The sequence below is a fragment of the Hirsutella rhossiliensis genome, assembly GCF_020360975.1.
Source record: "Hirsutella rhossiliensis strain HR02 chromosome Unknown scaffold00007, whole genome shotgun sequence".
Lineage (NCBI taxonomy): Eukaryota > Fungi > Ascomycota > Sordariomycetes > Hypocreales > Ophiocordycipitaceae > Hirsutella > Hirsutella rhossiliensis.
Genome location: NW_025408673.1, coordinates 944,187 through 1,016,275, shown reverse-complemented (window position 1 = coordinate 1,016,275; position 72,089 = coordinate 944,187). Strand labels below are relative to the sequence as shown.

The window sequence follows — 72,089 nt, the reverse complement described above, 5'->3', positions numbered from 1 at the left end:
CTCGCTATAGCTTACTAGAGAGCCGCCCGCGTTAGCCCCCTATATATACCAGCCGCGGCCCGCCCTTATATAGCTAATATAATAGCCTATTTTAACTTATTAGACTAGAAGTTTACTAACGCGTACTTAGGCGGATTCTAGAACCTAAGCCCGACTATATAGGTACTAATAGTAATAATCTATAACTAAATTCTAGCCTCTCGCGATAAACTAGCTATAATACTCTTAGTAAAACCGGCCCTAAATAACGCCTATAGCGTGCTTATTTATAGAGCCTCTAATATATAGGATGCCCTAGCTAATATACCGGTAGGCCCTAAGGAACTAATAAAGGAGGAAGCTAAGAAGGAGATCCCCCGCCCTACCCTTACCCTTATAGCGTAAAACGGTCGGTTATAAGGTTAGCCTTATAGTATCCCTAGCCTTATTTGTTTTATTACTAGCTTAGCTATAGAGCGCCCCTAGTTATAATTAGTTTTCCCTAGCTTAGCTATACTATACCCCCGGCCTTACTTATTTATTGCCTTAGTTTAGCTACCTAACGCCCTTAATCTTAGTAGTATTTTACTCTTAGCTTAGCCGCCTCGCGCCCCCGGTATTAGTTATACTAGGTTACGTTCTAAATAAAAGATAAGTTATTCCTTATACTAACCTTAGAAATCTATATAACTTTATTATAATTCCCTATTAGTATAACTCCCGCCTAAATATTATAGGAGACTAACGGGAACGTTAGTTAATTCTTTCGCCCTAGGTATTTATTACGGGACACCCTATAGTCGATAATCTAGGTACTTATAATAATATCAGCCTCCCTCCCTAAGGCTCCCCGTAGAAGAAGGAACTTAAAAGCTACCGGGTAAACTCTAGGAAATTACCTAGAAATCCTAGAAATAATAACTAAGTAGATTATATAGATATTTTATAGAGATTTCCCTTAAGGATATATTATATAGGAAATATACTATAATTTCCTAAGTAATAATAGTTCCTTAGGGATTATACCGATATTTCCCTAAGAAGTTACTATAAGGATATAGTAGGGAAATTAGAGAAATACCTATACCTATCTAGGGAAAATACTAAGAAATACCGCTAATATACTATACTACCGTTATATAATTATAAGGTTAAGATATTACTCGGTTAAAGCCCTAAGTAAGGTCCTATGCTCGCTATAGTATATATAGAAGATAGAGAACCTACTAGATCTTAGGCGGGTAGAGAAGAATATAGATAGTTATTACTACTCTTACTTTAACTTAAAAGACTAGTAGCTAGTCTATATTTAATACGTATAATAATATATAGTAGCTAGTTTATATAATACATTTAATTATATATAGTAGCTAGTCCGTTTAATTACCTATTAGACCTATACTAGATCTAGGCAAACGATAAGGTTAACGTACTAGCCCTATACTAAGGGACTAGTATATAATAAAAGGGATTATAGAGATCTAAGTAATCTAGGATTAATAGGATTACTATACTCTTATATAATCTAACGTTAAGGATTATAGCTAGGCCTATAATCTAAGGATAGTCTCTATAGGTATATATAGCTACTTACTTTTACTCCTTTAAATAAATAGCTCTCTAGCTTTTAATATATTATAGATCTTTATTATAATTCTATCTTTAATTCTAATTACCTAGTTATAGTTTATAGTCTATAACCTCTAACTTATTACTAACGTAATATACTTATTATTACTTAGACTACGCCCTATTATATCTATTAATATAAACCCCTTAATAGGTTTATCCCTTAAGAATAATACTAGTTATTATACGTTAAAAGCTTTTATTTAATATAATACTACGTTACTCTAAGTAATATCGTAACTATTAATATACCTATATAGTAAGCTAGATTAACTAACTCTAAAGCTACTATATTGCCTTCGGATATAATACGCGAGATTATTACCCTTTAATATAAAGTATAGTTACTTAGGAATAAAGGAGGTAATAGATAAGTTAGGGACCTTAAAGAAGTAGTTAAACTAAAATAGCTAGGACTATTTAACGGTACTTATAGTACGCTTTAAGACTTTCTTACCTAACTTAAGGCCTACTACTAGTTTTACCTTACTAAACTCTTAGACCTAGTCGAAAAGGTACTCTATATAGGAAATTATTTATCTAGAACGGTACTTACTTAGTATAGACCTATTATAAGGGACCTTCTTAATAACTATCTAGAGCGATAAGATAATAAGATAGATAAAGTCTTTACTAGTTTCTAAGGATTTAAAGAAGCTATTATAAAGGTATTTAGAATAACTAATAAGGAATAAAAAGCTAAATAGAAACTTTAAGAACTTTAATAAAGGATCTTAATATTAGATTATACTATAAAGTTCTATTAAGTTACCTTAAAGCTTAATTAAGACGATAAACCTCTTATATTATGATTTTATAATAGGCTTAAAAAAGAAGTTAAGGACGAGCTCTATAAAGAAAATTAACTTAATAACCTCTCGGACTATATTACTATAGTAATATAAATCGACGATAGATAGTATACGCGATACTAAGAAAAGAAATAAGGAAGAGGAAACTAAAACCCTTCTTATAGGAATAACTTTAACTAATATACTAACTATAAAAAGAAGCGCGAAACTCTTATTACCTATACCTATATAACTAAGCTAGGTAAGATAAATTTAGATATAATATAAAAAGGTAAAGGAAAGTATTTTAACTATAGGAAACTTAGATATTACTTTAAAGAATATAGATAACCTTATAAGGAGTAGAAAACCTACTAAGTACTAGCCTTAAAAGGTAAGAAATACTTAAACGCTATTAATAAATAGGAACTAAAGTATAAACTCCTTAGTTAAACTATATACTACGATAATAAATATATAGTATACTTAAGCGATAAGAATAGTACTAGATAGTTCTTAAAGCTATTAAAGAAAACCCTTATAATAATATAACGAAGGGACCTTAAAATATAAAAATAAGTTAAATTTATAGAACTAAAATACCCTTATCTTAAAAGAGTCTCTTAAGACTAAATTAAGAAGAACGGTAAACGATTCTAAGAAGATATATAAAATAAAAATCGATAATAGTAATAAGTAGTCTATAAATAATATAATAAAGAAGATAAGAATATAGCCCTTATACATATAAAACTTAGATAATAACCTAAGAAGGAATAATAAAGTATTAACGATATAAGCTTTAAAAAATAAGAAATACTTAGAGAAATAAAAGATAAAAATAAACTTATACTACTACCCTTACTATTAAAGGAAAATACTATAATTAAAGAATACGCTTTATACTTTAAAGAATTTAAAGAAATACTTAAAATTAAAACCTAATAAATACCTTAAATTCTTATAGAAAACTAATAAGCTATATTAATTCGATATTAACTAGCACTATATAAAAGATATTATACTATAGCTATTGCTATAGTTAATACCTTTATAGCTCTATAATAAGAATAGTAACTATAAAGAGAATTTAAAGATAATCTATAAATACTACTTACTTATAAGTACTATAAGTATATTTTATAGATATTATACGTTTACTTAGATTATATAATATACTTTTAGATAAAGGTATAATATAATGCTTTCTTAGTTAGGTTTAAAGGATAAGTACTTTTAAAACCCTACCTAAGTATAGAACTAAACTACTAGAAAATTAATTAACGCTACTTAAATAACTAAGTTATATTATTAGAACCTAATTAAAGTATACTACTTAAATACCGCGATAATTATAGTTTATTAATAAGATATCTTTTAGAGATATATAAAATCTATAAATACGCTAAAATAAAGGAATAGTATAACGCTACTTACTTTAAGGTATTTAAACCTTTAATCTTTTAAAGACTTACGTAATAAGTTAAATATAATAAAGAAGATTATAATAAATATATATACTAAATCTATAGAGTTTATAAATATAAAAAATTATAAGTATAGTATAAATAATATAATAGTATACTAAAAGATTATTAGTAATATATATAAAGGCTATAAGCCGTATTTAACTAAGGAAAATTTAATATAGAAATACTACGTAAAAAATAAAAAGATATAAAACGAAAACTTAACCTTTAGTATAAAAATAAATAGAATTATAAAGTATAGTATATAATTAACTATAAAGTAGTATAATATAAACGATATAGCTTTAAGAAATAAGAAATCTTTAATTAGCTATAAGAAATTAGTCTCTTAAGCCTTAATATAATACTACGTAACGAAAATATAAAGAAACGATATTAATAATAAATTAAAGAAGAATACCTAAATAAAATAAATAAGGACTAAGTAAAAAATAAGGTATACTATATATAAAAGGGCTATAGACTAGCACGATATAATAAGATCTAAGGACCCTATATATAGTAACGGTAAGCTATAGTAACTAAATAGTATTAGATATTTAAATCGCGGGATATTATATATATATACTTTTAGATTATAGCGTAAGAAGTAATTATATTTTACCTAAAGTTATTAATCGTTACCGACTTATATAAAGATATAAGAAAGATCTATATAAACTTATAAATATTAAAGGAGAGGCCTTTAACTATAATAATAAAATTATTATAATAAAGACTAATTACCTTAATATTAATATCTAGGGCTATAATAAATAAGTTAACTTTAATATTATAGATATTAAAGAATACGACTTTATATTAAGGCTTTTATAGCTATAGGAGAGCAACCTACTAATTAACTAGAAAACTAGCTAGCTATATTAAAATAAAGATATAAGTTTCTAAGACTAGTAGATTTAAAAGAAAGTAAAATTTTACGATAATTTAGCTACTAAATAAGATAAAAAGGATAACTATTTAAGTAAATTATTATAGCTTTTAGCGATATAAATAAAAATAATAACTAAACTAATAGATATAATAAAATCGACTAATAGGACCTATATACTAACTAATATAGCTATATAACTTAGTATTTAATATAAATAAAATAAAGGATATAATATAAAGATCTAAAGAGTTATTACTACTCTAAGGAAAGACCTTAAATAAATTAATAAAGAACTAAATTTAAGAGAAACTAGCTCTTAAAAGAAAGAATAAAGCCTATAAGATAAAATAAAGAATATCCCTTAAAAATACCGGAAATATAATAAACTCTTTAAGGAAGAACTTAAGATAGGGTTACTTAAATATAGCTAATAGGACTATAAAATTTATCTTAAGGATAAAATAACTTTAACGTTTTATAAGATCTATAACCTAAATAAAAAGTAACTATAAACGCTATATAACTACCTTAACGAGAATCTATAAAAGGGATATATATAAACGTTAATATCTAAAGTAAGCTACCTAGTTATATTTATTTTAAAGAAAAATAGTAAGCTATAACTAGTTATTAACTATAAACGCTTAAACGATATTATAATAAAAGACTAAATACTATTACTACTTATATTAAAACTATAAGATTAATTATATAGTAAAAAATAGTTTATAGCCCTTAATCTTAAAAGCGCCTATAACTTAATATATATAAAAAAGGGATATAAATAAATAATAGCTTTTAAAACGAAATTTAAACTATTTAAATATCTAGTAATACTATTTAGACTTATAAATATACTAGCTACCTTTTAATAGATAATTAATAATATCCTACGCGAATACTTAGATATCTTTATAGTAGTATACTTAGATAATATCTTAATCTTCTTAGATATATTAAAAGAATATAAGGAATACGTTTATAAGGTACTCCGCGTACTTTAAAATATAAAGTTATTAGTTAAACTAAAGAAAGGTAAGTTCTATATATAAGAAGTAAACTTCCTTAGATATATAATTATATTAAGAAAGATATAAATATAATAAGATAAGATTAACTTATTTAAAGAATAGCTAATATTAAAGAACGTTAAGGATATATAAAGTTTCCTAGGATTTATAAATTACTACTAACGATTTATTAAGGATTTTAAAAAAATCGTAGTACTACTATATAACGTAATAAAGAAGGAAGAAGAATTTATATAGGATAATAAAGCTAATAAAGCTTTCGATTATATTAAGACTATAATTATATAAGAACTAGTCTTAACTATCTTTAATTTAAAATAATAAATCGAACTTAAAACTAATATATTAGACTTTATTTTAGGAGTATAAATTAGATAAAAAGATAGTAAAAGAAGACTACGACTAATTATATTTTACTTAAAAAAGCTATATATATCGCGAAGCGTAGCCTAATTTCGTAGTTCTCGAAGATATCCCTTAGTAAGAGGGACTAAGGAAGCTAAAAACACCTAGTATAGAAGGAGCTAAGAAGAGGTACAGAAAGGAGGGTAGGGGTATAAGGGAAAGTATAAAGTAGCGAGAGATAAGACGGATATACCGGAAACGGCTGCAAAGGAAGGAAAAAACCGGTAAAAAGCTCGGTAGTTAAAAGGATATTAGTAGCTTCTTTAAGTAAGATCTTCTTTATTAATTAAGATGCTAGACGGGTATAAATAGGGGCGTTAGATAGAGGAAAGAAGGACAATTAAGGTAATATAACAATTACTCCCCTACCTTTATTGCTGCTCCTATAAGAATTAAATCCCTCTACCCTGCCTATCCGACCCCTTACTTCTAATTTTACCTTCGTGCATTTTATATATACTTCTCGTATCTCTTCATGAGAGTTATAAGCCCGGGAGGAATAGTATTCCTATACCCTCTTACTAGAAAGCCGATTTTTAACCGACTTTTCTACCCCCTCTTCTTCCGTAATAATATCGAAAAACGACTCCTCTACCGTCCCTACGGTCCGTAGGACGATTCTTATAGAGCCCTAAGATTAGGATAAGTAGGTAAAGGAGCTATAGGCTCGTATAAATAGAACTATCTATAATTTAGTCTTCTTTAATAAGTAGGACCCTCTCGAGCCCCCTCTTCGTCCTAGGGCAACGGACTTTATAGAGGGAGCTTCCCTCTTCTCTAAGCTAACCTCTATATAATAGAGAGCTTTTTCTACTGCCTTAGGCGACTACGAGAGTTACCGAAAGGAATACCTCTACGAAACGAAGCTACTAACGGCTACTCGTACGGCGAAAACGGAATCCGTTAGTGCCGTAAAGCTAATCTCTCTTCGAGAGGAAGAGACTCCTAGGCAGTAGCTTTTAAAGCTCGAGACCTTAATAGCTCCCTCGAGAGGTTATATAACTAACCGTATTAGGAAGACCTATACGGCCTACCTAGGAGCTTTTTCTGCTAGGAACCTACTAGCTTCTTTATAGCTAGCTAAGTAGGAAGAAATCCTCGAGGAAGCTAACTAATACTTCCTTATAGAAGCTCTTTCCGGCTAGTAGCTACGGGATATATCTCTACTAATAAAGCCTATTAGTAACGGTTACTCGACTATCTTTCGAGAAGCTAGCCGAGAACTAGACGAAGAGGCTGCTAGAGTATAATAGCAAGCAGTCTTATTCCTTCGTGGCTAGCACTCGACCTAGACGGCTCGACCTATAGCTGCTGCAGCCCTTATTGCTGCTATTGCGGCTGTTGCTCCTTCGGCTCCTCCTCCCTCGAGAGCATTAATACTATCTTTAACGGCTGCCGTAGGCCCGGCCCCGGCTCCGCCTCTTACTCCGGGCCCGGCCCCGGTCCCGTTAGTTAGACCGGCCCGACTAGTCCCCTAATAGACCTTTTAGTCCGTTAGTCGAAAAATTAAGGAACTAGTCGAAATCGAACCTCTTCGTTAAAATTAGTAATAAGGGGTAAAAAGGGGAGGTTTTTAAGTAGACCTTCCGGATCGGGACGAGGATTCCTTAAAGAGACAACGTATAAGAAGGAATCGACCTACCTACTAAGTATATAAAAAGCCCTATCGGCTAGAAGACTGCTAGTAGGTCTTCGAGGAAAACCGACCTAAAGGAATTAACCCTTTAAAGAGGCTATAAGAAATAGTATAATAGTCTCTTAAGGAGGACCCCTCGTTATAGAAGAAGATAGACGAGATTCGGGTTGCTAAGAAATAGCAACTAACGCCGCTGCCCTTATTCGAGCCGCAAATTCAAGGAAAAATCATTAGTATAGTAAATCTAGCCTTTGTCTTCCCTACGGATTAATAGGGCCAAAACTAACCGTTAGAGCCCTCTAATTATCCCCTACGAAAATCAGCTATCCTTAACTCTAGTGCTTCCCTCGATATCTATAATATACTCTTACGATTCCGGTCCTTTAAGAAGGCACGAAAGGAATATCTTATTGCCGGGGAATTAACCGTACGGATAGAGGGATATAGAAGGGTGAATTTTACGATAAAATTACCTAACGGGTCTATATAAATTCTTCGACGAAAAAGGGTAGCTTTTTGCCCTCGATTTTTAATAAGCCTGATTTCCTTCTGCCTTCTTCGAGAGGAAGGAATCTTCTAGGATATAACGTCTAAACCTACGAGGCTAGTTTAGAAGAATTAGACTATTAGTCTTATCGAGGAGAAATTCGGTTAATTTATTCTCGAATTCCGACCTATCCTTAGGAAGGAACCACTCGAGAAATCAGCTTTCCCTACTCGAAGGAGGGTAGGTATAAAGGACCCTCTTCTAGCAGCCTAAGGAGACGGCATTCTTTAGCACGTATAACTTAGTTACCCGGGCCCCCTAGCTTTATATAAGCTAGGTTAATAATAGGGCGTATAAATAAGGGGCCTAAAGACCGTCGAATACGAATATTGCGGCTAAGGGAAGACTAAGAGACGAATTTCTAGACGGACCCTAATACGGCCGGACCAGCCGTATAAGGAAATTTAGGTCGACTAGACCGACGTCTCTAGGGACTAGGAAAGCTTCGTTAGGGTAATGTTTTTTATAGACGCTTATTTAGGGATAGTTTTCCCTTATTTCTTATAGACCTACCTAAGTAAGTATAACTAGTCTGCCCTCTAGGACTTCGTTAACTAGATAAAATCCTACTTTAGCTACGAGGTAAAAAAGATATAGTCTAATAGAGAGCTATTTACGAAGGATATCTTAAATTAGCTTCGAAAAAAAGGCATTTTACCCCTCCTATTAGCACCGAATACCTAGGCCTAGAACGGAGGGGCAGAAAGATTAGGGGGTACTATAATAGAAAGGGCCCGTACGATAAGACTTACTATAAAGCTTCTATACGACCTTTAGAGGGAAGTCGTTAAGACCGCCTATTACCTTTAGAACCGGACCCTAAGGGACCCTAGGGGACTAAGGGACTATAGGGACCTAGAGACCCTTTTTAAGACCTAAGGAATAGACTAGAAATCCCCCCTCGAGCTCTTTACGAAGAAGAGGGCCTCGCTAGCCTACCTTCGTGCCTACGGCTATAAGGCATACGTAATAACTGCCGATATATAGCTAAAAAGGAAGAAGAAAAGAAAGCTTAATCTTAGAGCCTTTATTAGTTACCTCGTTAAGTATAATTCTACGAATATCTTCCGGATCTAGATTCCTCTTCTATAGAAGGTTATTTCGACTAGGGATATAATTTTCGACGAATCTAGCTTCTTCGATAGAAAGAAGGATTAATAGCCCCTCTTACTTATATAACGTTAGCTAATTTAGAAGATCTAAATCCCCCCTTCTTAATAGTCTTAAGAAGAGGTCCTAGACAAGGAAACGGAAGAAGAAACCGACGTCGAAGTAGTTAAGGATAACGCTAACTTCGAAGAAAAAGAGGAAGCTGCTAGATTAGATGATCTAGACGAAGAAGGAGACTATAGGAAAGCGGTAGAGCTAGAATACGCCTGCCTACCTACGCCTCCTCCTACGTAAGAAGAAGATCTAGAAGCAGCTTTTTTAGTTAGTCTTCCCGTCTCGACCCCTAAGGGGGTAGGAAAGGCACCTCTCTTAAAGGATTACCCGGCTGCCTTTTTATCCCTACTTCGAGAAGCAAAGGAAGGTATAGGGCCCGATACGGTTAATAAAGAAGACTAACCTCTCCCTTATTTCGATCGTTTTTCCGACTTCTATCTAATGCCTATAAAAGACGGTTCCTACGGAGCATTTATAGCAGGCCGGCTTTTTAAGCCTCTATTAGCAAGGAAGGTATATAAAAGAGACCTCCTAGACCTACTAGTAAACTAGAAGCAGCTAAAAAGACACCCTTTTAGAGACTAGTTTTTCTAGGCCTAGAAAGACTACCTAGCCTTATACGAAGAGATAGGGTCTTTCGAAGAAGTCCTTAAGGAAAAGGTAAGAGGAAAATAGGTCCTTAGCTATAAGTAGGTCTTTATCTATAAGACTAATAAACACGGCTTCCTTTAAAAGTATAAAGCCCGGCTAGTTATATACGGGAACTAGTAGGAAAAAGGGGATCTTCCTACTAGGGTAACTACCCTAGCAGGGATGTCTTTTCGGACCCTTATAGCTATAGTAGTAGAATTCGACCTCGAACTTAATTAAATAGATATAGTTAACGCCTTTATTAACTGCTTACTTAAGGAAGAAGAAGTTATCTATATACGCCTTCTACTAGGCTTCTAATAGCTAGGAAAGGTTCTACGGCTTAGGAAAGCTCTATACGGACTATAAAGATTACCCCTTCTTTAGCAATAGCATTTAATAGGTTCCCTCGAAGCCCTAGGCTTTAAGAAAGTCCCTTAGGAACCGTGTATAATATAGAAGGGTAAAATCACGGTCTTCTTCTACGTCGACGATATTATCTAGGCCTACCCGAAAGAGGAAGAAGTAACTACTAGGGAGGCTATAAAAGGCCTATAATAAAAGTATAAGATAACTAGGCTAGGGGAGCTAAAGTAGTTCTAGGGATACGAATCCTTTAGAATAGGTCCTAACGGACTATCTAGCTTACCTAGGACGCCTATATCGATAAGGTCGCTTATAAATTCCTCCCTAATTCCCTCGATAAGCTTCCTCTACGCTATATTAAACGAAGAGCTTTTACCTAATCCGTCCTTTTAAGCTAGGAGTAAGAGAAACACTAATATTAATAGAAGGTAGGCTCCTGCTTTTTTAGCTATTTCTACTAGACCGGATATCTCTTTTACGGTCTCCCGGCTAGCTAGGTATAACTAGAATCCTAGCCCTAGGTATTAAGAAGTAGTAGATAGAGCTATCCTTTATCTCTATTTAACGAGATTATATAGTCTACGCCTAGGAGGGCAGGAAAGAAAGAAATTAGCTACCGAAATCTTCCTTTATTCGAGCGATTCGTCCTTTATAGATAATTCCTTAGATAGAAAGAGCTTATAGGGGTATATTATATCCCTTTTTAGAGGAACTATTGCTTAGAGAGCTTCGAAGTAGGCTACCGTTACGACTTCTAGTACGGAGGCAGAGCTACTAGCTCTTTTAAAAGCGTTAAAAGAAGCGATTTTCCTTAGCCGGCTATTAATATCTCTACGACTGTAAATTCCGACCCTATTAGCTATAGAATGCGATAATACGTAGACTATACGAATTCTTACGGAAAATAGTAAGTTATCGACCCGGCTACGGTATATCGATATCTACTAGCATTAGTTACGCTAAGAGGTCTAAAGGGGACTTATTTCCGTCTATTAGGTTCTAACGGCATTAATAAAAGCCGACGGTCTTACGAAGCCCCTACCGAAGTAGAAGCTAGCTATCTTCTTATAGTAAATTAGGCTAGAAGACGTTCGAGAGAAGCTATCCTTAGAGGCCCGCCTTAAGAGTCTACGAGAGGAGCTAATAGCCCGTACGAGAAGGTAACGTCTATAGCCGAAGAAAAGGAAGAGGTTTTTCCCTTTAGAGGGCCCCTTATTTTAATTAGGTTTTTCCCTTCTAAGAAGGCCCCCTTTCTTATAGGACTTTCCTCTTTAGGCCCTTTTCCTTAAGTAGGTCTAAAAGAGCCTAGGGACCCGAAAGGGCCCCTGCTTTCCTCGAGTAAAGGGAGAAGTATAGAGCTAAGAACCTCCTCTATACGCTTACTAACCCGAAGCCGTATTAGCTATGCTCTTACTATAAGGGCAGGCTATAGCTAAGGGGGTATATCGCGAAGCGTGGCCTGATTTCGTAGTTCTCGAGGATATCCCTTAGTAAGAGGGACTAAGGAAGCTAAAAACACCCGGTATAGAAGAAGGAGCCGAGAAGAGGTGCAGAAAGGAGGGTGGGGGCATAAGGGAAAGCATAAAGTAGCGAGAGATAAGACGGATATAACGGAAACGGCTGCAAAGGAAGGAAAAAACCGGCAAAAAGCTTAGTAGTTAAAAGGACATTAGTAGCTTCTTTAAGCAGGATCTTCTTTATTAATTAAGATGCTAGACGGGTATAAATAGGGGCGTTAGATAGAGGAAAGAAGGATAATTAAGGCAATATAATAATTACTCCCCTACCTTTATTGCTGCTCCTATAAGAATTAAATCCCTCTGCCCTGCCTATCCGACCCCTTACTTTTAATTTCACCTTCGTGCATTTTATATATACTTCTCGTATCTCTCTTCGCGAGAATATAGCGTAGAACTTAAATACCCTATCTACGATAAAGAATTCCTTATAATTATTTAAGCTTTTAAGGAATTTTAATACTACCTTCTTAAAAGTAAGTATAAAGTTAAGGTCTATATAGATTATAAGAATATCTTATACTTTATAATAATATAATAGTTAAATAGATAATAGATTTAACAGGCCGAATACTTATTAGAATTTAACTATAAAATAATCTATAGAAAAGGAATAGAAAACGGTCGAGCTAATACCCTTAGTCGATAAAGTAACTATAATATAAGGGCACTTATAGTAAAAGGATACCTCTTAGAAATTAACGAAAACGGGAACTACTAGTAATAGTAGCTAAATATAATATTTAAAGTATAACCTAATAACTCAATATATTAAAAGATCCTAAAATAGATAAAAGAATATAAAGTATTAAACGGATATAATATAGAATATTTAGAAGTTTTAATATATAAAAATAAAATCTAAATACCCTTAGAATTATAAGATAAAGTTATATAAGATATATATAAATATTTAATATATAGATACTAAGGAATCTAAAGAATAATAAACCGGATTAAATAATAATATAACTTCTTATAGCTTAAAGAAGTAGTATAATAAGTTATTAAAGAATATAAACTTTATATATAAAGTAAAGCTAAATAATATAAACTATATAGAGAATTATAACCGCTACTAATACTAAAGAAACTATAGGATTCGATAGCTTTCGACTATATTATAAAGCTACTACTATTAAAAGAACCTATAACTAACGTTAAGTATAATAGTATATTTATTATTACCGATCAACTAATAAAGTATAAATACTTCTTACTATATAAAGAAGTAAGTAATATAAAGGAGCTAGTATATATATTCCTATAAACTATTATTAGTAATTATAGACTATTAAATAAGATTGTCTTAAATAAAGGAAGTATATTTATAGCTAAAATTAAGTAAGCTCTTATAGTATATTTAGGGACGAAATATAAGCTTAGTATAGCTTATTACTTATAAATAGATAGATAAACGGAACGACTTAACTAAACGCTTAAATAATATTTATAATACTATATTAGCTATAAATAAAACAATTAAGTTAAATAGCTACTAATAGTATAACTAGCTTATAATAGCTTAGTTATAGAAATAACTAAGCTCTTACTAGTATACGCTAATTATAGATATAACCTAGAAGTATTTAAGGTTACTTAATAAGGACTATAAGTAGAACGAGCGATACTATAAGTAGATTAGCTACGAAAATTATATAAAGAAATATAACGAGAACTTTAATTTATTAAAGAACGAATATCTACTTACTATAATCGGAAAAGATTATAGGGACTAATCTTTTAAGAAGGAGATATAGTCTACCTTATATAACGAAATATTAAAATAAAATAACTAAGTAATAAATTAGACTTTAAGAAACTTAGACCGTTTAAGGTTAAGAAAACTATTTTAAAAGTTAATTATAAACTTACGCTACTAATACTAATATAGATATACCTAATATTTTATATCTTATTATTAAAACTAGCGCTATAAAACGCTAAACTATAGGAAAAATTTAAAGTTAATAATAATTAAGAATATAAAGTAGAATAAATACTAGATATAAGAAAATAAGGTTAGTAATAAGAATACCTTATTAAGTAAAAGGGATATAGACTAAAGGAAAATACCTAGGAACTACTTAAGTACTTAACCTACTATAGCTCTTTACTTTAATAATTTTACTAAAAGGTTTAAGGGGGATTAAAGGACTAAGATCTATAAACTCCTTACTAATACTAAATAAGGATTAATTCGCTTTATTAAGAACGCCTAACGATTATAAGTTATTTACTACCTAATACTTATATATATTAAGCGTAGGTAAAATACTATCCTTAGTATCTACTTCTTAGATACTATAACGAAATAACTTAGAACTCTTTTCCTTTATATAATTCCGAATCTTTTAGATATAAGCTAAACGATTAACAGTAATAGATATTTACGACTAAAGGTTTATAAGCTATACCTAAAGCTTTAATAAAGCTTCCTTAGCTTCCTCCTCTTTAAAATATAGCCTATACTACTCTACTAATAATTTAGTTACTAAAAGAAATACGTTAGCTACTATATATAGAAAGAATAAAAAGATACTTATAAGAAGAGGCTACTAAAATACTATTATAATAAGGATGACTACTAGTAATATAATTATTATAGCGCGAAGAATCTTTAGCTATCTAATAATTCGTTTTCTTTGCTTTAAAGTATTAAGTATATAGTATATTAGTAGGATCTCTACTTAAGTCGATATATTTAGTAAGAGCAGCGCGCTTAGAGGCTTTTTAGGAACGAATTTTTAGTATATAATTAAATATACTATTAGTAGTATATCCTAAAAAGATAAAGAAATAAGGAACGATATACTTATATATAACGCGATAAGGGTATATTTATATATAGCGGCTAAGGTAGCTATAGTAGGTCTTATAGATAAGACTAAATGGAAGGGAGATATTATATTACGACTATAGCTACTAGGCCGCTAACGGCCGACTACGTTAAGTATATAATACGGTTTAAACGGATAAATAGTTAGTAGGACTATCTAATAAATATAGGATCGAGGGGATTATAGAGATCTAAGTAATCTAGGATTAATAGGATTACTATACTCTTATACGATCTAACGTTAGGGATTATAGCTAGGCCTATAATCTAAGGATAGTCTCTATAGGTATATATAGCTACCTACTTTTACTCCTTTAAATAAATAGCTCTCTAGCTTTTAATATATTATAAATCTTTATTACGATTCTATCTTTAATTCTAATTACTTAGTTATAGTCTATAGCCTATAACCTTTAACTTATTACTAATATAATATACTTATTATTACTTAGACTACGCTTTATTATATCTACTAATATAAACCCCTTAATAGGTTTATCCCTTAAGAATAATACTAATTATTATATTTCGCTATCTTTATAAGTGCCTTTTCTCTCCTTTTATAGCTCTAAGAGACTAATATAGAAAACGTTATAAAAGTATAAGTACTTTTCTAGGAGTATAAGATAATATACTTACTTTCTAATAGCTTATAGGACCTAAAATAATTTAATATACTTAGGTAAGAGTTTTCTTTTTTTATCCTTAAAGCGTAAGTTCTTTATCGATAGTACTATAAAGCCTCTTACTTTTAATATAAACGGTTAGTGCCTTAAATTATAGTATTTTACTTACGATTTAATAGCTTTTCTTTAGTATTCCTTAAGCCTCTTTTATAGCTCTTATAGCCTAGTAACTCTTACTCTTACTTTAGGTACTCCCCTTTAAATAATATTATCCTTAGTATTAATATAAAAGTTTAGTTAGTAACTTATTAACGCTTTATTAAGTAATAACCTAGTTATCGCGTTCTTTATATTATTATATATAAATTAAGTAATATATAAGAGTAATACTTAATTAGTTTATTCTAAGTTAGTAAAGTATCTTAAGTAGTACTATATAGCTTAGTTTATTTATTTTATTTACCTATTAGTTTATAAGTAAAATACTATCGATAGCCTATATTTTACTTATAAAATAAAATAAAGATCTAACTAAAACTTACTTATAAATAAAGACCCTTTATCTAAGATAATACCTTTTAAAGGTCTATATACTAATTTAACTTAGTAATAGAATAATTTTACTAGCTTTAGAGCTATTATTATCTTAAAGATAAAAAAGAAGAGGTAATACTTAGTATATCGGTCTATAATTACTAGGATTATATTAGCGTCTTATCTATTATACTATACTTTAGGTAGACTTATAGTAAAGTTTATTAATAATTCTTCTTATAGTTATATAGGATATAGTAACGATTATATAGTACTATAAGGGCGATGCCTCTTAGATACTATACCTTAATATACTAAGTATAATTAAATATATTTATTTATATCTTTTATTATTCTATCTTAGTAAAAGTTCCTTATTAATAGTTCGTTAGTATATTAAGAGCTAAAGTATCTTATTAATAGATCGTTATAAAAGAGCTATATTAACTCTTACTATAAGGCTACCCTTAAAGGTATTATAATATAACCCTTTTATAGTAGTAGTCTATCTAGGTATACTAATTAAAAACCCTTCCCTTTTAAGAAGTCTTTAGTTTCTTTTAGCCTACTAATCGCTACGTTAACCGACTAAGTGCGTTTTAATAACTCTAGTAACGGTTTTAAAACTTCTACTATATAAACCTTTATATAGTAGGCCGCTTCTTTAATAGTCTTCCTTAAGAGTAACTATTTATAACTAGCTTTCTTTTTAGCTTAATCGGCTAATTATTTAGGTCTCGCGCTTAAATTATTATAGTTTTACTATAGATAAGCTTATATATTTTCCTTATATAAAGGCGCTTTACTATACTTATATTAACTTAAGGTTAAGTATCTCTTTATTTATAAAAACGCCTTATTATTTCTCTATATAAATATAGTATTAATAGTAGCTAGCTCCGCTTATAGCTTTAGTAATAGTTCTATAGATAAGGGCTTCTTACCTTTATATCTAGGTATTTTTAATAGCGCGTCCGCTAGGTTTAATTTACCTATATAATACTTAATCGTAAAGTTAAATAGTACTAAATATATATACTATCTTACTTACCTCCTATTTAAGGAGGTCTAGCGTATAAACGTCTAAAGGTTATAGTAGTTTAATAATACCTTTACTTTATACGCTGCCCCTTTAATATAATATTACTAGTATTTAAATAACTTAATAATAGTAAATAGTTCTTAGTTTAAAATACTATAATTAAGTTCGGCTCTAGTAAACTTCCTTAACTAGAATATAATTAGATAGTAACGCCCTTTATTATTAAGTTAAGAGATAATTCTTACTATTATAAATTATAATATATTTATTTCGATATAAATACGTCTTTTTAGATTATAATATTAAAGGAGTAAGGCTCCTTAAAAAGCATCCTTAAGAGCTTAAAACGCTACCTATTTAATAAGGTTTAGCTCTATACTCCTTAGCTTCTTCTTATTCTTACTCCCTTTTAATAGTATAGTTAAGGGCGCTATAACTATAAAGTACCTATATATAAATCGTTAGTAAAAATTATAGAACCTAAGGAAAACCTAAATATTATAGTAGGTTATAGGTTTAGGCTATTAGGCTATTACCTTTACTTATTAAGGGTTTATTAATACCCTATTAATAGATAAAATAAACCTAAGGAACTTAATTAACTATTAATAAAAAGTATACTTTAATAGTTTTATATAGAGCTTTATAGCGCTAAGTCTTTCTATTACTTATCTTAAGTATTTAGTATATTCTTCTCTTATCTTAAAGTATATAAGGATATCGTTAAGGTAGACTATATAAATTATATCTATAAGCCCTTTAAGCGCTTAATAAATATAGCTCTAAAATATAGCTAGTACGTTAGTAAGTCTAAAGGGCATTACTAGGTATTCGAAATATCTATAACGCGTTTAGAAAGCGGTCTTTTATTTATCTCCTTTTTAAATTTAAATATATTAATACGTATTCTATATATTAATCTTAGAAAAATACTTAGCTCCTTAATAGTAGTTAATAATCTCTAAAATAAAGGGTAAAAGGTACCGATTCTTTTATATAACCTAGTTAAGTCCTTAGTAGTCTATATATAGCCGTAAGGTGCTATCTTCTTTTAAAATAAAAAGGATAAGCGCCTTAGCTAAGCTCTTTAACTCTTAGATTATTTTCCTTTTTATCGCGTCTTAGATTTAGTCGAGTAATACTTAGAGTTCCCTTTATAATAAAAGGTAAATCGGTCTATAAGGGGGTTCTATATTAAGGATTAAATTAATTAAGTAATCTATTCCTTTTCTAGCTAGTAGTAAGTTAGATTTATTAGCTAAGAAAGTATCTTTAAACTAGTAAAGAGTTAGTAGGATTTCGGCCTATTCTTTTTATAGAATCCCTTTATCTTTATCTTTATTTAATAGCGGGATTAGCTCTAGGTTAAGTACTATTATATATACCCTTACTTCGTTCTTATATTCTTAAAGGAATCTATAAGAGTTTTATAAGGTTTTACTACTCAGTTAATACTTAAACTACTACTATCGTTTCTATAAGATAATATAAATATATTTATCTTTTAAGGTAGTAACTAATAAAAGGATTAATACTTAATTATTTAGCGTTAACTTATTAGTACTAATATAAAAATAAGTAATTATCTTTTTAGTACCTCTTATATTTATTATTTAAAGTAGTACTAACTATACTTTATACTCCTATACTTTACTATTATTAAGCCCTAATAACTTAGGGTATAATAGCGCTACTTATAGTAATCCCTATTATTAAGTAAAGTATATATTTATAAGGTTAACGGTACTATAAGTATCTTAGTATATAGGGACTTAAGTAGGGTTTCGCCTTAATATTATTATAGGAGTTTTAAGTAACTATCCTATAAGTATTAAGCTTACTAAGAGAGAGGCGTTTACCTTAATATCTTACCTTTTTCCTATCTTATAGTATTAAGTCTAAGAGTCTTTACTAAGGTTTTTACTTTTAAAGAGTTAGTATATTCTATAAATAGGTATTCTAGCTTATTATATTAGAAATATATAATTCCTAATTAAGTAAAAGATCCTCTTTCTTAATAACGTTCCTTAGTTTAGCCCTTAGTAGGTATATTACTAGCTTACTAAGTATTAGTCGAATCGGTAGTATTTCCTTAATATTTCGGCCTAGTTTATTAGCCTCTTTAATTCCTTCCCCTATATATACTACCTTAAAGTATAGTACTATTTCTATTCTTAGTTCCTTTAAAGGTAAAAGTAGTATTAATATATCGCCTCTTATTAATAGTAGTATCTTAATATTATTAGGCGACTTATATAAGCTCTTCTTATTAATAGGTATAAATAGGTATTAAGTAAAGGTTAATTTAGTCTTAAAGTTATAGCTTTAACTTAGCGAAAAACGTAAGAGCACGCGCCTTTTTTAATAAGCGTTTAAAATACCTCTCTAAGGAGTTAAGGTATAAGCTAAACTCTAAGGGGGACTAGCTTTCTTATTAGCGAGCCTCCTTTAATTATATCGCTAATAGTATCTCCCTATTTATAGTATCCTTAATTAAGATAAGTATCTATTCTTTAAAGTATACTTAATCTATACTATATTTAGTCTAGTCGATCGGCGTCTATTCTTTAAGGTATTAGCGCTATCTTACTTTATAGTCGCTATATATATAATCTACTATATAAAGGATCTTCGTTTTATCGCGATAAAAATATCTAGGCGCTACCTTAAAGGCATCCTCTAGATCGTAAGTTTAGTCTAGATATTTCTATATATTAGTAGGTTAAGATAATTAAGCGATATTTTTAATCTTAACCTCGCCCGCGTAACTACTATTTAATTTAAGGGAGTAGGACTATCGACGCTTCCCTAAATAGATAGCGATAGCACCGGCGCGTTTAATAATTTTCTCTTTTAATTATATAACGCGATTATATAAGCGTTTCGTTTCCTCTAGCTCCTTAACCTACGCTTATAAAGCTATAAGCTTTTCCTTATAAGACGGTTATCTTATGCCTATAGGTAGCGATATCTTCGATATAGTTATAACGCTATCTATAGTAAGGGTCTATTCCGAGGATATATCTTCCTATTCTTTATCTCTTAAATAGATACTTAATATATATAATAAAGAGGCCTCGACTAGTTAACTACTATATCGCGCTATAAGAGCGTTATATAGTCTTCTTTAAGTAGCTATCTCTATTAAGTAACTAAAAGGGGAAGCTTTAGAAATTATAAGGGAGTATATATTACGGTATAATTAGTTAGGTAGTAAAGATAGCTAGAGGCATTATACTATATATATTATATTCTCCTTATTATAAAACTAAAGCTTATAAGAAGAAGGGTTTTTTCTTTTTTATTAGAATAGCGAGTAGTCTATAATATATAAGTAAGGTAGGCACGATTCCCTACTAATACCCTACTAATATATTAGTACTATATACCTAAGTGCTTTATTAGCCTATACCTCTTAGTAGCGCTCTTATACTATTAAAGTAAATTTTACTTATAAGGTAGCTAAGCGCGGTCGCGGTTATAACTTCCTAAGGTCTCTTAGTCGTAAAGTATTAGTATTCTTTATAGGAAGAGATTATACTATAAATATCGTTTTAAAGGCTAGCTTACTAATATATATTCCTTATAAATATATATATAACTTATTATTCTTTATATCCTATTTATAGGTAGTACTTTATAATAATCCTTTTTTATTCTTTTAGGTTATCTATAACTAATATAGGTCCTTTTTCTTCCTTCCTAGGGAGTTACTAAAGCTTTTAATCTTTAACGTAGAAATTTAAACTCTTTAAGTATAGCTTCCTATAGTCTTATTTAAAAAGGCCCTCTAGCGATTTTAACGTTTAAAAGAAGTCTATAATGATTCTTAATTCCTTTAAGTAGTCCCTTTATAGCTTAGTCTCTTATACTATATTTAAGTAAAAGTCTATAAACTCTTTAATATTACCTTCTATTTCCCTATTTAATATATTAAAAGGTCTTTTAGGCTTTCTTAAGAGTCTATCGGCTATACTATTCTTCTTACCTTTAACGTATTAAATAGTAAAGTTAAAGAGGAAAATATAGCTTATCTAGCGAGTTATTATAGCTTTAAAGACGTCTTTAAGGGTATCTTTTAGTTAATTAACTAAGACTTATACGTTAGTTTCTAGGATAAAATATACGCTATATAGGTATATACTTAGTCTCTTAAGTATACTTAATATAGCCTTATACTCCCTCTTTATTATATTATATTTAGTTTCTACTAGTAACTATATTTTACTTTTAAACCTTATAGGGCGCCTCTTTTTATCGACGATTTATATTAAGACTACTCCTTAGCTAAGTTAACTAGTATTATATATTAAAATAATATCTCCTCTTTCTAGGCTAACGGTAAGGGATACTAAAAAAACTAGATTAGTAATAGCTTCCTTAAAGGCAGCTATTACTTTTACTTATTTATCTCCTTACTCTTAATAGACTTCTTTTTTTAGTAGGTCTATAAGGGGTTTTACTAAGATAGCGAACTATTTAATCTAGATTTAATAGTATCCTATAATACTTAGGAAAGCTTTAATATATATTATATTAAGGTATCTTATTTATTCCTTAATCTTAATAACTTTAGCTTTTATAAGGCACCTTTTATTTATTCTATAGATATAACTAATAACCTTAGTTACTTACTAGTAGAATTTTAATTTAGCCCCTATAATTATATAACCGGAGAGTTTAACGTTAACTAAGACTTTATTAAGGTTAATAAGGTATTTAAAGATAAATCTCCTTACTTTTAATTCTCGCGAAGAGAGATATAAGAAGTATATAAAAATGCACGAAGGTAAAATTAAAAGTAAGGGGTTAGATAGGTAGGGCAAAGAGATTTAAATCTTACGGGGGCAGTAATTATAGTAGGGGAGTGATTGTTATATTGCTTTTATTATCCTTCTTTCCTCTATCTAACGCCCCTCTTTATACCTATCTAGTATCTTAATTAATAAAGAAGATCTTACTTAAAGAAGCTACTAATATCCTTTTAACTACCGAGCTTTTTACTAGTTTTTCCCTTCCTTTCTAGCCGTTGCCGGTATATCTATCTTATCTCTCGCTACCTCTATAAGAAGCTATCGCTACTTTTACTTCCCTTTATGCCCCTACCCTCCTTTCTATACCTCTTTTTAGCTCCTTCTTCCTTCCTCTATACTAGGTGTTTTTAGCTTCCTTAGTCCCTCGTACTAAGGGATATCTCCGAGAACTACGAAATCAAGCTACGCTTCGCGATATTAATACTACCTCTTTATTATTATACGTTATATCGGGCCCCTTAATACCTATATTATCGAGGAAATTCTTATAGATATTTAGTATAAGGTTTTATAGGATTCTTTATATTATCCTTATAAATTAGCCGACTAAGTTTATAGCCCCTTAAGGGAGTATATATATATAAGAGGCTAATAAGTATTACGAATATCGTTAAGTTATAGCTTTTAATATTAAGAGGGATCTAATTATAGCTTAAAAAAAGGTTTAAGAGGGAAAGGATCTTATATATTAAGAAGTAGTTACTAAACTTATCTATATTTATAGTAGGTTTATATCTCTTATTATAACGGTATTTATATATATAGTAGAATTAATTAAGTATAGTCCTCTATCTTTTATTATTATAAGGAAAAGGGGGTTCTTATAAGGCCTATACCCTTTTTTAAGGACTCTTATTTTTAGTTGAATTTTAAGGATATCGATAACTTTCTACTCTATCGCTTTTAAGATTAAAATTAAGGCTCTTTACTACGCCTTATATTCTATTATCCTAATAACCTATAGGGGGGTATAAAAAGGTATAAGTAATAAGCGTAGGATTAGGTAATCGATAATATAAGTAGAAAGATCGGTCGAAGGAGTATAGGGTAGAATTTCGTCCGGAATTTATAATAAGTATATAAGGGACTAAATAATATATTAAAAGAATAGCGTTATAAAAGATACTTATAAACTTACTTATTATATCTACTACTCCTAGGGAAATCCTTTATCCTTTATAGACTATTACTCGCCTACTAGTAGACTAATTAGTTAGCTTTCTAGTATATTCTATAGTACTTAAAAAGCTCTATCTATAGTATATCCTCCTAACTTAGTAGGTAGTCTAATTATAACGTAATAGTTAACGTAAGACTATAGGTTTTAGTATAAGTAGTAGATTTAACTAGAATATTCTATGCCCTACCTATTCTCGTATCGCGGATATCTTCGCAACCGCTAGGCTAAAATAGGCAATAGGGTATCCGTTCTACTCGTAATTAACTTATGTATTTTATATATATTTTATTTTATTAGGATAGGCTTATCTTAACCCGCTTTTCCTAAAGGAAGGTATAGATATCTAGTAGAGGTCTTTATCTTTAAGGGTTATTCCCTTAGACTATATTATAGAGCCTCTTTTTACTAGCTTATTCTATAGAGCCTCCCTATGCCTATTATTTCTTTATAATAGTAAAATAAGAATATAAAGGTATATTCTTATAATTTTTAATAAGCTTAATTTCCTTTCGCTTTTTTTAAGAGGAAGGAATCTTCTAAGATATAACTTCTAAGCCTATAAGGCTAGTCTAGAAGAATTAAATAATTAAGCTTACTAAGGAGAAATTTAGTTAATTTATTTTTAAATTCCGACCTATCCTTAAAAAGGAACCTTTTAAGAAGTTAGCTTTCCCTACTAAGAGGAATAGGTTAACTATAAAAAGAGACGGTCTTCTTTAATATATATAACTTAGTTACCTTAGCCCTCTAGCTTTATATTAGCTAGGCTAGTAGTAGGGCGTTTAAATTAAAGGCCTTAAAACTATTAAATATAAATACTCTAGCTAAGGGGAGACTAAGAGATAAATTTCTAGATAAACCCTTTTATAGCTAGACTAGCTATATAAGGAAATTTAGGTCTATTAAACTAATATCTTTAAGGACTATAAAAGCTTTATTAAGGTAATATTTTTTATAATTAGGTTTTTAAGGATAATTTTCCCTTATTTCTTAGAGACTTACTTAAGTAAGTATAACTAGTTTACCCTCTAAGACTTTATTAACTAAATTAAATCCTACTTTAGCTATAAGGTAAAGAAGATCTAGTTTAATAGAGAGCTTTTTATAAAGGATATCTTAAATTAGCTTTAAAAAAGGTATATTTTACCCTTCTTATTAATACTAAATACCTAGGCCTAAAATAAAGGGGTAGAAAGATTAAGGGGTACTATAATAAAAAGGCCTTATATAATAAGACTTACTATAAAGCTTCCTTATAACTTTTAAAGGGAAATTATTAAAGCTACTTATTATTTATAAAACTAAACCCCTAAGGACCTTAAGGACCTTAGGAGCTATAAGGACTTAAAGGACCTTATAAAGGAAACCTAGGAAATAGACTAGAAATCCCCTTATAAGCTCTTTATAAAAAAGAGGGCCTTACTAGCCTACCTTTATACTTATAGCTATAAAGTATATACTATACCTACCGATATATAGCTAAAAAGAAAGATAAAAAGAAAGCTTAATTTAAGAGCTTTTATTAAATACTTTATTAGTTATAGCTCTATAAATATCTTTTAAATCTAGATTCCTTTTCTATAAAAGGTTATTTTAACTAAGAATATAATGTTTAATAAATATAGCTTCTTCGACGAATAAATAGATTAATAGCCCCTTTTACTCTCTTAGCGTTAGCTAATTTAAAAGATCTAAATCCCCCCTTTTTAATAGTCTTAAAAAGAGGTCTTAGATAAAGAAAAAAAAGAAACTAATATTAAAGTAATTAAAGATAACGCTAACTTTAAAAAAAGGAAGCTATTAAATTAGACAATCTTAATAAAGAAGGAAACTATAGTAAAGCGGTAAAGCTAGAATACGCTTACCTTCTTATACCTTCTTTAATAAAATAAAAATAAGATCTAAAAGTAAATTCTTTTTATTAGTCTTCTTACTTTAGCTCTTAAAGGGGTAGGAAAGGTACCTTTCTCTCTCTTAAAGGATTATCTAGCTACTATTTTATCCTTACTTTAGGAAGTAAAGGAAGGTATAAGGCCTAATATAATAGAATTATAACCTTTCTCTTATTTCTATTAATTTTCTAACTTTTATCTTATACTTATAAAAGATAGTTCTTATAAAGTATTTATAGTAAACTAGCTTTTTAATCTATAGTTATTAGTAAGGAAGGTATATAAAAGAAACCTTCTAGACCTCTTAGTAAACTAAAAGTAGCTAGAAAAACACCCTTTTAAAAACTAGTTTTTCTAGGCCTAGAAAGACTACCTAGCCTTATATAAAGAGATAAGGTCTTTTAAAGAGGTTCTTAAAAAAAAGGTAAAAGGAAAATAGGCCCTTAGCTATAAGTAGGTCTTTATCTATAGGATTTATAAATATAGCTTCCTTTAAAAGTAGAAGGCCTAGCTAGTAATCTATAGGAACTAGTAGGAAAAAGGGGATCTTCTTACTAAGGTAGCTACCTTAGTAAGTATATCCTTTTAGACCCTTATAGCTATAGTTGTCGCGAAGCGTGGCCTGATTTCGCAGTTCTCGGAGATATCCCTTGGCACGAGGGACCTAGGAAGCTGAAAAACAGGTTTTGAGGAAGGAGCTGAAAGGAGGTGCAGAAAGGAGGGTGGGGGCATGAGGGGAAGCAGAAGTGGCGATGGCTTCCTATGGAGGTGGCGAGAGATAAGACGGATGTGCCGGCAACGGCTGGAAAGGAGAAAAAAAACCGGCAAAAAGCTCGGTAGTTGAAAGGACATTAGTGGCTTCTTTAAGCAGGATCTTCTTTGTCAATTGAGATGCTAGACGGGTATAAAGAGGGGCGTTGGATAGAGGAAAGAAGGACAATTAAGGCAATACAACAATCACTCCCCTACCTTTATTGCTGCCCCCGCAAGAATCAAATCCTTCTGCCCTGCCTGTCTGACCCCTTACTTCCAATTTCACCTTCGTGCATTTTCATGCACTTCTCGCATCTCTCTTCGCGAGAATAGTAGTAGAACTTAACCTTAAACTTAATTAAATAAATACTATAAACGCTTTTATTAACTACCCCCTTAAGAAAGAAAAAGAAGTTATTTATATATATCTTTCCCTTAGTTTCTAATAACTAGAAAAGCTTTTATAGCTAAGGAAAGCTCTATATTAAGTATAGAGATTACCCTTTCTTTAGTAATAGTATTTAAAAGGTTCCCTTAAAGCCTTAAGCTTTAAGAAAGTCCCTTAAGAACTATATATAATATAAAAGGGTATAATTACTATTATTTTCTACGTCGATAATATTATCTAGGCCTACCTAAAAGAGGAAGAAGTAACTATTAAGGAGGCTATAAAAGGCCTATAATAAAGGTATAAGATAACCTAGCTAAGGGAGCTAAAGTAGTTCCTAGAGATTTAAATCTTATAAAATAAGTTCTAACGGACCATCTAGCTTACCTAGGATACCTATATTAATAAGGTCGCCTATAGATTCTTTCTTAATTCCCTTAATAAGAAACTTCCCTTTTCGCTTATATTAAATAAAGATCTTTTACTTAATCTATCTTTTTAAGCTAGGGAGTAAGAGAAATACCTATATTAATAGAAGGTAGGCTCCTTACTTTTTTTAGCTACTTTATTAAACTAGATATCTCTTTTATAGTCTCTTAGCTAGCTAGGTATAACTAAAATTCTAGCCCTAGGTACTAAGAAGTTATAAATAGAGCTATCTTTTATCTTTATTTAATAAGATTATATAGTTTATACTTAGGAGGGTAAGGAAGGAAACTAGCTACTAAAATCTTCTTTTATTTAAGCGATTTAACCTTTATAGATAATTCCTTAGATAGAAGGAGCTTATAAGGGTATATTATATCCCTTTTTAAAGGAACTATTACTTAGAGAGCTTTAAAGTAAGTTACTATTATAACTTTAAGTATAAAGGTAAAGCTACTAGCTCTTTTAAAAGTATTAAAAGAAGCGATTTTCCTTAGCTAGCTACTTATATCTTTATAACTATAAATTCCGACCCTATTATTAATAAAATATAATAATATATAAACTATACTAATTCTTATAGAAAATATAAAGCTATTAACCTAGCTATAGTATATTAATATCTATTCGTATTAGCTATACTAAAAGCTTTAAAGGGGACTTATTTCTATCTATTAAGTTCTAATAGTATTAATAAAAGTAAACGGTCTTATAAAGCCCTTACTAAAGTAAAAGCTAGCTATCCTTTTTATAGTAAATATAGCTAGAAGATATCTAAAAGAAGCTATCTTTAAAGGCCTGCCTTAAGAGTCTATTAGAAGAGCTAATAGTCTATATAAGAAGGCAACGTCTATAGCTAAAGAAAAGAAAGAGGTTTTTCCCTTTAAAGGGCCCCCTATTTTAATTAGGTTTTCCTTCTATAAAGGCCCCTTATCTTATAGGACTTTCTCCTCTTTAGGCCCCTATTCCTTAAGTAGGTCTAAAAGAGCCTAGGGGCCTAAAAGGGCCCTTACTTTCCTCGAGTAAAGGGATAAATATAAAGCTAAGAACCTCCTCTATACGCTTACTAGCTTAAAGCTATATTAGCTATACTTTTAAGGGGCAAGCTATAGCTAAGGGGGTATATCGTAAAGTATAGCTTAATTTCGTAGTTCTTAAAGATATCCCTTAGTAAGAGGGACCTAAGAAGCTAAAAGACCGGTATAGAAAAAGGAAAAAGGAGCTAAAAAGAGGTATAAAGAGGAGGGTAAGGGTAAGAGGGGAAGTAGAAGTAGCGATAGCTTCCTATAAAGCTAGCGAGAGATAAGACGGATATACCGGTAACGGCTAGAATAGAGGGGAAAACCTAGTAAAAAGCTAGGTAGTTAAGAGGATATTAATAGCTTCTTTAAGTAAGATCTTCTTTATTAATCGAGATACTAGATAGATATAAAGAGGGGCGTTATATAGAGGAAAGAAGGATAATTAAGGCAATATAATAATTACTCCCCTGCCGCAACTACTGCCCCCGTAAGAATTAAATATCTTTGCCCTGCCTATCCGACCCCTTACTTCTAATTTTACCTTCGTGCATTTTATATGCACTTCTCGCATCTCTCTTCGCGAGAGAATTAGCTAAATCAAAATATAAAGTGTAATTAACCTTCATATAACGGATCCATCCCCTCGGGCGTCGTCGGACGCGTCGCCTGATGGCGCGTTGCAGCCACGTCGTTGGTTGCCTCTTTCTGCCACTGTCCGTTCTATTGTCAAGCCGCCAATCACCATGACGCCCAGCCAAGAACCTACAGCAGAAGGCGGGCACGCGGCGCCGGCTCCCTCGGACAACTCTGTCAGCTGTGTCGTTGAGACGCGCAATGCCGAGAGCGAAGGTGCTGCAGCCGACCGCCTCGGGCTCAAACAAGACCTCCTGGGCGCTCTATCAGGCATCCAGACGTCGGGGTCCTTTGCGTTGTTTGGCGTGCTGCCCCGGCCGCCGCCTGCGGGCATCTTCGTCGATGGCATCGGCGACATCGCCATGCCGCTCGGGGAGTCTCAGACGTCCCAGCTCATCGCAAAGGCCCGCCAGGCGCCCTATGGCAAAGGGAGCACCACCATTGTCGACACTGCCGTTCGGAATACGTGGAAGCTGGACGCAGAGCAGTTTGCCTTGCGGAGCTCGGCGTGGCCAGGCTTTCTTGGGGCTTTGTGTACCCGCGTGGCCCGGGACCTGGGGATCAACTCGACCATCACGGCCAAGTTATATAAGATGCTCATCTACGAGAGAGGTGCCATGTTCAAAGCACATACTGAGTTTGTGTCCCCGCCATCCAAGGGGCCTGATTCTCTGCCCTGTCGCCTGACCATGGCCGCATAGCACCGAGAAGATTCCGGGCATGTTCGGCACCCTGGTCATTTGCCTGCCATCGGCACACCTGGGCGGAGAGGTGGTAGTCAAGCATTATGGCCGGAAAAGGGTCCTGAGGACGTCCGAGGCCGCGCAGTCTTTCGCCAGCTGGTACTCGGACGTGTCGCACGAGGTCCTTCCTGTTACCTCAGGTGTCCGCTGGGTGCTAACCTACAACCTCGCCCTCGATTTAGACGCGGCATGCCCGTCGGCAGGTCTACAACGGTCCGAGACGCGCGCGCTCCGCCATGCTCTAAGACGGTGGTTTGCCGAGGACAAAGCGTCGCGTCAGAGGCACTTTGTCTACCACGTGCTGGACCACGAATACACCGAAGCCAACGTCTCTCTCAGGGCCTTGAGGGCACGAGATCTGGCTCGGGTTCAGGCTCTCAAGGAGGCGTCCGCCGAGTTTCCCCTTCACATCTTTCTCGCGCTGCTGGAAAAAGAGGAATCCGGAAGCTGCGAGTACGACCACTGGGAAAGGAGGGACTACTCCCGGTATTATGATTGCGACGAGGACGACGAAGAGGAAGAAGTAGATGAACCAGGCTACCATAACCTTGAGGAGGTCTTCAAGACACGCTACGGAGTCAAGACTCTTGTTGACTTGGACGGCCGTATGGTGATGCAGGGTTTGCAGCTTGATCAAGATGACATCCTCCAAGGAGTACAAAGGGTATATGGGCAACTCGCTATTGCTCCATTAGTTTGAGTCCGAGCCCAGATTCTGGGCTGACATATTAATTGCCACAGGGGCCGACAGCGACGCATTGGTATCGCGCCACGGTATGACCCGAGTCCTCCTCGTGTTCAGTCGCTTGATTGCTGAAGCGACCACAACCTAGGCCGTCGCGATGGTCCCTTGCGACTGGATCGTCTCTTTCTTCAATTCCGGCGATCCTTCTCAATGCCATTCCTCGTCGCGCAGCAGCCTTGCGCTACAGATCCGCTATCTGGCCAGAGCATGTTTGCGGCCCGAGGCGCCGGAGCCTTCCATCATCGCTCTGGTAACCCTCTGCGAGAAAGCGTGGGCTCCCCAGCACGACACGAGCTACGGCCACGGCGCGCAGCAACCGTCGGTGGATGCCCAGGGCAGACGCGACGTCCTCAAGGTTGCGGTCCAGCGCGGACGACATGCCCTCTTCGAACAGGCTGCTTTACACCACCAGGGCCTTTTGACGCTCGACTTTTTCGCTTGGATGCGGCAGCGGCTGGCGATTGGTCATGGTGACCCCGATGCACTGTTCAACGCCTTCCAGAAGGGGTATGCGGATCAGTTTACCAACTCAAAGCTGTGCGTCAAGCTAACCGCAGTAGAATCTCCTCTGCCGTTTCGTCGTATCCGCATTTCGCAGACCAAGTCAGGGCAATTTCGAACCTGGCGCCCATGCCGCGCGACGCCTCGACCTCCGGCGCCGTCTGCACGTCTCGTTGCGTCCTTGATTGGGCTCGCGGGATGCTCAGCTCTTGCCGTGCCTGTTCTCCGTCTACTTGATCGTACGATTTGTTCCAAAGTGCCTCCACATCAAACAAGCCGTTGCTCCAAAAATTGAAGTATATCTGCGGCGAATCTACACTTTTCTTGCACACATGAGCTGGGTCTGGGCAGCCTCGATTGAAGAGGCAATGCACGGTGACGAGCGGAAGGCCTCCTGGTTTGCGTCTGGTTGTTACACAAGGGGGGCTGCGCTCGGTGAGCGTAACAAGGAGGACGTCGTGGCTGGACTGTTGGTTCCACGTCGAGCTCAACCCTGTTTGCGCTTTCCTCTCTGCTGCTCTCCAAAGTTACTGCAACCCAGACCCTGCACAAATCTTGAAGCACTTATGCTAAGTTGATTCTGCAGCTGGCCTCAAAGGGAAGCTGTGGCTGCTGCTGTGATGCACAACCGTCTCAGGCAGGGGCTTCGGAGCTCCAGGCCGTTTCCACTCAAGCCTAGACTTTTAGCAGATCTTGCTTTGGCACCTGGGGCACGGCAAACACTCCAGCTTGCTCCCTGGGACGCAGGAGCGCGGTCGCACCGAGGCACCCGGTTGGCAGATACGTGTAACTATCTATGCCGGAGGCCCGCCGGCAACTTCGCTCTTCAGGCCTCCCACTCGTCTGGGCAAGCTATAGTGGCCAACAGCCCGAAGCCGGAAACGCTGTGGCTGTACGCAATTCAGCAGGGCTCTTGGGGATGTCAGTAGAGAGAGCCTTGCAGTGTGACTTGTTTGAAACCCCAAATGCAGTGTAGACGCGAATTACTGCTGGTCTCAAGCAGCCTGTCCCCTCCTACTGGTGGTGAGGCAGTCCAAGTGAGTGCCATATTTACTGCTGCTGAGGGTGACAGCCCTAGAAAAGACAGCCCTAGAAAAGAGTACAGCCTGGCCCTGGGGGAGGGGGGGGGGCAGCATTCACCGTGTACGCCCCTGGCATAGCAACCAGAGCTGCCGCAGCTGGCGAGTCCCTTCCCCCCCCTCTTTCTGTCCTCCCCAACTCTCTTTCCTCCCCAGCTCTCCTTCTTTCCTCCTCAGCTCTCTTCCCACCCCCTCACCCTCTCTTCCCTTCCACTTCTACTCCCACTTTTCCAACCCCTTCTTCAACCCCTTCTTCAACCTTGACGAGCATGAAGCCTTGAAATGGCAAGCAACAGGTACGCCCAAGTCTCCCATCCATCACAGCTCACTCACTCTACTCTAGGATATTTATGCTAACAAACCACTGCTTCTTCAAGAACTCCAAGACGTGGGCCAGCCGGCCCAGACCAGCCCGAGAAACCTTGCTTCACCTTTCAAAGACAAGGGAGCTGCCGGTTCGGTGCCAGATGCAGGTACTCTCACGATATACCGCAAAATCAGGAACACCGCTCCGAGCGTTCCAGACACTCTCCGTCCACTGGGCCATCTGTGGCCAAGAAACCCCCGCCAGCGCAATATGGCAAGTTTCAACAGTGGAAGCGAATCCTCGACCAGGGCACGCAGGCTTGCCGACCCTCTCCTTCCGTCGTAAGCCAGTTTTTCCAGCTGGGTCGAGACCTGATGGGCGGCGACGTCGGCGTGGCCCAGGAGGTGATTAAACTTCTTGCCGACGAGGCTGGTCTTTCCTTCATCAAGGACGTGTCGGATCGTCACCTCGCAGTGGCTTCTACCGCGGCATCGGGAACAAGCTTCTGGACTACCGAGATCAAGCCATTATTTGAGCTCATCACTCACCATAGGGTCGTCGACTCCGCCGTCTTGGAGCACGAGGTGGCGGCCCTCTTCAACTACCTTCTTGGAGTCGGCGGCGCCCGTATGGCCAGGCTTTTCGGGTACATTGCTCAGCTGGTCCAGTCCTGGCCCGCCAGCTCACCAGAGGCTTCCCGCATGGCAGCACTCGAGCTTTCTCTCGCCGTCTTGTCTAAAATCTTGGACTGCAACACCACCAACATTGTCAACGAAGCCTTTTCCACCTTAGCCTCGCTCTTCTCAAAGTGCCTCGATGGCGAGACAACGCAGCCGGAAGACGAATTCTCTCGACTCCAGGCCTCGAAATATCTCGACTACATGCGACGACGACTCGAAGTTGGCGCCGGAATCACTGAGTGGCAGGCTATCACCCAGGTCGGAGCCCACCGGGAACAGTTTGTGCTCAGCAGAGACCTCCCTGGTCGCTTGTCCGCGCAAGGGGCGCGCCACGATAACGACCATGCCGAGATACACGAGATCAAGATCCTCCCCACGTTCGACGAAATCATGGCGCTGCGGGGAGAATATCTACCGACTACCGATTGCTCGCAATGGCACATCAAGGGCATCCGCGGCCGCCTTGACCGCGAGTTTCGCCTCGTGCGAGAGGACACGGTTGGCCAGCTTCGAGACGCCGTTCGTCAAGCCTTTGAGTACCTTCGCACACCCAACAGCAGACGCGCCGACAACCCCCGAGATGGTGTACGCACATACACATACGGCAATGCCGTGCCAATCGACGCCACATTTGACCGGTTTTGTGGCCTGGAGCTCATTGTGCGCTGCAGCCAGCCTGCTCCAGTCCAGAGGCTTGATCTCAAGGGGCGCAAGGACTGGTGGACGCAGAGCAAGCGTCTACAGCCTGGAGCATTGGTGTGTGCCATTAACGCATTTGGCTCGGTCCTCTTCTGCGTCGTTTCAAGCTCGACGATGAGGACCACGGATGATGAAAAGGCTCGTCAGAACAAAGCAAAGGACTTTGAAGATGACCTGTCGGCATCTGTGGCGAGCCACAAAGCCCATACCCTCTCAGACGACCCCGAATACCTCCACGTGAAGCTACAGTTGATTGATGCCGGTCATCTAGAGGTCAGCAGGGCCATGCGATGGTACCGCGGCCAGGGAGCGAGAGAGCCGATCGTTCGCTGTCTTGTAGAATTCCCAGGAGTTATCCTTGCGTCCTTCAAGCACACGCTTGAAGGTCTTCAGCAAATGTATCGGAAACCCGATCTGCCTTTTAGCGGCATCCTTGCGCCGTCGCACGATGAGTCTCCTGAGATTGATATACAGCCTCCGATGTATGCAAGAAAGCCAGGCTTCTCGTTTGACCTGGCGTGCCTGAGTCATGATAATGCAGCATTCGCTGTGTCTGCTTTTACCCCAACCGACCCCGAAGAGGTTGCATCTCGATCGACACTCGACTTGACGCAGTCTATTGCGCTTCTCAACACCCTGCAGAGAGAACTGTCGCTCATTCAAGGCCCACCGGGCACCGGCAAGAGCTATACCGGGGAGAAGATTATTAAGGTATTGCTAGCGAACAAGAAGCAGACGCAGATCGGACCCATTCTCTGTGTTTGCTACACCAACCACGCACTAGATCAACTTTTGGAGCACCTGCTCGACGACGGGGTCGACAAAGTGATTCGGATTGGCTCCCGCTCTAAGTCCGAGAGGCTAGAGGATCTCAATCTTAGGGCAGTCGCAGGAAAGATGGACAGGACCAAGTCGGAGAAGAGTGGGTTGTACCACATGGCGTTGTCCATCAAAGACATTGTCCAGCAAACGAAGGGTCTGCTCAAACAGCTTTCACAGAGCGGCTCTTGGCGTACAGTCAAAGCTTTCCTGTCGGAAAACCACCCCACACAGCACGTTGAACTATTCGGAAAAGCAGAGGACGGGTTCGAGGTTGTGATCCATCACCCAGAGAGAGTTGTTGACCAATGGCTTGCAGGCGGCGCTCGTGACAGCCGCCAGCCTCGGGAGCTCCGAGTCCTTAAGGAAGCACGGCTTATGAGCATGAGCCGCGCAGAACGGAGGGCCATTCACGGCGACTGGCTGAAGAGCATCAGGGAACCTGTCATCTCCAAGATTGGGAAAATCCATGAACAATACACCGAGGCTGCAGAGAAGCAAGCCCGCGTGCGCAGCGATGCAGACTTGCGCTGTCTCCAGCAAGCAGCCGTAGTCGGGGTCACGACGACCGGCCTCGCAAGGAAGCTAGATCTTCTCCGGCGACTGCGGTGCAAGGTGATGCTGTGTGAGGAAGCTGGCGAGGTGCTCGAGGCCCATGTCCTCACGGCTCTTCTCCCGTCCTTAGAGCATGTTGTGTTGATTGGAGACCATAAACAGCTTCGCCCGCAAATACAAAACTACGAGCTGCAGAGCACCAATCCTCGGGGCGCACAATATTCCTTAGACATGTCCCTGTTTGAGAGGCTGGTCCAGCCGACTCATCCGAGCGATCCACGGATTTCGTTCAGCGTGCTGGAGACCCAGAGACGAATGCATCCAGATATCTCTAAGCTGGTGCGGTCGACTCTATATCCGTGCTTGAAGGACGCTGAGGCGGTGGCCAAGTATCCGAAAGTAATCGGGCTCAGGGAACGCTTGTTCTGGCTGCACCACGAAGAACTCGAGGGTGCAGCCGCAAGCCGAGATCCCCTCAATACATCACACACCAACGAGTTCGAGGTCGAGATGACGGCAGCCCTAGTTTCTCATCTCGTCCGACAAGGTGAATACTCCCAGGGGGACATTGCAGTCATCACACCGTACTTAGGTCAACTGCACCGGCTGCGACACCGGATGGGATCTATGTTTGAGATTTGTCTAAACGAACGCGATGCTGAAGAACTTGATACCCTTGAGGCTGAGAATCTTTCGGCTCAGATGGCGCTGCGATCCTTGGTCAAGAAGTCAACCCTTCTCAAAAGCGTCAGAGTCGCCACCGTGGACAACTTCCAGGGTGAGGAAGCAAAGGTTATTGTCATATCTCTTGTTCGCAGCAATCCTCAGGGAAAATGCGGCTTCTTAAGCACCTCCAACCGGATCAACGTTCTCCTCTCGCGAGCGCAGCACGGCATGTATATCCTCGGCAACTCCGACACCTACAAAAGCGTGCCAATGTGGTCGGATGTGATCAAGATGCTCCAGACGTCGTCCCGCCTTGGCAGGGTCTTGGAGCTGCAGTGCCCGCGACACCCGGACGCGCGGCTTGCCGTGTCTCATCCAGACCATTTTCTTCAATTCTCTCCCGAGAGCGGATGCATTCTACCCTGCGACAAGAGACTCTACTGCGGCCATTCGTGCCTCGGAAGATGCCATTCCGACGCCTTGCACAACGCGGTCAAATGCCTGGAGAAGTGTCCCAGGCCCAAGAAGGGCTGTGAGCATCCTTGTCCCCTTCCTTGCGGAGAGATTTGTCAGGAAAAGTGTCACGTCCGTTTAGACGACATTGATCTTGTCCTTCCCTGTGGTCATCGGCTTTCCTCGGCGCTTTGTTGGGAAGCGCAGGACCCTTCTTCCATTTGCTGCTCGGCGATGGTCACACGGACGGTTCCAGGCTGCGAGCACAAAGTGACGGTCCCATGCTACGAGGATGTCGAAGCCGCGGTCTTTCACTGCACTGCAGCATGTGGCAATCACCGGATCTGTGGCCATGAGTGCAAAAGTCAGTGTTTCCGCTGCAATACTCGAGAAAACGGAAAAATCATCAGGCAGAACCATGGCATCTGCAAGGTGGAATGCGGCCGGAAGTACTCCAACTGCCGCCACAGCTGCTCCCAAATATGCCATGGCGAGACCAACTGCCCGCCATGCAGCAAGCCGTGCGAAGTTCGTTGCAGCCACTCAAAGTGTGGCAAGCCATGCCACGAGCCTTGTGCTCCATGCGCCGAGGAATCGTGTCAGTCACGCTGCCCTCACGCGCAATGCAATCTACCATGCGCCGCCCCGTGCGATTGGGTCCCTTGCTCCAGGCGATGCGAGAAGATCATGGATTGCGGCCATCAATGTAACTTTATCAACCTACTGGCCATGGCCATCCCATGCCAGGGCAGACTGTGTTTGATCTAATAAGAAATAGGCCCTTCTCTCTGCGGAGAGCCTTGTCCAGGTGCGATGTATTGCCAGAAATGCGCATCTCCCGAGGTGAAGTCGACCTGCGTCGATCTCATCGAAATGAAGGAATACGGAGAAATCGACCTAGACGACGAGCCCTGCATCTTTCCCGATTGTGGGCATTTCTTAACAGTCTCGTCGATGGACGGTCAGATGGACATGCCGGCGCACTATGGCATGGATGCAGACGGGCTTCCAACAGAGATCAAAGGACTTTCTGAACCCTTCTCGATGACTGACGTGGGCATCAAGGTTTGTGCAAACTGTCGTGGTTCGCTCCGAAACATCTCGAGGTATGGCCGAATTGTTCGTCGGGCCATGCTCGACGAGGCAACCAAAAAGTTCGTCGTCTATTCGAATTCTATGAGTTTGTCGCTCGCGGAAAGCCTTTCTGTAGAACAAGAGAGGCTGGAGAAGAGTCCGGTTACCCGGGCAGTTCCACCAGCAGACCATAGAGCGCAGCTTGTCAGCGGACGTCTGCCACTGCTTTCCTACCTGAAGAGGTTGGTAGGTAACGGGCGTTACGACAGAATGATCCAGCTCTGGCTCAAGATCAACTCGTACGCAAAGCAAGTACGCAAGGAGGAACAGCCCTTTCACCGAGTGGCGGACCTTTTTTGGCATGCCAATCGCCAGCACAAGACACAGAAAAAGTTTCTGTACGATGAGTCGGTCACCCAGGTTGGGGGATCTCTTGTCGCTGCCAGGCTGCTGCTGAAATGCGACATCATCGTTCTCTCCGATCTGCTCGAGTTGCGTAAAAAGGGACAGGGGATTCAGGCTGCTATCGAGTTGGACTTATCCGCTCATCGAATGGACTGCCAAGACCTGATAAAGCTTGCCCGAAAAGCCGTCCGCCCCAAGGAGGAAGTGCAGGGCCATGTCTTTGCGGCTCAGTTTTGTGGGCTCTGCATCGCTCTCGATTCACGACCGCGAGCCAACGGGATCGAGGACATGGTTGATACAGACTCTGCCACTAAGGGCCTGAGGGAGGAGGCCTTGAACCACGTGGCTGAGGCCCGGGCCTTGTTGGAGAAGTATAAATCGACCGCCGGTCTCAAGGACGAGGTAGACGCGGCCGAGGCGATGCTCAACGATGGCGTCTACCGCCCTGTCACCGCCGATGAAATACGAGCTGTCCATCAAGCCATGGCTCAGGAGTTTAGGGGGACGGGACACTGGTATACCTGCGTAAATGGCCATCCCTTTACCATTGGCGAATGCGGAATGCCCATGGAGTTGGCCAGGTGCACCGAGTGCGACGCTCCGATTGGCGGGCAAAACCACTTGAGTGTAGAGGGAGTACGCCGTGCGGACGAAATTGAACATCTTACCGGGGGCATCGACAGGATGGGTCTGTAGGATGACTGGATTGAGGGACACTGGCCGAAAAAGCTGAAGGGGTCGTGGAACTGTTTGTGCGGACCAGTAACCAGGAGCGGTGTTGCTGAGTTGTCGCCGCGGTGGGGACGTCAGTCTGTAGGGGAGCGCGATTCTGAGGCTGAGTAAGGCCAATTATAGCTCCACCTGGGCGTTTGCTTAGCTCCTTGGTATGCGCGACTCATGCCAACCAATAATACCTTGTCCACAAAAAGGGAAGCAGAGGCCGAACGCGGCACTACCTTAACTATACAAGTAGGGAGGAGTTAATGCTAGGGATAGGTCGTTCGACGTCTGTTTCCAGATGGTGCATTACGGTATTACCTCAGCAGCCCAGCAAATAACCACAGGGTAAGCGCCCTTGCATGATGCGGGGCAAAGGGAAGCTCCGCCACGCGCCGCCCTCGGACCTGTCCAGGCTGACGTCGTTTGTTGGTGCTGCCCTCGCCATTGTCATCCCGAGACAGTCTTTCACGAGTCCACTGCCAAACACACGCGCGCGCAAAGGATTCGCTTGACCCGCCAGCTGTCGGTTGCCCCATGAGCCCCGCGCCGCAGCTCCAGCGCCGCCCATTCCTCGCCCTCTCGATGCCGCAGTCGACGACATACAGCCTGGACCCTTGACGGGCCCTGGGGTCAGAGGCTTCTGTCTTGCAGGAACATGGCCTCTCTTCCTCGACGCTTTCGGGCCTCGACCTCGACCTCGACCCAACCCACGTCCAAGGCCTTTGACATTCTGCGCGGCTTGATCGACAGCCTCGCGCGCGACACGGCTTCGTCGGGCCCCAGCGGATACCCAGACATCAACAAGCTCCGCAAGAGCCTGCAGCAAATCTGCCAACATGTGGCTGCTTCGACATCGTCGGCGCTGCGGGACGACTTTCGCCATGCGCGTGGTTTTGAATCTGTCTCGGCGGTCCTTCGCGGCTTTTCAGGATACTACGATCCGCACAAACGAAGCGAGCCTGAGATGCTCTCGCTATTCGCGCTGCTGGGGGACTGTCTGAGCGTTCTGTCGGCTGCGCTCAAGGGCCATTCCGGCAACAGGCGCTTCTTCCGATATCGCGTCGAGGGGGGCGGATGGGACGCTCTCGAGCAAGTCATTGCGAGCATTGGCCTGGGCGGCGCTGAGCTGGACCCGTGGGCTAGTTGCCATCTGTTTGGCAAGCTGCTTGCTTTCTCGCTCGACGAAGACGGCTTGGATCTCCTCTGCCAGTCCATTGCCAAGGCACTGCGGTCGGAATCCACCAGTGGTTCGAGCCAGACTGACGAGAAGAGGCCCGTCGACGAAGAAGACGAGCAATGGGATCTCGCGCTGGCACGCTCCATCGAGAGCATAGCGCCTGCAGTTCGAGAAGTCGTCAGTTCCAATACCATCATCCGCTTCCCCGAGATCCTCAGAGCCGTCGTAAGCTTCTGGAAGGCCATTCCGCGACCCCAAGACTCTTCGGCGAGCCCCAGCTCAGTGCTCCTCCTCGAGACCATATTGTGCGCCATTTCAACTTCCTTCTACAACCGTGCCGCTGTTCACTCCACCGGCGTCCTGTCCCAATTTCTCCACGTGGCTTTTGGACAAGATTCTTGGCTTGCGCAGCCCGAACGCGAGAAGCTGCTGGCGATATGCAAGTTGCTCATGTTTCTGGGAGTCAATCGGCCGGCTGATACTCAGTTTCTTCTCACCGTCCCGGGATCTGAGGCTTCTGACTTTTGCCTGGAAATGATGGCCGAGCACGCGGGACCGCCCTTCTTCCAGTTCGACTTGTCGCTCAACGGACATTCTTCCCTCGAGCTGCCCAGCCTCGGCCGCACGTTCCCCCCCCAGTCGACTGGCGGCTACACCTTTACAGCATGGATCCGCATCGAGTCCTTTGATCCGAATGCCCACACAACCATCTTTGGCGTCTTTGATGCCTCGCAGACATGCTTCGTGCTCATATACCTCGAAAAGGACACCCACAACTTGATCCTCCAGACCTCCGTCTTCTCCAACAAGCCCAGCGTGAGGTTCAAGACTGCCGTGTTTCAAGAAAAGCAGTGGTATCACGTCGCTGTTGTTCACCGGAGGCCCAAAACCATGACCGCGAGCAAGGCATCCCTGTACATCGACGGGGACTTTGCCGAGCAGATTCGCTGCAGCTACCCCAGCGCGCCTCCGCTCCTAAACGGCAGCACCGAGAGCTTCGTGTCGTTCAACTCGAGTCAGAACAGAACGAATCCGGTGCAGGCGTTTCTCGGGACACCCCGCGAGCTGTCTGGGCAAACGGGCCCCGGCGTTGTCTCTTCACAATGGTCGCTTGCCTCGGCCCATCTGTTCGAGGACGTCTTGACGGATGACTACTTGGCGGTCCACCACGGCCTGGGCCCACGCTATCAGGGGAACTTCCAAGATAGCCTCGGCGGTTTCCAAACATACGAAGCGTCGGCTGCCTTGGGCCTTCGCAATGAAATCGTCCACCCAGGCAAAGATGAGAATTCGGACATTCTGCGAGCAGTGCGAGAAAAGGCGAGCTCACTTCTCCCGGAGTCCAAGATCCTCCTCAGCGTCCTCCCTACCGCGACGTTTCCCGAACACGTGCAGTACATGGACACTGGTGTCCTCCGCTCTCTGCCTCGGGCGTCGATACGTAATCTCTTCCATATGGCCAACCAAGAAGGGTCGCCGCTGGCTGTCAACTGCGCAGTCTCGAGTTTGTCGGATGCTCTCTTCAGAACCCATGGGATCGCATCGCTCCGGGGCACCCCCATCATTGTCGTGCCGTCGCACCTGGACGAGCATCTGTGGCGTCTCGCTGGCTTCACACCTCTGGCTCTCAAGCTGCTGGAGAGAGCGTCGACGGTGGAGGAGACTGTCCGCGCCCTCGAGATTGTTTTCCACTGCATCCGCAGGAGTTGGCGCAATAGCGAGGCCATGGAGAGGGACAATGGGTATGGCATCTTGGGCATGATCCTGCGATTCAAAATCGGATACGGAAACCTTGCAGCCGGGGACGTGCCGGTATCTCGACTATTGATATCCGCTGAGGAACGCGACAGCCTGACACTTCGGGTGCTGAGCCTGGTATTGGACTTTGTGGGCTACAACCATGTAGACCCCATCGAGTCCTTCATCGTCAACCCGCTTGCCTACCGGATCCTCCTCATTGACTTGGACATTTGGCGACGGTCTGCGCCGCGCACCCAGGAGCTATTCTACAGGCAGTTTGTGACATTTGCCGTAAACAGCAAGCATCACGACTTCAACAGTAGGAGGTTGATCCGAATGCGTATGTCGCGAGCACGTGATGCTTGCCCTTCGTCGGCTGATTGTTGCTGTACAGGAATCGTGAAAAGGTTGCTCGACGCCATGAAGGGCGAGGGAATTTCTGACGACGTTCTGGACCACTTCATGAATGCATTTGAAGCCCTCGTCAAGTCAAATCTCAGCCAAGAGGTGCTGAGGTCGATGTCGCTGTTCATTACGTATGCCTTTCACACACCGCCCCCATCGACATCGCGAACACCCAGGCCCCTTTCAGCCATTTCGCGTTCCAGCACACCCGGCCTTGGCAAGAGAGGACCTGGGGATGTCAGCAGAACGCACAGCCCCTCTGTCGGGAGTAAGATGCTCTCAAAGAAACTCCTCGGCAAACGGGTGTTGAGCATGTACTCTGGGATTCTCTGCGAAAAGGGCAACATCAACAACGTCAAGAAGTTTGCCCGAACGGTGACCAACAAGGTGAGTGCTCTGGCTCGCAGGCGCGTCCATACTACAATTCTAACCTCAAATAGTGGCTGCTTTATTTATTGGCAGACGACGATGCCACCGTTGTCCTCCATGGCTGTAAGATCCTCTCCAGGCTCCTCGTGGTCCAGGGCTCTTCATACGCGTCCAAGTTTTCGGGGAAATCCGGGGGGTTCACAATCGTGGCGAGCCGGCTGAAGCGGTTCTGGGACATCCCCACGATCTGGCCAATCTGTTTCAGCATCCTGTTCGGATTTGATGTTGCGGACATTGATTTTGATCGCAACTTCGACGTGGACGAGCTGTTTGGCATGTTTGGCAAGCGGAAAGTCGTCTACCCTGATGCGTTAATCGTTATCACGTCTTTGCTGCAGCATGGCCTGAAGGAGGTCATGAGGCACCAAGAGGATCCCGATTCGCCGGCGAAACTGGATCCGCCAACCGCGGCCCCGAACGCGGCTCTGAAGCCTGACGTTGATTATCGAGCGCTGTCGATGGCCCTGGATAGGGCGCTGGAGTCACGACGTAGGCATCCCTGTTCGATGATGCAAAACGGTTGCTAACCTGTGCTGCAGTGGCATTTTCAAAGAACCACGAAAGGGTGGCTAGTCGTGTTGGCGTCTTGGGAACGACTGTCCGTTTTCTGCAGGTGCTTCAGGCGCGATCACAAGAGTTTCGCGACTTTACCCTGGGCTCCGAGTGGGTTCGCATGCTGCTCTTGGCGTTGTATCCCGTCATTGTTAGCACGGATGCGGTCACACCTGACGTCGAATTAAACTCTCGAGACTCGGCTCTTACGTTCGATGGCAGCGACGTCATCATCAGGCCGATTGGAGGAGGCCCGGCTGCCGCTCCGATTGTGAGGACGAGCACAGTGGATATTGCGCCATCGCCACAAGCAACGCCTCCCAAGGGCACACCGCTTCGTCGAGCCTCGTCCTTTGTTCTCTTGACTGCGCAAACCGTAGCTCGTGCTGATGACCTTTGGCCGGCACCCGCCCCGCAGCTCAAGCTTCAACAGAGCCATGGCGGCGTCCTTTCTGAAGAGATGCTGGACTTGCTGCTCGGTGTCTTTGTGGATCAGGTATTCACACGCAAAGACTTCGCAGGCTTCGGTCTGTTCAGCAAGGTGCCCCCAGGGTTCCAAGAGCATCAGGCCTACCTTGAATCATACATACTGAAGCGGGTCATTACAAAAGTCTCGGGAAAGATTCAAGGCAATGAGAATATCACTTGCGAGCCGCGGATACTCACAAATCTGTCCCGGCTCTGTTTGCATATTTCCGAGGCCATTTTCGAGGGCTGGTTTATCGATGGGGCGGAAGTCATGATTGACTTTAGCGGCATGCTGATTGAAATGCTCCAGCGGCCCGAAATCTCGAAGCTCAAGAGCGTCCGTCTGTGCAGCCAGGCGGTCTCTATGGTCCGCAGCTGCTTCCTCAGGATCATCCTCCTCAAGCTTTCGGATCTGGACAACCCCCGAATTGCGGAGAAGGAGGCGAAGGACTTCATGAACAAGCTCGCTTATTGGCAGATGCCGATTCTCGAGTGCTTTTCGCTGGAGGATGATTACCTGAAGCTGTTTTGGTACCAGCTTTACACGAAGCTCATTGATGACAAGCCATCCATCCGGATTGCCGCTGCCAACTTTCTGCGCATCGTCCTCGTTCAGAAACCGGAGGAGTCCATCACAACGATTCGCTCATGCATGGCGTCGGATCAAAGAAAACTGTCGAGGGAGTTCCAGAAGCTCACGGAAGTGGATGACGAGACGTTTGTGATTTGGGTAGACCAGCATCGGCCGTCTTTGGACGGGCTCTTCTTCGGCAGTATGGCGAAGACGTGGGAAGACTTTGTCAGCACGGAGAACCAACGGACGTGCGAGACGGCAAGGAGCCGCCTGTGGAAGCGCAGGGAGAGGCTCAAGGCGTGGCATTCAGAGTTCGTCAGCGCGGAAAAGGCGCTACTGAATCATGAGGTGGGCAACAGCGCTTGGATGAAGAGCATCTACAACACAGAGTACTTCAAGTATCAGCGTCTCCTGCAAGACCAACAAGACGACCTGTCTTTCCTCACGGCAGCCTACAGCAAGATGGAGCGGGATCTGCGGAGGCCGGGCGCAGTCTTTAGCGAGCCAGCTCCGCCCAAGTGGAAGTTGGATCGGACTGAGGGGCGCAACCGGATGAGGCTGCGGCTGCTGCCGGATTCTGCCGGCGCCGATGTCAAGTATCAGCCGAAGAGGAAAGCAGGCGAAGCGCGATCCCGTGCAACATCAAGTGGACCGTCGGACACGCCGCCGTCTTTGAGTCGCTTCAGCGGCAACGACGATGCGTCGACTTTGAACCCGGAGCCTGCGCTGGCGTCCGACCAGTCAGAGTCAGGATGTGCCCCCGAAGACGACTTTGAGCTTGTCGACGACCCCAACGATCCCAACGAGGGCGACGAGAACTATGAGGACAAGAATCGCAAGGTGATGCGGCGGCTCGAGCACGGCGATCACGTACAGGCTGCCCACAACATGTCGCGCATCACCGGTCTCGAGGCTTGCGAAGGCCTTCTGATTGTGGGCAAAGACGCTCTCTACATCATGGACAATGTGTTTCAGTGTGCAAGCGGAGATATCGTCAATGTGTGGGAGGCTCCGGCCGACGAGCGCGATCCCTTCACCATGGTCGTCACTGGCGCCAAGACGCTGGAAAGGCGACAGAACTCTGCAACCCGAGACCAGGAATGCAGACACTGGAAGTGGCAAGATGTCATCAGCGTCTCCAAGCGCCGATTTCTCTTTCGCGACGTCGCCATTGAGATATTCTTTACAGATGGACGGAGCTATCTGTTGACGACAATCAATCCCGCCATCAGAGATCAGCTGTTTGCCAAGATGCTCAGCAAGGCGTCTCACACGAGTGCGCCAAACGCACTCCCAAATCCGGAGGATGCTTGGAGACTGGAAGCGCTCAAGTCGTTTGATGACTCTCCCCAGGGGTTTGGGGCTGGACTGGGGACACGACTCGGGACCTTTTTTAATGCGACGCCTTGGAATCCCGTCATGAAGCGATGGCAACGAGGGGAAATGTCCAACTTTCACTACCTGATGATGGTCAATACCATGGCGGGAAGGACTTTTAATGATTTGACCCAGTACCCCGTCTTCCCCTGGGTACTCGCCGACTACACCAGCGAAGATCTGGACCTGGAGGATCCAGCGACCTTTCGAGACTTGTCGAAGCCGATGGGGGCGCAGACAGACGGGCGGGTCGCCGGCTTCGTGGAGACGTACAATGCGCTGCAAGAGATTGGCCAGACTCCCTTCCACTACGGCACGCACTACTCATCAGCCATGATTGTGTCGTCGTACCTCATCCGCCTTCCGCCGTTTGTGCAGTCGTATCTGCTCGTCCAGGGCGACAGCTTTGACCACGCTGATCGCCTGTTCCAGTCCATCGGAGACGCGTGGACCTCGGCCTCGCGCAAGAACAAGACGGACGTCAGAGAGCTCATCCCCGAGTTTTTCTGCCTGCCCGAATTCCTGACAAACATCAACGGGTACGACTTTGGGCATCGCCAGAGCAACGGGGCCAAGGTGGATAACGTGGCCTTGCCGCCGTGGGCAAAGGGCGACCCCAAAATCTTCATCGCTAAGCACCGCGAGGCGCTCGAGAGTCGCTACGTGAGCGAGAATCTGCACCACTGGATCGATCTCGTCTTTGGGCACAAGCAACGAGGCGAGGCGGCGGTGGAAAACGTCAACGTCTTTCATCACCTGTCGTACGCGGGCGCGAGTGACTTGGACCGCATCACGGATGCCAATGAGCGGGCGATTACGGCGGGCGTGATTCACAACTTTGGGCAGACTCCACATCAGGTGTTTGCCAGGCCGCATGCTGCGCGAGAGCACGTGCGATGCCCGATCAAGAGGCTTGACACGGGCGTTTTCTCGCTCAGCTGCCTGGACCACCCGCTGCTCGGTAAGAGCCTCTCCATTTTGTCCTCTAGCTTTGTGACTCGGCTGATGTTGGAACAGAGAGCCATGATCGGGTATCATCCCTCGTGTACGCAACCAAGCTCGATCGGCTCTTATGTGCGCCCCCTCTACGTCTCATTTTCCCTCCGTACGACAAGTTCCTTGACTGGGGCTATGCGGATAGCAGCCTGCGCTTCTTTTTCAGCGACAACCACAAACCCGCCGGTCTCTTCGAGAACCTCCACACGGGCCAGATTTCGTGCGCGTGTTTTGCAGACTCCAAGACACTTATTACGGCCGGCGAAGACTGCGTGGTGTCGGTGTACACGGTGCACACGGCGCCGGGGAAGCAGGTCGACCTGATGCCGAGGTCGAGCGTGTTTGGGCACAAGACGCCGGTGACGGCCATTGCCGTGAGCAAGGCGTTTAGCACCTTTGTGACGGCGTCCTCGGACGGACAGGCGTTTCTGTGGGACCTTAATCAGCTCTCCTTTATCCGCAAGCTGCCGCTCGTCCGACAGGTCGAGTGCGCGCGCATCAACGACGTGTCGGGCGAAATCATGCTGTGCTCGGGGCCCAATGTGCTCCTGTACACGCTCAACGGCACGCTGATGCTAGACCAAAACGTGTGCGCCGAGCCAGACGACTACGTGCACTCGTGCGCCTTTTACGAAGGCGCCAGCAACGAGTGGCTGGAGAATTACCTCGTCTTCACGGGCCACAGCAAGGGCCGGGTCAACATCTGGCGCAGGAGCGTGCTGGGGGGGAAGTGGACGCTGGAGCTGCTGCGGAGGCTGGATCACGTCGACTGCAAGAGCGACAAGAGGGACAACACCGAGGCTGGAATTACATGCATCACGACGATGCCGACCTGCCTGTATACCGGAGACGATGACGGTCGCGTGGTGAGTTATCCGAAGCTTCAAGGTCGTGGATGGTCTGGGACATGGGCTAACCGGCAGTAGTACGAGTGGAACTTTGGGCGAGCGGATAGATAGAGTCTCAGCCGCCGGGGCCGGAAGTCGTCTACGAGGAGCAGCGTGGGTTGAGAGGGTGGAGGTGTCTAGTCAGGAGCGACGCTGCGTGTAACACGCTGTGTGACTTGTTCGGACGCGATACACGTGAAAATACGGTAAATGGGAGTTGGACATGGACATGGCGCCGAGGGGCCAATGCTTGCTCTCTGAGCTAGTGTACATTACTGAACTGAGGCTGGGGGAGTCGTGGTTTGTTTCTGAAGAAAAGCGTCTTGTTCAGCGGTCATTTGAGATGCGCTTTGGTTGCTTGTTGCTCAATGGCCTCGGCCCGTCTCTTGAAATGCCCTTGGGAGCTCGGCAATGCCGCGTTCTCGGCTCGGTGGCGCTGGCTTTCGTCTTGGAGGTTGTCTAGTCATCGTAGCCGGACAATTGTTTCCGAGGGCCGGTAGGAACTAGAAAATGGCGTCAGTCAGTAACGGGTGTCCCGCGAGCTCGCCGAACAAGACCCATCGTACCGGGATAGGTGACGGGGATGGGCGCCGGGTTGATGTCGCCAAAGTAGTGGCGGATGGGGGGGACAATGGGCATGCCGATGGGCCCTGCAGCGCCGATGACGACGGACCAGAAGAGGGCGGGACGCTCGCGGGCGGCCCAGCGGCAGTAGCGGAGGGGCGCGGACCAGAAGAGCGGCGCCGTGGTGGCTGCGGGCGGCATGGTCCTGGTGGTGGAAGGGGTTAGCTGGCTTGTTTTTGAGAGGGGCTCGTGATGGTTGAGGGTGTGGGAGCGTACGCGGTTGGTGGGCGATGGAAGGACGGTGGTTGTCGTTGATGATGCTGGTGATGCCGGTGAGCGCACTTGATGGTGGGCGGCGCGGAAGATCGGAGAAACGTCTTTCCGTGCCTGGATCACTGTCACGTGCGCATCCTCCAAGGACAAGATTGGCAGAGCGCAGCACCTCCAACGTCGGACAATCTACAGTTCTTGCTCTGTAACTTAGATCCCGCATTCTTACCCTTGGCTGTTGCTGGGATGCAAACGCCGAGGACGGTACTGGTCACGCTTGTTCCCGCCAACAAACACATCCTGCGGCCGGCACATGGATTCATGATTCATTGACATTCCTGAAACACGGCAGATTTAGCCTCGAGCCGGATCAGAGCACCGTCCCTTGGAATGTGTGTGCTATATCCGTGCCTTGGGAGGCGGCCACGCTTGGAGCCGTCATTTCGGCTGCAATCCGTCGTCTCTCGAACCGGTTGAGAGGATTGACCACTGGGAAATCGTCAATCACGGGCACGCTCTTCTTATCAGGATTGACGCGGTTGACAAACGATTTCTTGTTGGTGGGTGGAAGCTCAGCGTTCTTAGTTGTCCAATGCTGACCGACACCACCCTTGTCTACCCTGACAATCGGTATCGGGTCTGGACTCGTCGAAGGATGTCGTCAAGTCTTTGTCGTGCTCTCCCCGACGTGCTCAAGTGAGCTGCCTGCCAAACACTCTGCATGAGCATTGGGAATTGGCACTGCGAATTCTTTGTTTCCACTCATGGAAGGCTGGGAAGAATCATCTCGTTGCATTATTCAGCAGCAACCATTGCGTCTTGGTAGGTATTTGAACACCCAACTCTACGCCTTGGCCGACTGAAATCAACCCTTTATGCGAATCGCCAGTAAATCACCCTCTTATTGTGGCCCCCCTGGATTCGATACCGTGAAAACCCTTCAGCTCATCCTGGCCGCGATAAGGAGAATTTGACGCCTATCCCTATTGCAAGCCAGGAACCGTCGTCACGTCCAAAACTCGTTCATCTATTGGCCCCTTTTCTCGCTGCGTCATGGCGGACAAGTCAAGCTAGCGTCTCGGCACGGAGCAGTAGGCTCGGGAGACTTGTCAACAACGAACGGGCCCACGCAGCTTTAATCCAAGCCTAGATGCCAAAGGTTGGGAGGACCCTTTTCGACCTGAAACGGCACTCAATTGCTCGGTTCGCGCCCGCTGTTGTGTGGAGGAAAGCCCACTGTTCTCAAACAGACCCTGGAATCATGGCTCCTTTGACGATGCGTACCCGGGGAGCCTCTGGTGACCCCGGACAATGCTTGAAGCCAAGCCGGAGATATGCCTGGCATCGTGCTCGATTCTTGGCGATTTTGGCATGAGGCTTGTGGATTCTGGCATGGCTGGGAACCGGCGGCGGCAATGGGTCGTCTGCTCGCCCATCTCGGGCCACTTGACACTCTGTGTATACCTGCGGCGCCTCGTCACCAGCCGAGAGACGGCGTAAATCTGTTTGTTCATCATTGCACAATGCCGGATAACTTGGATGACGACACCTTCGCGGTTCGCCACCTTGAATTCTCCGCCGAGTTGCCATCCATCGGCCGCCCCATGCTCTGCTCCATCGACGAGTGAGACGAACGCCCATGATTCCATATTCCGTGGCCGCTAAGATGAGACTAGGCCAGGAATCCCAGCCCTAGAGCCACTCGCCAACCCTGCCATCCCGAGCATTACACGCCAAGTAATGCGCCGTATGAGTACACGCACGAGCGATAGACCTGGCTGGCATAGATTCTGCGCAACGTTTGCGCAACTTGATACGCCGCGCGAACTGAGACGCATTATTATGACGCCGGCTGGCTGCTGCGAATGCGGCATGTAATCAGCGGCTTCTTCGAACTCGCGATTCGGGCAAGGCTGCGAAAAGAGTCGCTTGCTTGGAATCAAGCTCCATAATCGACTTGGTGCCTTTGCTCCGAGATGGCATGTCGAGAGTGCTTTTGTGGAATATTAAAGGCCTTGATTCTCCCAAAAGATGGCATTTTCTCCAGCCATCAGTTCGCACAAGACAACAATCAAAGTCTCTTCTCAACTCGCTTCAATCACCCATCTTCACCGAGTCCTTCGACCCATAAGCCAAAGACACCATCAAGATGCTCGTTACCATTGTAGGTGCCGGATGGAGTGGCTGCCATCTGGCATGCGAGCTCTCCAAAGAAGGTCACCAAGTCATTCTCCTAGAGCGCGAAAGCCGCATCTTCAAAGGCACCTCTGGGTCCTTTGGCATTCGTCTCCATAGAGGTATGCATCTAAGCGGAGGGTTTGCCTATGACACGAACCAGCTAATACCTTCACCAGGCCCTCACTACCCCCGTTCCAAGGCCACTCGCGTCAACTGCCAGAAAAAGTACAGCTTGCCTTTGACACGCTTCAAAAGCCAAGACTAACACGAAACGCAGCTTCGAGCGCTTCCGCGACATGTACGGCGACCTTGTCGTCGACCACGAGTTCTCGCTCTATGCCAACGGGACCGTCGACTCGCAAAACTTCCCGTCCAAGGTCTCGGATCAGACCTTCCACAAGGTCTGCAACGAAATCCCCGGGTGCAAGAAAATCGACCTGGCCGCCCGCAACTTTGCCGAGATGGGCTGCGCCTACGACGTCAACGAGCCCAGCGTGGCCATTGGTGCCCGTGCGCGCTGTCACTTTGAGAAGAAGCTCGAGAAGGCCGGTGTGAGTTTGGTCCTCGGCGCAACGGTCCAGAGCATCAAGCAGGTCTCCGTGTCCAGCAAACAACGGCCCAACATGTGCATCACCTTTCAGCAGCGGAAGTCGTCTGGCCCCGAGAGCCAGGCTGTCACGATAACGTTCCTGAGCCACGTTGCCATCAACTGCACTGGCTTCCAGGACTTTGTTCCCGAGGCCGTCATGAACCAGTCTTCCCCCGTCTACTTTGAGCACACCTACCAGGCGTGCCTGGCACTCAAGTTTCGCGACAACTCGCCCACCTCCACCAAGCCAATGTCGTTTATCTGCATGGACGGCTGGTTCCCGTGCCTGATGCCGGCCATTTCCGACACCAAGGACGACGCCACCCCTCACCAAGACTACATCCTCACCCACGGCGCTTACACCATCCTGGGCTCCTACGACAGCCCCGAACAGGCGCAGCACGTCCTCGACAAGAGGCTGACCGACGAGCTCGTCTCGGAAAAGATCCGCGGACCCGCCGAGAGCGAAATGTGCCGCTTCTGGCCCGAGTTCTCCCGCCGCTTCAGCTACAAGGGCTGGTACGGCAGCGTCTTGGCCAAGCCCAAGTGCCCCACCGAGTTTCGAAGCAGCTTTACCTTTGAGAACCAGGGCATCATCCACGTCTTTCCCGGCAAGGTGACCAACGTACTCGACGCGCACGACGAAGTCCTGACCCTGCTGCAAACAAAGGGCGCGTCCAGTCCGTTGATCATCGAGGAGGACGGCTGCCGATTTGTCGCCAATGGTGTCTTTGGCAAAGGCCGTGCGGAGCTGAGGAAAAAGTGCACGCAAAAGGACCGCAGCACCAGTAGCCTGCAGACGTTGGACGTCATGGTTGCGGTTTGAGGCTGAGTCTCGGGACGGGTTGTGGGAGAAGATGTAAATAGACCAAATAAGGATGATCTTGAAGACCGACATAGGCATAGAGCATTACCAATATCAACGTGGACACATTTCAAAAGGCCCGCTCGTTTACATGCCCTTTCTTGAGCTCAAGGATCTATTCTTGCCCACTGGCAATCGGCCTCGGTAGCAGGTCTGGCAGCGCGTAGCAGATATGCCGGGGGGGCGTTCGAGGCCCAAGTGATGCCTGTCTTCGTCTTAACGCCTTTGTGTTACTGCGGCCGATTCTTTGGTATTCTGAAGTCCTCTTTACCCTTTGCTGAGGTCAGTTGTAGAGACTGGAGAGAGAGCACTAATAACAGGGCCTTGACGGCCCCTCAGTTTTTGTCTGCTCATCAGGCAGAGTGGTCTGCCCTTTCGTCTAGACCCAACAACATTGTACAGTATGATTATGGGGTCTTGGAGTCTCTGCGCGTGGCCAACTACGAGACCTCCGCTATTCAGATCTGACAGTAGCTAAGAGACTTCTGACAGGGTACATGTGCCCATTTATTTTGCGTCGAGATCAGCCCCTACTGATCTAAGTGTCCCCTCCGGCATGAATTCCATAAACAGCTCGCCGTAGAGGGGGGGACCGTCTTTTGATTTGCAGCGTGATCTATAGACAAGAGAGACAAGCACATTCGGAGCGCGCTCCCCGACGAGTCGCATTGCTCGTTCTTCCGAGGCCGAACCTTGGTGCCGTCTTTGAGGACCACCCCCGGTCGAATTAAGCTGACTATGCATCCGAACTGCCCTGCCAATCCGACGTTTCTCGAAGGTTATATTATCTGGAGGTGTATAGTGAAGAAGATTGTCACGGTCAGATGGCCGTCAAGACGATACTGCGCACTCTTTCACATCATTACATCGATCGAGACAGACGCAACGGGCCTTTCCTCCTTCAGCTTACTGACCTTCACTCGAGCAATATCTTTGTTGATAATGACTGGAATATCACATGCCTGATTGATTTGGAATGGGTGTGCTCTCTGCCTGGGGAGATGCTTGCAGTGCCGTACTGGCTGACGGGAAGGGGGATCGACCAGATAACAGAGGAGCATTTCGATCATTTTGACAAGGTGCGACACGACTTTATGCGTGTTTTTGAAGAGGAAGAACAGGCGATGTCTGCTGGAAAGGGGCATCGTATTCCACTAGCAAGGACTATGAACAACAAGTGGAAGTCCAGGGCGGTGTGGTTTTGGCATTGTTTGGATTCTGTTAATGCTATGCATCGCATTCTCGAGGATCATGTGTGCCCCAGTTTCTCAGCCAGCCTCTCTCCGGAGCGAGAAAAGATCGTTTCGGACTTCTGGTGTGAGGACTCAGCAGCCATTGTCGCAAAGAAGTCGGCCGATAAGGAGAGCTATGACCTGGAACTGCGACAAATGTTCCATAAGGGTATAACGGTCGAGGAATCGGAAAATTAAGTCGAGATGTGAAGCCGAGTCGAGTTGTCGAGTCGTAGTGATGCATTTTGCATATGGATGAGATGAAGTGGGATCGTTGTTTCTCCAACTAAGCTATGACTGCCTCATCCTTATGTAGGAGGCAGCCAGGTCGGACTATCTAGGCGATCCGGCCGGTTTACAAGGCAGCCACATACCGATGCCTGTTCACACGGCTGCCTGTTTCACACGGCTGCCTGTTTCACACGGCTGCCTGTTCACACGGCTGCCTGTTCACATGGCTGTGCGTGCGGCAGCCGGTGTCCTTGATGCTTGGTGCCGTGCCCAACGCTCCAGTGTGCGTAGGGACACGCAAAACGCATCATAATGCCGGCCTCAAAAGAAAACTCCACTGTCCTCAGTGACTGCCTCAACAAAGGCTACATGTCAGAACTTTCCGATCGTCCCTTTGCTTTGCTGTTGCGAACCACTCGCGGTCCCGTCGTCTGCCCGTGGAACTCATCCAGGGCCTTTGACGATATCTCTTCCTTCCTGACCCACTGATCATGCATGCTGCCCCATCCTTTCCAGTGGACCAAGTACTCCGTGACGGGCTTCCTGTTTCTTCCAATCTTCCTGACCCGTACGTCCAGAAGCTTGTCAACTTCGTAGAATTCGCCTTCCTGGTCCGTAAAGTCCTTTGTGACTTCTACTGGTCCGGGTGAGCTTCTTCAAAGCAGCCTTCGTGAGCTGGCTTGAGGTGGTGTATTGAGATCACTGGGTGGACCTTAATTTGCTCTGGAAGGTCCAATTCACAGGCCAGGTCTCCAACCATCCTTCTGATCACAAAGGGCCTTCCGCTGTTGTGACCACTTCTTGGGTGGCCTGCCTGGCTGGTGATATCCCTGATGAAGCTTGAGATATACCTTGTCTCCAGCCTTGAGATGGATAGGTCGGTGTTTGGCATCGTACCAACGCTTGGCCTTCATCGCTGCAAGGTCCATAGCTAGGCTGGCCTGCTTACGCAAGGCTTCCTTGATGTAGGGCAATTCGTCTGCCTCTGCGCTGGCTGTGCGATCAACAGCCTCAGGGGCCCTTTCAGGGGAAACCGTACATTAGTTCATGGGCTGAGGTCTTCGTGCTGGTGTTGTAGGCTGTGTTTAGATGCCACTGCAGCGAAGGAATAAGGGTCTTCCAGTCAAGGTTGGGGTCCTCAATATAGGCCAGTCGCAACGCTGTTTCCACTGTTTGATTGCGCCGCTCGGCCAAGCCGTCCGCCTGCGGATGATATGCCGTTGTCATGCTGATTCTGGTGCCAAGGCCTTCCAGAGCCCTTGCCAGAAAGCAGAGGTGAATTTGCGGTCTCTGTCACTGACTATCGTGCGCGGCATGCCCCAATCACATAGCATGAGCTGCCTAGCTAGGGAGGCTGCCCAGTCCTTGGCGCTATACTTTGCATTGCCTGGAATCAGTAGGCATCGCTTGCTAGCTAAGCAAGTGACTGTAAGTAATTGATTAAAGGCATTAAAGCCTTCAATATGCCAGGGTGAGCCCATAGCTGAGACGGCAGGCATGTCTGTGATGAAGTCCATTGCAATTGACTGCATTGGAAGCATCGGGGGTCGATTGGGCAGATAGCTTCCAGCAAGCTGTTGTCGATCAGTCTGTCCAAGGCAGCAAGCTTTGCACTTGGCGATGTGCTTTTTCGCTTGCCAAGAGACGTTCCTGATCGAATAGGTTTCCAACTCCTTGAGCATTCTCACAACGCCAAAGTGGTGCTTGTCGTCGTGTGCCATTTGCATCAATTCGTGCGTGAGGCTTGCGGGCACGCAGAGACGAACATATCCATCTTTTCCTTCGTGATATAACAGACCCTGGTCCACGAAAAGGGAATTCCTCTGCGCTTGATTTTCGCGATTTCCGGGGCCTAGAAGCTTTGACCGTGTTCTCACTGTCCTGGATCATTTGAAGGATCTTGCGATAATGGGTATCAGCCTGATAGCCTTCTGTGAATTTGATGCGGTATGCTGGATCCATGATGGCCTCAGACGCAAGGAGCACATCGTCAAGCGCTGTGTAGTCAGGTCGTTGTCGCTCGATCAATTGGTCGGTCTCAGGGGCTGACAGCCTGCTTAAGGCATCAGGGATGAAATTGATTTTCCTGGAAGATGATCAACCTGCAATTCGTACTGAGAGAGATAGATGGAGGCTACTACTAGCCGTCTATTTGCTCTGTCCGTGCTTGAAGTGTCGAGGGAGGTCTTATTGACGATCTGCTGTGTGGCTGAATGGTCCGTAAGCACGATTAAGGGCTTCGTTGACGATTGGACCACTGTGCGCATCTTTTTGATAGCCCAGACTAGGCAGGCCACTTCTAATTCCGACGGACCATATGATCTCTCTGCGTTGGTGAGGTGCGGCTGAGAAAGCTATAGGTTGCATCGCTGTTGAGGAAATAGCTTGGCCAGGCTTCCATTCGTAACCTTCTTTAAGGTGGAAGTAGGTACAGGCAAATCCTCGTTGCAAGGACCCGTCAACTTGACAGAACAGTTGCCTGCTTGGGTCCATATGGTGGATCATCCTGCCGGAGGCTACTTCCTTTTGGATAGCTTCAAATGCCAACCGCTCCTTTTCACTAGGCTCGAATTTGGTGTTCCTCGCAAAGGCACGGCGTTTGTTGATGTTACCTTGCTGAATTTTGCCAATTTCTCGTCCTTGGGCTAGTAATTGAGTTTTCCAGTGCTGCAATGGCTCAATGAGGGCTCCATAATACGGTAAGAGATGCCGTAGGTAGCCTGTTGCTCCAATGTAGCTTTCCAACGCAGATAGCTGGTCTGGAAATTCCAGCTTTGCAAAGGCTGCCAGCCTGTGTTCCGTTGTGCTCATTCCAAAGGCATCAACGCGGAAGCCAGGAGTTGCACAGAGGATACCCAATCCAGCTTTTCTTTGGCGACATCGTGAGGTTAAAACGCTCGAATAGCTGGAAGATCTTGCTAAGGTGCTGTAAGTGCTCCTTTTCCGTTTTCGAATAGATCACAACGTCGTCCATAAACGCTCTGCAAAACCCCTTATATGGTCGAAGCACTCGATCCATATAGCGCTGGGCGTAGGCCGGGCTATTGCAGAAGCCAATTGGTGCAACAGTCAGTCTTTCCAGTCCTCTATGGCTCGTGAGGGTAAAACGATCACGATGTTCGAGTTTGACTCGGAATTGGTGGTAAAGGACGATGCGTCGATTGCTGTGATGTACTGTGCGCCTCGAAGCTCTTGGATGATGTCTTCTTGCAATGGCAAGGATAGCTGTCTGGCATGGTGACCTTATTAAGAGCTCGCAAATCGATGACGACCCTGCCCTTGGTTTCTCCTCGGGCTGTTCGCCACACAACGAAGACGGGGGCTGCAAAAGGGGTTGGTCCGTGCACGTATTCCATACGTCCTTGTGCGTGGAGCTTGTCATGGGTTTCATCAATGACCTGTTTGTCTCGTAATCCCTGAGGATAGGGGCGTTGAGCCACCTTGTGCGTGTGCCAATCCTTGATAAGGGAACTGTGAGCTCGTGGCCTGCTTCGACTTCAGCTGTGCCCGAGTCTTTCCATAGTTTGGCGTGTTTTTCAACAAGGGCTTTGATCTTGGTCACGAAGCTGCCTTTCTGCGCATAGATGTGAATTCCGTCGTCAGTGCACACCTCTGGGAGCTCTGGCGTGCGTTGAACGTGCGTTTGATACGGAATTCGGGTCTCAGGGCAAGGTCAGGAGTATCGGCTGTTGCTGCTGCACTCAGCTGGGTGCTTGTGACGTGGAGCTCCTTTCTTGTTGTTGACCAAGGCTGGCTGTCGTTGCTGGCTGCTGTTGTGTATGCGTACAAAGCTTCTGATAAGCTTGAAACTGATTCTGCGGTTGCTGCTAGAACAGGGCTTCCTCCGGGGTGAAAGTCCCGTCAGCTATTGCGATAACATCGTCTGAGAGGTGGAAGGTGCTATTGATAGCAAGATCATACGATGTATGGCTCTGGGGAGCGCTTTCAATCGTCATTGCAGAAGTTGTTGGGGCCAAGGCCGCTGTGGCTATTGTCAAAGCTGTCAGAGCTGATTTCCATGAGGCTGCAGCGAAGTAGCCCGATTCCTCGCATTCTTTGATCTGCCCTAGGCGCTGTTTGCGGTTCACGATGATATCTTGGTTCGTAGTGTTCGTGAACATGACCGCTGGGACAGTGTTTCGGTCAACGAGCATGAGCGGCCAGGGATGATTGGAATGAAAAGCGAAGGAACGGCCTTTAGGGACTTCCTTCCAGCTAGCTGGGACTAGCATTGTCTTGCCTGCCGGGACCATGGTTTTCTGACGGCCTGAACGCGTCGGACTACCCCTTTATGAGGCTTATAGATGTTAAAGGGATACCGAAGTCGTCAAGGAGGCCTATTTGAACGACTTCCTTGTCGTAGTGGATGTTTCAACATACGGCTTGAGGAAGGCATTGCCTAGCAAGGCTCCTGGTTCCACGGTAGTCACCCAAGCGGAACTGGTGAATTTAGCTATGCCGGCGCTGCTACCGTCAGCCCTCTTTCCTTCTGCATAGAAGGAGAACGTGGCCCAGTCTGTGCAGCGGACACTGCCGCTGATGCCTGCAATTGGCGTTGGAGGCTTCTTCTCAATGGTGTGCTCGAAGCTCTTGAGAAGCTTTCTGTCAATCAGGGGTTGCCACACCGGAATCCGCACAGACCTCGGTCTCTGGTCCTGTGGGAGCTGCCTTGATCTTGATGCGAAGATATGAGTAGCCGAAAGGGCATCGTGCGATGGCGGCTCGAGCGGTTGTGGCTCGAGGATTTCCTGCGATAGCGCTCGCGATTGTTCCCAAAGATACTGGGCTTTCTGGGGAGGAATTGGATTGTGCTGCTCTACGGCTTTATATTCCTCTCCCTTTGAGTGGGCCTTGGGCTGTGACACGCAGCCAGGAAGTTGCCTGAAGAGTGCATTGCGTGAGGAAATTGGGCGTAGCATTTCCCACATAACGAAGGTCTTGCTGGGGTCGCCTCCTGCTGGAGCTGTTGAGCAGACACACAGCAGCGTGCTTGTGTGTGCTCAAATAACACACTGCGGGAGGAACTTGCGGTTACACTTTCGGCATTGGTGGTTTCCTTGTTGGCCAAGATTCTCAGGAGTTGAGGTCATACAGACGTAGTATTCCTCGATAGAAGCGTCTGATCCTACATCACTGGCTTCATCGTCGTCGGAAATGGCGGTTTTCTTGTTGTCTGAAGCATCTTGCTTGTTTTCGTCCTCGCTGGCAAGGTAATTTTTCTCAAAGCGGACCTTTTTCTCATAGCCGCCGCTTCGCTCATTGCGCTGAGGATCTTTGGGGCGGTTCTCTCGCCTTTCCTTGGCCCGTGAGTCGCTGCTGGGGTTGCTGCGGTCTCTGCGGTCAAGGCCTCGATCGCGTTGGTAGTGATCTCGCTGATAGCTGCGGTCGCGGTCGCGGCTATCGTTCCTAAAGCTGCGATCACGATCACTACTACGATCACGACTTTGGTAGTTGCGGTCACGGTCACGGCCTTGGGGCGTTCATCGTATCTGCCGCGAAATTCCAATGCCGCGGAGATCAGGGGTCGGCGTTCCTCGATTTCTCGTACCCACTTGTCAATTGGCGTGCGTTTAGTGGGCACAGAGAGGTGAGTAGCGATTTGGACCGCAATCAAGGGGTGGATGCTTTGGATGATTTGGTAGTCCTTTTCGATGTTGATTTGCCTTGCTAGGGAGACTTTCCGTTGAATCCATTGAGGCAAGGAGACTTCACCAGCATTCCACATTGACACGGTATACGGAATGCCGTGTAATTCCTTGGAGACCTCTGCTGCTGGGCGTTGGAATCGCTTGATGAGCATTTTACAGAAACGCTCTACTGATGACTTCATAAGGCGATCCTTCTGCTCGATGGAAAGTTCATTCATGAACCACTGTAGAGCTCCGCCGGCAAGGAAAGACATATAGTGCTGCGACAAGGCGTAGGAGTCGAGATCCTTGTACATTCGCAGGCGCTCGCAGAAGAGGTATACATCCGTGTACACATTGCTGCCGCTTGAGAGGGACACAAGGCCTTGTTTATGAGGATCCTTGTGATTGGGGTTGAAAACACCCATGTTGTCACGTTTGAGCCTCTTGGCAACAGCTTCCACATCACTAGAGGTTTGAAAGGTCTGTGTGGTAGGAGAGGCGCTCCGGCGGCTGTGAGCGTATCCAATGCCAATGCTGCTTCCAGAGCTGCTGCTGCTGGAAGAAGAAGATTCGAGTCGCTTGAATCATCTAGTCGTAGGTATCTGCGATGCTTGTGGTGACTGCGGCGGTCGCGGCGGCTGTGGTGGCTATGCCGGCTTCCTTTCTGCTTCCTCACGCCTGAAGGTGATTGTGACTGAGTTGGCGCCTTTGGGGGTTCCGTTGACTGCAACATAGCTTGAGAATTTATACCTCGCTGTTCCGTGGGAAGTTGTTGGTCGGCATCCGGAAGATATACCAAATTGGATGTCATTGACCTCGAATCAACTTCCTTGGGCGTGATCTTCGAGATCAATTTCATCATGTTGTCCTCTGTGGGTTCCGGCACAATATAGGCTTTTCCACCACTGCTCTCCATGCAGGCACATGTTCGAGGTCCGAGATGCCGGCTTGTGGTACAGCCAATACTTCGCGTAGGCTGATTTGATGAGCACAGACGTGGAAAGGAGATCTTCCAAGGCTTCACATGCTTCCTTGTCACGGACTGTGAAGGTATCGAGAGCTTCCTTAGATTTGTCTCGCATCAGCTTGAGGAATCGGATGGACCATTTCCACGCGTTGAGAGCTTCTGGGAGCTGCTGTAATTGGTCTGCCAATTGCGAATGATTGTCCTTGGGGTTGAGAGAGACTCTGTTGCGCTTCGGGCGGCGTTGCTGGACTGCGTCCGGTAGCCGGGTCCATCATCTTCTTCAGCCGGGCGTGGCGAGCTTCTATCGTCAGCTTGCTTGACCGAGCTTCCTTCGTTGGTCGGTTTGGCCATTGTGTGGTCGGTTTGCTTGCCAGCTGACACTTGCGATAGTGATATACGATTACACGGGCTTTCGCAAAACTTCCTATCACCAAAGTCGTCACGAGCGAAAGACACCTTAATGCAACGGTATTGACCCTATAGCGTTATCACGAGGGTGAAGAAATGTTGGCTGCTAGCTGTCAAGGGTGTCGGTCGCACCACAAGGTTAGCTGGTTAGCAAGCCAAAGGATTGATGAGCTTTGGGATAAGCTCGTGGGGGGTGGTGAGCTTGGGTAAGCTCGTGGGGGCGACTTATGTAAGTCACGATGGTTGTTTTTGGTGGTTTTTGGTGCGAGCCCGAGTCAACGGCTCACGTGTGGTGCCCAAGCAGACTTGAGCTATGGTGTGAGGCTTACACAATGGCTCACTGGTGCTAATCAAAGCAAAGGGTAGGAATTGCTACCAATCTGATGCATTTTGCATATGGATGAGATGAAGTGGGATCGTTGTTTCTCCAACTAAGCTATGACTGCCTCATCCTTATGTAGGAGGCAGCCAGGTCGGACTATCTAGGCGATCCGGCCGGTTTACAAGGCAGCCACATACCGATGCCTGTTCACACGGCTGCCTGTTTCACACGGCTGCCTGTTTCACACGGCTGCCTGTTCACACGGCTGCCTGTTCACATGGCTGTGCGTGCGGCAGCCGGTGTCCTTGATGCTTGGTGCCGTGCCCAACGCTCCAGTGTGCGTAGGGACACGCAAAAACGCATCACGTAGACTAGGGATTTCCATGAGAATGACGTGGTTGCAATTTAAAGACAGTTCTTCACACCGTTATGTTGGCCCATTGTCATCTATTTCTTGTCCTCTCGCTTTTTCGCCTCCCTCCTGCCCTTTCTGTCCGCCTGGGCATTTTTAACCAGAGAAGATCACACTTGCCAAATCCGATGCCTTGCACCAACATCCGCCTGATGGACGGTGCCGCTATACTCCCCAGACGAGTGGTCGCCACTTTGCTGCCGCCAGCGTCAGCCATGGTAGTTACAGGGATTCCGTAGGCGAGAGCTGTCCTTTATGCGAATGGAATTGTGAGTCTTCGAGGGTGATGATGAGGGGTGATCTTGCGGTCTTGATTGACCGCTCCATTGGGGAGCGTGTTTCTTGTATCTCCTCAAGCGCCCAGCTGGCTAGGTTGCCTAAATTTATTGCCTTGCTTAGGTGGTTGCATCTTGCGGACGTCTGAAAGTAGTACAGTATGCGGCCAACATACATGCACGCCTTGAGTCACCGGCCAGCTTTTCTTACTCCCTCTTGCTGGGCTAAGGAACCTTTCGATTACCCATCATGGAGAATCTTTGTACTTTTCTGCACTCCTGGTTGTTTCTTCAACGCTTCTATTCCAACCGCAAATCTATTTTACCAGGTCTGCTATCGCGAGATATAACATGTCCTAGACTATTGCGACAGTCACAGGTTCTGAGAGCAGGGCCGTTGTTAAAGAAACTGCGAGCAAAAGACGAATCCCGGTCGATCAGGCTTTGCAGTCATCAAGCAAGCCCTGCCAGGAATGCATTTTGGTGCAACGACAGACGTGTTGCACGATTGCTTTGCAAGTTGCCATGTTGCATATCATTATTGAGATTACACTAGTGACCTATCTAGAGGTATCTAGAACTTCGGCGTTAAATAGGAGGGAAAAACTAGAGTGCCTAGAGGAAAACCCTCCCCTCTTTCGTAGCTGGTCCGCCCTTATGCCGGGTCGCGGTTGCAATACGTAGGAATCTTACGCCGGCTATCGTAGGTATCGTTTTTTAGTTAGTCGGAATCGCGTTAGCCCCGCTGCAAAGTAACCTTAGAAAGTGACTCCTTTACGTACGCGGGGTATATAGCGTTAATCGGTAGTACGAGCGTTTTTAGTTAATAGTTAATTATATAATTATCCCCGACCTTATCCTATAACGATATCTTCCCGGGCTCTGCCTTATTTTTCCGCCGTAAGGCTTAGCGGGCTAATTTTTATTAATGCCGGCCTTTAGCTAGGCCGGTAGTCGGGTTATCGCACCGGCTTCGCGCCGTACTTATCGAGTTGCTAGTATCGGCCCCGGGTTTTTATTTTCCCGGTTAGGGGGCCCGGACCGGGGTTAGGGGGAGGTCCTAACGAATTTATCGCTAGGTCTAGGTAAGCGAGGTCCGGGCCGGCCTACTTATAGCGGGGCTAGACTACTAGTATATTTATAAGCGCTTCTAGAAGCGCTAATTAGCTAATTAATAAGTAGGTTAGCGTAGTCTACTAGTCTAACTAAAAATTAATCGCGCCCTTAGCCGGATTCGAACTAACTCTAGCGTTATAGCTATTAGATTTCCTAGGTATATAACTACTATACTACGAGGGGTAGTAAATCCTATTAGTTTTTAAAGTACCTACGCTAAGAGGCGCGGGTAAACGTACTCTAAGTAGTAGAGGGGCGTACGCGCTAAGATAGAAAGGAGGTTAGGTTCGACGATAGCGACTCTAGTAATAAGTAATCTTAGTAACGCCTTTATAAGCTTCGTCGGCGTTCCCTCGCGTATAGTAGTAGCTGCTATATAGACGGGACGTATGCCTATAGCGATTAAAAGGGCGGCTAAGATCTAGGAAGGCCGCTAATATAATATAATTATAGCGAAAGGGAGTACCTATATAGCCCTATATAGGAGGAAGCGGAGCCTTATATACCGGAGTACTATCCCTTATATTATAGTACTAAGAGCTACTACTATACGCCGATATAGGAGGGGCGGGATACTATAAGCTTACCGAAGCTAGCTACGCGCTATTTTATATACCTTTACTTCCTAGCTATAAGTGCTAAAGCTAAACTCTTAAGGCGCGGCCCTTACTAATAATATTATCTATCTAAGAAGCTTACTTAAAAGGGTATTATATATTATTTACTAATGTTTTTTCCGCGACTAAGCGTATATAGTCCGCGCGAGGGTTCCGTCCCTCTAAGCACGGTATTAGGTATTATTTAAAGTCGCGCCTCTTTAAAAGCTAGGTAGGGGTATAATATAAGGGCTTTTACCCTATATAGGCCTAGACTAAAGTCTAGGCTAAGTCTATATATAAGCGGCCTCCGCGCCTATATAAGCTACGCTTATACTTTTCTTTCTTTTCCCCTTTATAGATTATTAACCTTTTTTTAATAGATAGTACCTAAGCCTAAGCCTCTACCTACTCTATAATAGCTAGAAGGTATAAGAATTCTATTCCTCCTAGGCTTATAACTCTTATAAAAAGAGATATAAAAAGTATATATAAAATATATAAAGGTAAAAGGGGAAGTAAGAAGTTAAATAGGTAAAGTAAAGATATTTAATTCTTATAAGGGTAGTAATTATAGTAAGGGAGTAATTATTATATTACCTTAATTCTCCTTCTTTCCTTTATTTAACGCCTCTCTTTATATCTATTTAGTATCTTAATTAATAAAGAAGATCTTACTTAAAGAAGCTATTAATATCCTCTTAACTACCGAGCTTTTTACTAGTTTTTCCTCTCTTTTCTAGCTATTACTAGTATATCTATCTTATCTCTTACTACTATTATAAGAAGCTATCGCTACTTTTACTCCTCTTTATACCTTTACCTTCCTTTATATACCTCTTTTTAGCTTTTTCTTTTAAACCGGTTTTTTAGCTTCCTAAGTCCCTCTTACTAAGGGATATCTCTAAGAACTATAAAATTAAGCTTTGCTTTAAAATATATATAGCTATATTAGTTAGTATATAGGTCTTACTAGTTAATTTTATTATATTCGCCGGTTTAGTTACTATTTTTATTTATATTACTAAAGCATATAAGAATTTACTTAAATAGTTATCCCTTTTATCTTATTTAGTAGCTAAATTATAAATTTTTTTTACTTACTTTTAAATCTACTAGTCCTTAAAACTTATATCTTTATTTTAATATAGCTTATTAGTTTTCTAGTTAATTAATAGGTTGCTCTCCTATAACTATAAAAGCCTTAATATAAGGTTATATTCTTTAATATCTATAATATTAAAGTTAACTTATTTATCGTAGGCCTAGATATTAATATTAAGGTAATTAATCTCTATATTAATATCTCTATTATTATAGTTAAAGGCCTATCCTTTAATATTTATAAGTTTATATAGATCTTTCTTATATCTTTATATAAGTTAGTAATAATTAATAACTTTAAGTAAAACGTAATTACCTATTACGCTATAATCTAAAAGTATATATATATAATATCCCGCGATTTAAATATTTAATACTATTTAGTTACTATAGCTTATTATTACTATATATAAGGTCCTTAGATCTTATTATATTATACTAGTCTATTATTATAAAGTATAGCTTAATTTTATAGTTCTTAGAAATATCCTTTAGTATAAGGGACCTAGGAAGCTAAAAAACCGGTTTAAAAGAAGGAGCTAAAAGGAGGTATAAAGAGGAGGGTAAGGGTAAGAGGGGAAGTAAAAGTAGCGATAGCTTCTTATAGAGGTAGCGAGAGATAAGATAGATATACTAGTAACGGCTAGAATAAAAGGGAAAAACCGGTAAAAAGCTTAGTAATTAAGAGGATATTAATAGCTTCTTTAAGTAGGATCCTCTTTATTAATTAAGATACTTAATAGGTATAAAGAGGGGCTTTAAATAGAGGAAAGAAGATAAATTAAGGTAATATAATAATTACTCCCTTACTATAATTACTCCCTTACTATAATTACTACCCTTATAAGAATTAAATATCTCTGCCCTACCTATCTAACCCCTTACTTTTAATTTTACCTTTATATATTTTATATATACTTCTTATATCTTTCTTTACGAGAGTTATAAGCCTAAGAGGAATAGAATTCCTATACCTTCTAGCTACTATAAAAGGCACCTTTCTTATATCCCTTATAGCTTCCTTTTACCCCTCTTACTAGAAAAGCCGATTTTTAATTAACTTTTCTACCTCCTCTTCTATAATAATATCGAAAAACGCCTTTACCGCCCTTATAGTCTATAGGACGATTCTTATAGAGCCCTAAGACTCGGATAAGTAAGTAAAGGAGCTATAGGCCTATATAGATAGAACTATCTATAATTTAGTCTTCTTTAATAAGTAGGACCCTCTCGAGCCCCCTCTTTATCTTAGGGCAATAGAATTTATAAAGGGAGCTTCCCTCTTCTCCGAGCTAACCTCTATATAGTAGAGAGCTTTTTCTACTACCTTAGGTAACTATAAGAGTTATCGTAAGGAATACCTTTACGAGATAAAGCTACTAACTACTATATATATAGCGATAGTAAAATCCGTTAGTGCCGTAAAGCTAATCTCTCTTTAAGAGGAAGAGACCCCTAGGTAATAGCTTTTAAAGCTCGAGACCTTAATAGCTCCCTCGAGGGGCTATATAACTAACTATATTAAGAAGATCTATATAGTATACCTAGGAGCCTTCTCTACTAGGAACCTACTAGCTTCTTTATAGCTAGCTAAGTAGGAAGAGATCCTTAAGGAAGCTAACTAATACTTCCTAATAAAAGCTCTTTTAAGCTAGTAGCTATAGGATATATCTCTACTAATAAAGCCTATTAGTAATAGTTACTTAACTATCTTTTAAGAAGCTAGCTAGGAACTAAATAAAGAAGCTATTAAAGTATAATAATAAGTAGTCTTATTCCTTCGTAGCTAGCACTCGACCTAGATAGCTCGAACTACTACTCTTATAGCTGCTATAGCCCCTCCTACTACGGCCCCTAGTACTACTATTATAGCTATAGCCCCTCTAGCTCCTACTCCCTCGAGAGCCTTAACCTTATCTTTAACGGCTGCCTTAGTCCCGGCCCTAGCTATATATCTTACTCTAGGCCCGGCCCCGGCCCCGATAGTCCGTCCGCCCTAACTAGTCCCTTAATAGACCTTTTAATCCGTTAGTTAAAAAATTAAGGAACTAGTCGAAATCGAACCTCTTTATTAAAATTAGTAATAAGGGGTAAAAAGGGGGGGTTTTTAAGTAAACCTTCTAGACCTAGACGAGGATTCCTTAAAGAAATAAAAGACTAAATAAAACGGCTGCCTAGCCTATAAATCCCTAGGCTATCGATTATTATAATACTAATAGGTCTTCGAGGAAAACCGACCTAAAGGATTTAACCCTTTAAAAAAGCTATAAGAAATAATATAATAGTCTCTTAAGGAGGACCCCTTATTATAGAAGAAGATAGACGAGATTTAAGTTACTAAGAAATAGTAACTAACGCCGCTACCCTTATTCGAGCTATAAATTTAAGGAAAAATCGTTAGTATAGTAAATCCGGTATTAGTCTTCCCTATAGATTAGTAAGACCGCCTATTAAGACCCTTAGATTATCCCCTACGAAAATTAGCTATCCTTAACTCCGGTACTTCCCTTAATATCTATAATATACTCTTATAATTCTTATCCTTTAAGAAGGTATAAAGGGAATACCTTATTACTAGGGAATTAACCGTATAGATAAAGGGATATAGAAGGGTAAATTTTACGATAAAATTACTTAATAGGTCTATATAAATTCTTCGACGAAAAAGGGTAGCTTTTTACCCTTGATTTTTAACGAGCTTAATTTCCTTCCGCTTTCTTTAAGAGGAAGGAATCTTCTAAGATATAACGTTTAAGCCTATAAGGCTAGATTAAAAGAATTAAACGATTAGGCTTATCGAAGAGAAATTCGGTTAATTTATTCTTAAATTCTAACCTATCCTTAGGAAGGAACTACTTAAGAAGTTAGCTTTCCTTACTTAAAGGAGGGTAGGACTAAAGGACCCTCTTTTAGTAGCTTAAGGAGACGGTCTTCTTTAGTACGTATAACTTAGTTACTTTAACGGGTAAGATCGTACCCTTATAAATATTAGCCCGTTAAAGGGATAAGACCCTTAGTACTCTCTATCTAACTTACTTCTAAGTATACTTAAAGGCTTTATAAAGACCTTAATTATCTAATAAGGTATCTTCCTTAATTATAGTTAATTTAAATTTTATTTTTCCCTTTTTAAAGTAAAGGCCGCTAGTTACGCGACTCTAGTAAAGATAAAGAGGTATAGAGTAAAGAAATCTCTAAGACTTATATTAATAACCTAAGACCCTTAGAGCTATATATAAGACCGATAATTAGATAAATATATAGTTAATTGCTCTACTAATCCTTAGCTATATACTACGCGTGCTTTAGGTATATACCCTCGTCCCTATTAAAACTAGTCTCTAGGGCATAAACTCGTTATTTTATTTTATTTATATAGCGATAAGTAGCTTTATAAAGCTAAGAATACTTAGAGGACGACGGTACTATTTAGAAAAAAATAAAATCTAGGGATTTAATAATTAAAGTAGTAACTACTTTAATAGCTAGAGTTAGGGACCTAATAAAGCGATAGACTTACTAGGAAATAAATAATTAGATAATACTTTTACTAGTAGTAAAGGAAAAGTAATAAGCTAATATTAAAAACCCCTAAGCTCTTATTATTAGCCCTACGACCCTTAATACTAGCGACTTAGTTAAGAAACTATAATCTTTATATAATACTTTAAAAGATATAAATAACTACGATAGTATAATCTAAACTATTTTAAAACCCTACTAAGACCTCTTACTTATATATATACTAATAATACTAATATAGGTACTAATAAAGGATACCTTAATAACCTTAACCTTAGCTCTCCTTTATATAGTAGCTTATAGAGAACGCTTACCTCTTATTAATAGATAAGAAAGTAAGTAATAAGATAGTTATAATAAGATATCTTTTAACTTTAAAAACTCTAACTTTAAATTTTATAACCTCGTAATCTATAAGTATATTATATCTAGAAACGCTAGCTATTAAAAGGGATTATTTAATCTTACTATAAGCAATATAAAAAAATTAAGGTAGATATTAATAAGATTACTAATAGACTTAAAGATATACTCGCTAGAAGCTAAGATAACCTTATAAGAAGACTCCGCTAATTATAACTCTTACTTATTAGTAAATTTAATAGTAAAAATATAACTAAATTTCTTAAGAAGTTTAAATAGGAGATACGCGTTAACTATATTTATAATAAGGATAAGATAAACTAGCTTAAAGTCTATATCTCCTTTATATAAGCCCTTACTATTAAAATTCTTATAAATAAACTTACTTAAAAAGAAGTAAAAAAGAGACTCCTTTAATACTACTATATATATAATATTAAATAACTAGAAACTACTAACGACCGCTTAGACTATTATAATACTAAAAAGCCTAAGACTATTTTAATACTAAAAAGCCTAAGACTATTATAGAAGTTATAGAATAGCTTAGTCTTTACTTATACTTATAGCGTAAGGTATAACTTAATAGCTAGGAAGAATTTATAGTTTAGTTATACTTTATTTACTATATAATACTAAAGGAACTTATTATTAACGTTATAAAAAGAAATAGGAAGATATCTAAAGTTATATTAAAACTCTTATATAAAAGCCTTATCTATATAATTAATAACTACTTAGTACCTTACTAGGATATTAAGCGATAAGATATAGTATCTAAAGTCTATAATTAAAAGCTTAAGAACCTAAAGAAAGACTAGCTCTTTAAGGAAATTAATAAAGTAAAAAAGGAAGCTAAATCTAATAAGGGCAAAGAAAAACTTCTTAAAGAGTTAAAGAAAATAGATAAGAAACCTAGATAGCCTATAAAGGAGATCTTAGACCTAATAAAAGCCTTTAAAGATATAAAGATTAACCTTACTCGCTAGTAAAAGTAGATATTTAACTAGCTTAATAGGAAATAGAAATACGTTAGTAGTAAAGGCTACTCTTTAAGTTATAAGTAAAGAGGTAGCGTAAATACTATTAGATTTTACTACCTATTTAATTAATATATATAGTTTTAAGTTAATACTTTTAACTAGCTTAAGAGATACTTTTATTATAGTAAAGAAGGATACTACCTTAATAAGTATAAGGTATACTCTTAGGACTATAAGATTAGATTTATAATATATAAAGTAGTAAATAAGACTTTATACCTTAAAAGAAAAGATAATAGAAGTATAATTCCCTTAGTACTTACTAATAGGTTTTCTTAAATAGGTATATATATTTAAAGGCTTATTATATACTAAGTAGATATATAGCTAGACTCCTTTATATTACTACTTATAAAATAAGTTAAAGCTATAGTTATACTATCTTACTTAAATTAGGCTACTAGTAAAAGAGAATCTAGTTTCTTAGACTAGTTTTAGAAATATAAAAGTATATATAAGTAAAAGCTAAGGAATCTAAAAGTAAGTAATATAAGAAAAAAAGTAGGAAATATATTAGTTATTATAATTATAGATAATATATAATAAAGCGATATATATAATTAAATAATTTATATAACTATAATAAGGATTAATACCTATAAAAGGAAAAGATTAAGAGTTAAAGAGTATAAGAGTCTTTAACTATTATAGGTAATAGGCTTAGGCTATAGCCTAAGCTATATAGTTATATATAGAGAGCCGGATCCTATATATATAAAGGTAGGCTAGCCGCGTATAAAAGAGCTCTATATAGCTTATTAATATTATCTTATAGATAGTACCTATATATATACCTCTACTTACTCTATAATAGTATAAGCTATTAACTAATAGATCTAATAGATATCTCCTTAAAAAGGGTACCGCTTCTTTAAGGGAGTACCCCGCTACCCCCTAAGCGGATAGGAAGTATTATAGCTATCCTAGAAGCGATTAAAAGCGCGACGGCTAGTAAGAAGAATAAGGTTCTCGCTATACTAAGGGAGCCGTCTATAAGACTAACGTTAACCCCTATAACCTTAGTAATACTAGTTACGGCGGCGGCACTATTAATATAAAAGCCGCTTCCTTAGCCGACTTAGGATAGTAAGCTTAAGTCCTTCTACTTCTTCCTTAGCCGGCTATAAATAAAGTTTATAATAGATAAGAAATAAGGCCTAAATAGCTATTATAATATAGCGTAGTATTCGCTCCTCTATATACTACTAGAGCCCTAGATATAGCGGATCTTTAGATTCTAAGATAAGGGCGGCCCTAGAGGCAAACGCGACCTATAGGACTTCTTTTAATACCTTATATATACGTTCGGTAATATATAGAAGTAGGAGAAGGTATAGGATAGGCTATAGACCCTTAAGTAAAAGGATAGGTAGACCTTTAGCGAAATCCTCCTTAACTTTAAAGAGACGCTCTTATAAGTAGCGGGAACTATAGTATAGAAAGATAGTATAAAGCTTATATAGTTATAGAACTTAATTACGCTAGCCCTATAAGAGCTACTTATCCCTATAATTATACCTATTAACTATAGCGAGTATATAAGCCGGTTAATAAAGGTAGTATAGGGCTATAAGTAAACGCTGCGTTTTTAAAAGCTTTATAAGTATACGCTATATAGTAGTAATAGGATTACTACCCCTTTATAAGAGGAATAGCTAACTATCGATATTAATAGAGATACCTCAATATCGGCTACCTATATAGACTAAGCTAAACGCGGTAGGAAGTTATTATTAAATATCCCTTATACTATCCCGCTTTCTAAGTAGTAGGCGAAGTAGGTAACGAGTAAGGAAATTAAAAAAAGAAAGGCTAACGGCCGCTACCTACGTTATAGCGCGTTTATATACTTTATATTAAAATGCCCCTTCCTTTTAGCTAAGCGGCCTATAGTAGTTTAAGTAGCAAAGATAGAACTACTCTTTACCTTAGATAATAAAAAGGACTCTACTCCCTTAGGCCTAGAGGAAAAAGAGTAGCTCTAGAGTAAAGATAGGCTTTAGAGCCCTAATTACTAGTACTAGTAAAAGAGAAAGAGGAATTATCCGCTTATATAAAAGAGGAGCCTACTTTAATATAAGTTATAGTTAATAACTCCTTACTTATCGCTGCCCTTATAAATAAGGGCTGCTAGTACTACGCTATAGTTAATAAGGCGCTTATATAAGAGATATAAGTACTAGTAAAAAAGATCGCCTTAAGGTAAGTAAAGGGCGCCTTAAGCGCGATAGAGGGTATAGTAATTAAGGGTATTATATAGCTAGCTATAGAGGTCGACGGTTACTATAAGCTTATCGTAGCCTATATAATCCCTTAACTAAAGTTTCCCTTAATCCTTAGGAAACCCTAGCTATTATATATAGAGTTATACTTAGTTCTATACTAAAAAAAGCTATAGTTTAGGCTTATATAATAGTAGGTCCGCTATAATAATAGTTTTATAGGCGTAGGACTAAGTATATAAGCTTTATACTTAGTATAAGAAGTCCTTACCTCTATCTTTATAAAAACTATATAATAGTTAGAGCGGGAGGAAGGCTAGGTAGCGGCTAATATAGCGGTCTATATAGTTAGCCTAGCGGATATCGATAAGGCCCTTTAAGTAAAGAAGCTAAAGTCGCTCTCTAAGCTATAATAGTAGATACTAGAGCGCTTTTATACTCCTACCGCTATTTAAGTCTTAAGAAGTAGATAAGCTTAACCTATATAAGCTAGGGGTAGACTATAAGATCGTACTCTATACTAATAAAAAGGGGTAGGAACTACCTATACTATTTAGACTACTATATAGTATATTATATATAGAGCTACTAATACTAAAGAAGACGCTAAGGGACCTCTTAGATAAGGGTTTTATTTAAGTAAGTAGCTCTAAAATAAGAGCGCCGGTCTTATTTATACGTAAACTAAGGGGCGGGATATAGTTCTATTATAATTATAAGGCTCTAAATATAATTATAAGGCTAGACCGCTACCCTTTACCCTTAATCTTAGATACGCTCTATAACCTTTTAAAGGTAAAGTAGTTTATAAAGCTAGATATAAAATAAGCGTTCTATAAGGTATAGATCTTAGAGGGTAATAAGTAAAAGATAGCGTTTTATATACGCTATAGCTTATTTAAGTAGCTTATAACGCCCTTTAGCCTCTTAAGAGCGCCCGCTACCTTTTAGTATTATATTAATAATATACTTTAGGACTTCCTTAATAAGTTCGTCTCTATATATATAGATAATATCCTTATCTATATAAGCGGCTCTTATAAGGACTATATATAAAAAGTATAAAGGGTCTTAGAGCGCCTCTAACTTTATAGGCTCTACCTTAACCTAGATAAGTATAAATTTAAGGTTAAAAGGGTTAAGTACTTAGGCTTTATTATCTATATAGGCGTAGGTATATAGGCGGATTTTATAAAGATCTAGGCGATTTAGGACTAGGCTACCCTAACTATATAGATAGGCGTATAAAGCTTCCTTAGGTTCGCGAATTATTATAAGATATTTATTAAAGGCTTCTCTTATATTATAATACCCTTAAATAAGATTACTAGGAAGTAAACTACTTTTTACTAAGGGCCTATATAGGAAGGAGCGTTTTATATACTTAAGGACCTATTCTCTTAAGCCCTAATACTACTTTAATAGGACTTTAACCGGTCTACGTTAGTTAAAGCGGACTATAGCGGCTAGGCACTTAAAGGAATACTTTCTTAGGAGGTAGATAAGCGGAAGTAACTAGTAGCGTTCTACTCTTATAAGCTAACCCTAGTAAAGCGGAATTACGCTATTTATAATAAAGAGATACTAGCGATTATTAGCTACCTTAAGTAATAGTAAGCGAAGCTCTAAAGCTATAAGAGCTTTAAGGTTCTTATAGACTATAAGAACCTTAAGTACTTTATAACTCGCTAGTACCTCTTAGAGCGGTAAGCCCGCTAAGTAAAGTATCTTTTATACTTTAACTTCTCGATTAAGTACCGCCTAAAGCGGGACTCTATAGTCCTAAACGCGCTTTCCTAAAGGGATTAAGACTAGCTAATAAGAGTAGATATTAAGGCCTAGGATCTATAGCTTATCTTATAGGAAGCACTATAGACTTATATAGGAGCTTCCTTAATAGAGGAAGACGCGGTACTAGTAA

General features: G+C 42.0%; 5 protein-coding genes across 5 annotated transcripts; 4 read left to right on the top strand and 1 right to left on the bottom strand.

The window, feature by feature from the left end:
- Window positions 1-28,318: 28,318 nt before the first annotated feature.
- On the top strand, window positions 28,319-30,434 carry HRG_06845 (2OG-Fe(II) oxygenase superfamily domain-containing protein; the record flags this gene model as incomplete). Its single annotated transcript, XM_044865316.1, has 5 exons — window positions 28,319-28,845; window positions 28,910-29,615; window positions 29,693-29,725; window positions 29,785-30,203; window positions 30,257-30,434. 5 exons carry the CDS (start codon window positions 28,319-28,321, stop codon window positions 30,432-30,434), a joined length of 1,863 nt encoding a protein of 620 aa, XP_044719278.1.
- A 1,523-nt stretch (window positions 30,435-31,957) lies between these two features.
- HRG_06844 (AAA domain-containing protein) lies at window positions 31,958-37,630 on the top strand (the record flags this gene model as incomplete). The annotated part of the gene is made up of 6 exons (XM_044865315.1): window positions 31,958-33,239; window positions 33,303-35,511; window positions 36,127-36,161; window positions 36,234-36,520; window positions 36,731-36,775; window positions 36,821-37,630. The coding sequence occupies 6 exons, from the start codon at window positions 31,958-31,960 to the stop codon at window positions 37,628-37,630; spliced, it is 4,668 nt and encodes a 1,555-aa protein (XP_044719277.1).
- Window positions 37,631-38,309: 679 nt separating this feature from the next.
- On the top strand, window positions 38,310-46,331 carry HRG_06843 (beige/BEACH domain-containing protein; the record flags this gene model as incomplete). Its single annotated transcript, XM_044865314.1, has 7 exons — window positions 38,310-38,743; window positions 38,798-40,911; window positions 40,966-41,363; window positions 41,417-41,894; window positions 41,945-45,337; window positions 45,394-46,238; window positions 46,299-46,331. 7 exons carry the CDS (start codon window positions 38,310-38,312, stop codon window positions 46,329-46,331), a joined length of 7,695 nt encoding a protein of 2,564 aa, XP_044719276.1.
- Window positions 46,332-46,718: 387 nt separating this feature from the next.
- On the bottom strand, window positions 46,719-47,024 carry HRG_06842 (uncharacterized protein; the record flags this gene model as incomplete). The annotated part of the gene is made up of 2 exons (XM_044865313.1): window positions 46,719-46,762; window positions 46,826-47,024. 2 exons carry the CDS (start codon window positions 47,022-47,024, stop codon window positions 46,719-46,721), a joined length of 243 nt encoding a protein of 80 aa, XP_044719275.1.
- A 2,218-nt stretch (window positions 47,025-49,242) lies between these two features.
- HRG_06841 (FAD dependent oxidoreductase domain-containing protein) lies at window positions 49,243-50,686 on the top strand (the record flags this gene model as incomplete). Its single annotated transcript, XM_044865312.1, has 3 exons — window positions 49,243-49,390; window positions 49,448-49,496; window positions 49,549-50,686. 3 exons carry the CDS (start codon window positions 49,243-49,245, stop codon window positions 50,684-50,686), a joined length of 1,335 nt encoding a protein of 444 aa, XP_044719274.1.
- Between the last annotated feature and the right edge of the window lie 21,403 nt (window positions 50,687-72,089).